Source organism: Phoca vitulina, unplaced genomic scaffold (genome assembly GCF_004348235.1).
Source record: "Phoca vitulina isolate PV1807 unplaced genomic scaffold, GSC_HSeal_1.0 scaffold32, whole genome shotgun sequence".
Classification (NCBI taxonomy): domain Eukaryota; kingdom Metazoa; phylum Chordata; class Mammalia; order Carnivora; family Phocidae; genus Phoca; species Phoca vitulina.
Window position 1 is genome coordinate 16,580,804 of NW_022589735.1, and position 72,089 is coordinate 16,652,892.

The 72,089-nt window shown below is 38.4% G+C and overlaps 1 protein-coding gene across 1 annotated transcript; it reads right to left on the bottom strand.

The window, feature by feature from the left end:
• Positions 1 to 31,093: 31,093 nt before the first annotated feature.
• FTMT (ferritin mitochondrial) lies at positions 31,094 to 32,462 on the bottom strand. Its single transcript, XM_032425393.1, has one exon. It carries the CDS (start codon positions 32,460 to 32,462, stop codon positions 31,734 to 31,736), a length of 729 nt encoding a protein of 242 aa, XP_032281284.1. The 3' UTR covers positions 31,094 to 31,733.
• Between the last annotated feature and the right edge of the window lie 39,627 nt (positions 32,463 to 72,089).

Genomic DNA, 72,089 nt, shown 5'->3' on the forward strand with positions numbered 1-72,089 from the left:
AGCATAAGATGGCATAGTATAATCATTACTAATTATGATGGTTAAGGAAGAATTCAGGAAAATGTTGAAAATTGAGCTGACCCTTAGAGAATTCGGGAATTGAATTAGAAAAGAAATAAAGGTGATGGGGGAGTATGTTGACTTATTTTCTGAGATCTTTTTTGTACATTTGTGAAAAACTTTTGTTTTAGTTAACTGGGTTTTGAGTTGAGTGTATCTATAGTCACAAGGGTGGATGAAAATAATGTACAAATTTCCCAAACAGCCAATTGTAATTTTTTTTAATTCAATATAATTAACATGCAGGGTTATATTAGTTTCGCATGTACTATACAACAATTCAACAATTCTATACATTACTCAGTGCTTTTGAAGATGAGTGTACTCTTAATATACTTCAACTCTTTCACCCATTTCCACATCCACCCACCCTCTAACAACCACAAGTTTGTTCTCTATATTTAAGAGTTTATTTTTTGTTTTTCTTTTTTCTCTTGTTCATTTATTTCTTTTTTAGATATAATTTTTAATTTTTATTTTAATTCCAATTAATTAACATACAGTGTTAGATTAGTTTCAGGTGTACCTAGTGATTCAACACTTCCATACATCCCCTGGTGTTCATCATGACAAGTGCACTCCTTAATCTCCATCACCTGTTTCATCCATTCCCCCATCCACCTCTTCTCTGGTGACCATCAGTTTGTTGTTTGTTCTCTATAGTTAAGAGTCTGTTTCTTGGTTTCTCTCTCTTCTTTTCCCTCTGCTCATTTGTTTTTTTTTCTTAAATTCCACATATGACTGAAATTATATGGCATTTGTCTTTCTCTGACTGATTTTCTTAGCATTATACTCTCTAGCTCCATTCATGTTATTGCAAATGGCAAGATCTCATTATTTTTTATGGCTGAATAGTATTCCAATGTACACATACCATTTCTTTATCCATTCATTTATGGATGGACACTTGGGTTGCTTCCATATCTTGGATATTGTAGATAATGCTGCTATAAACATAGTAGTGCATGTAAATTTTTGAATTAATGTTTTCATTTTCTTTGGGTAGATACCAATAGTGGAATTACTACATCATATGGTAATTCTTTTTTTAATTTTTTGAGCAAACTCCATACTGTTTTTCACAGTGACTGTACCACTTTGCATTCCCACCAAGAGTGCATGAAGGTTCCTTTTTTCCCAAATCCTCACCAACACTTGTTGTTTCTTGTGTTTTGATTTTAGTCATTCTGACAGGTAGGGGGTGATATATCACTGTGGCATTTATTTTCATTTCTCTGTTAATGAGTGATGCTGAGCATCTTTTCATGTTTGTTGGCCATCTGTATGTCTTCTTTGGAAAAATGTCTTTTCATATCCTCAGCCCATATCTTAATTGGATTCTTTGTGTTTTTGGCATTGAGTTATAAAAGTTCTTTGTATATTTTGGATATTAACTCCTTATCAGATATATCACTTGCAAATATCTTCTCTATTCAGTAGGTGGTCTTTTTGTTTTGTTGATGGTTTCCTTCCCTGTGCAGAAACTTTTATTTTGGTGTAGTCCCAATGATTTAATTTTGCTTTTGTTTCCCTTGCCAAAAGGGACATATCTAGAAAAATGTTTCAACTGCTTATGTCAAAGAAATTACTGCCTATGTTTTCTTCTAGGAACTTTATGCTGTAAGGTCTCATATTTAGGTTTCTAATCCATTTTGAGGGTTTTTTTTTGTGTGTGTATTGTATAAGAAAGTGGCCCAGGTTCTTTCTTTCTTTTTTTTTTTTTTTTTTGCATGTTGCTGTCCAGTTTTCTTAACACCATTTGTGATTTTTCCCCCCTTCCGCATTGGATATTCGTTCCTATTTTGTCGAAGGTTAATTGACCATATAATTCTTTGCTTTGTTCTTCTTTCTCAAAATTGCTTTGGCTATTCAGGGCCTTCTGTGGTTCCATACAAAATTTAGTACCATTTGTTCTACTTTTGTGAAAAATGCTGTTGGTATTTTGTTAGGGATTGCATTATAACTGTGGATTGCTTTGGGTAGTATAGACTTTTTAACATCTGTTCTCCCAATCCATTGGCATGGAATATCTTTCCATTTGTTTCTGTCATCTTAAGTTTCTTTCATCAGTGTTTTACAGTTTTCAGAGTACATGTCTTTCACTCTATTCCTAGGTATTTTATTCTTTTTGGTGCAATTGTAAATGGGACTGTTTTCTTGATATCTCTTTCTGCTATTTCATTATTAGTATATAGAAATGAAATTCAACAGATCTCTGTAGATTAATTTTTTATTCTGTGACTTTACTTAATTCATTTACCAGCTCTAGTAATTTTTTGGTGGAGTCTTTAGGGTTTTCTACATATAGTATAATATAATCTGCAAATAGTGAAACTTTTAGTTCTTCCTTACCAATATGGATGCCTTTTATTTCTTTTTGTTGTCTGATTGCTGTGACTAGGACTTCCAGTACTATGTTGAATCAAAGTGGTGAGAGTGGACATCCTTGTCTTATTCCTGATGTTAGAGGAATAGGTCAGTGTTTTACGATTGAGTCTAATGTTAGCTGTGGGTTTTTTATATAAGGCCCTTATTATATTGAAGTATGTTCTCTCTAAACCTATTTTATTGAGGGTTTTTATCATGAGTGGATGTTGTATTTTGTCAAACGGTTTTTCTACATCTCTTAAACTGATCATGTGGTTTTTATCCTTTCTCCTGTAAATGTAATGTATCACATTGATTGATTTGTGAATACTGAACCACCCTTATGTCCCTGGAATAAATCCCACTTGATTGTGGTAAATGAGTTTTTAAAATGTATTGTTAGATTCAGTTTGCTAATATTTTGTTGAGGATTTTTGCATCTGTGTTCATCAGAGATATTGTCCTATAGTTCTCTCTCTCTCTCTCTTTTTTTTTTTTTTTTTGGTGTCTGGTTTTGGTATCAGGGTAATGCTGGGCTCATAGTGTGAATTTGGATGTTTTCCTTCATCTTCTATTTATTGGAGTAGTTCAATTGGTGTTAACTCTTTACATGTTTGGTAGAATTCAGCTGTGAAGCCATCTGGTCCAGGACTTTTGTCTGTTGGGAATTTTTTGATTACTGACTCAATTTCATTGGTCTGTTCAAATTTTATATTTCTTCCTGATTCAGTTTTGGGAGGTTATATGTTTCTAGGAATTTATTCATTTTTCCTAGGTTGTCCAATTTGTTGGCACATAATTTTTTATAATATTCTCTTAAAATTATATTTATAGCTGTGGTGTTATTTCTTCTCTTTCATTTCTAATTTTATTTATTTGAGTACCTTTTTATTTTTTGTGAGACTGGCTAGAGGTTTATCAGTTTTTTTTTTTAATTTTTTTTATTGAAGTTTATCAGTTTTGTTGTTCTTCTCAAGAAACCAGTTCCTCATTTTATTGATTTGCTTTATTGTTTTTTTAGTCTCTCTTTCATTTGTTTCAACTTTAATCTTTATTATTTTCTTCCTTCTGCTGGTTTTGAGCTTTGTTTATTCTTCTTTTTCTAGTTCCTTTTGGTATAAAGTTAGGTTGTTTACTTGAGATTTTTCCTGCTTCTTAAAGCTTCCTATAATCTTCCCTCTTAGAACAGCTTTTGCAGCATCCAAATATTTTGGACCATTGTGTTTTCATTTTCATTTGTCTCATTTTTTTTTTAAATTTCTTCTTTGATTTCTCGGTTGACCCATTCATTGTTTAGTAGCATGTTATTTAACCTCCCTGTATTTGTGTTCTTTCCAGATTTTTTCTTGTGTGTGATTTTTAGTTTCATACCATTGTGGTCAGAAAAGATGCATGATATGATTACAACCTTTTTGAATTTGTTGAGACTTGTTTTGTGGCCTAACATGCAGTCTATTCTGGAGAATGTTCCATGTGCACTTTAAAAGAATGTGTATCCTGCTGTTTTGGTATGGAATGCTCTAAATATATCTGTTATGTCCATCTGGTCCAATGTGTCATTCAAAGCCACTGTTTCCTTATTGATTTTCTGTCTGGATGAAATGTCCATTGATGTAAGTGGGGTGTTAATGTTCCCTAGTATTATTGTATTGCTATCAATTTCTTCCTTTAATGTCTGTAACTTGTCACTTTATGTATTTGGGTCTTCCAATGTTGGGTGCATATTTACAATTATTATATGTTCTTGTTGGAGTGTAACCTTTATGATTATGTAGTTTTCTTCTTTGTGTCTTATTACAGTGTTCATTTTAAAGTCTGTTTTGTCCAGTATAAGTAGAGCTGCCTGGCTTTCTTTTTACCTCCATTTGCGTGATGAATGTTTTTCCATCCCTTCACTTTTTTTTTTCCCATCCCTTCACTTTTAATCAACATGCGTCTTTAAATTTGAAATAAGTCTCTTGTAAGCAGCATATAGATGGGTCTTGCTTTTTTATTCATTCCGTCACCCTGAGTCTTCTGATGGAGCATTTAGTCCATTTATATTCAATGCCATTATTGATTGATACATACTTATTGCCATTTTTTCTACTTTTTTTTTTTTTTAAAGTGTTTTTGTAGTTCTTTTCTCTTCCTTCTCTTGCTTTCTTCCCTTATGGTTTGATGGCTTTCTTTAGAGATATGCTTGGATTTCTTTCTCTATTTTTTGCATGTCTATTAAAGGTTTTTGATTTATGGTTACCATTAGGTGTATATATAACATCCTGTGCATATAGCAGTCTATATGAGGATGATGTATGAACCCATTCTATTTTTTTTTAAGATTTATTTATTTATTTGAGAGAGAGAGAGAGAGAGAGCAGGGGTGAGGGGGAGAGGGAAAGGTTGAGGGAAAGTAAGTGGACTCCATGCTAAGCACAAAGCCCTATGCGGGGCTCGATCTCATGATCATGAGATCACGACCTGAGCTGAAACCAAGAGTCAGTCGCTTAACTGAGTGAACCACCCAGGTGCCCCAAGTCTGAACTCATTCTAAAAGCACTTAATTTTTACTCACCTTCTCACCACATTTTATGTATATGATGTCATACCTTATATCCTTTTATTGTGTGAATCCCTTGACTGATTTTTATAGATTTAATTGATTTTACTGCTTTTGAGCTTTAATCTGTGCCAGTTTTATAAGTGATTAATGTACTTTTATTATGTTTGAATGTATCTGTGAAATTTTTTCCTTTCTAATTTTCTTACCCCTGATTATGGTCTTTTTTCCACTCAGAGAATTCCCTTTAGTGTTTCTTGTAATGCTGGCTTAATGGTGATGAATTCCTTACTTTTATTTGTCTGGAAAACTCTTTATCCATCCTTCTATTCTGAATGATAGCCTTGCTGGATAGAGTATTTTTTATTGCATTTTTTTTTTTTTTCCTTTCAGCACTGAATATATCATACCACTCTCTTCTGGCCTGCAAAGTTTCTGCTGATAAATCAGCTGAAGCCTTATGGAGTTTCCCTTGCAGGTAACTGTTTTCTTTTCTCTTGCTGCTTTTAAAATTCTCTTTGTCACTACTTTTTCCTACTTTAATTGTTATGAATCTTGGTATGGACCTCCTTGGGTTGATTTTGTTGAGGTCTCTCTGGGCCTCCTGGATCTAGATGTCTTATTTTTTTCTCTCGAAATTAGGGAAGTTTCACCTATTATTTCTTCAGATAAATTCTCTGTCTTCTTTTCTCTCTCTCCTCTTTCTGGGATTCCTATAGTGAAAATGTTTTTATGCTTGATGATGTCACTGAGTTCCCTTGACCTTATTTATTTGTTTATTTTTTGCTGTTTAGATTGGTTGCTTTCTAGTACTCCTTCAGGTCACTGGTCTGTTCTCCTGCTTCCTCTAGTCTATGTATTCCCTCTAGTGTATTTTTTATTTCAGTTATTGAGTTCTTCATCTTTGATTGGTTCTTTTTTACATTTTCTATCTTTTTTATGAAGATCTCTCTGAGGTCCTCCACTCTTTTCTCAATCCCAGTAAGTATCTTTATGACCATTAGTTGGAATCCTCTATCAGGCATATTGCTTATCTCCATTCATTTAGCTGTTTTGGTATGATTCTGTCCTGTTCTTTTACTTGGGACATATTCCTCTATCTCTTCATTTTGTCTAACTCTCTGTGTTTGTTTCTGTTTATCAGGAAAGGCAGCCATGTCTTCTGATCTTGAAACTAATAGCATCATGAAGAAAAGGTCCTCGAATGCCCTGTAGTGTAATGTCCTCTGTTCACCAGAATCTGATGCTTCAGGGGTGTCTTCCATGTGTATTGTGTGGACTCTACTATTGTGGTTGAGCCATGTTTGCCTTCAGTCAGCTGCAATGACTCTCTTTGCCTGTTGTGGGCAGGGATTGGTCTCCATGAGGTTATGCAGCCAGTCTAAGGCCTCCTTGGGCTCATAGTTTGGTCAGACCAGATTTCTGCCCTCAGCCAATGCTGGAACTATGGTCACACTGAACTGCCAGGGGCTTTCCCTGCACTGTCCACTAAGAGGCTTTTTTTGGTAGGTGGGGTCTGCATTCAGACCAGATGTCTGCCCCCAGTCTCTCTTTGTGGGTTGCAGTGACCCTGAACTACTGGCCTCTCTCTTTATGCTGTCCCTTGAGAGGATACTGCTAGTGGGTGGGGCTGACAGATTGAATGTCTGTCCCAGCCTATTACAGGGGCTGCAGCTGAAGAACGTATGTGTGATTATCTTCCCTTCTCCCTAGGGTAAGAGACACTTTGAAATTGATGCTGGCCACTGTTGTCAGGGCTGCTTGCAGTATGAGACATGTCAGGTATGGCTTTGGAGGGACTCCTGCTGAATAGGTGGGGCAAGTTGGATGGGGCAGATCCACAGGAGAATGTAGGGGTGGGATATGTGGTGTTAGAATGCTAGGTGGTGAGTTCATAATAGGGTTCCCAACGGTGTTGGGGTATCTAGGTTGGGAACTGGGGCAGGGGAAGAGATGGATTTGCCAGCTCTTATTCTTGGAGAAGTTTTCTAAAGATCCCTGCCCCTCTAAGGCATGTTCTGAGATTAATAAATGTGTCTCCTTCATGTATACCTCAGGCACTTTTCAAACTGTTGCTCTGTGTTGTGTCTCAGCTGGGTTATTTGTTATACTTGTTCTTTAAAGATGGGGAGTCAGTTTCTTATTTTCTGCAGCCTCTTCTAGAGCTGAGGTTACTGATTTTTTTTTTTTAAGATTTTATTTATTTGAGAGAGAGAATGAGATAGAGAGAGCATGAGAGGGGGGAGGGTCAGAGGGAGAAGCAGACTCCCCACTGAGCAGGGAGCCCGACTTGGGACTCGATCCCGGGACTCCAGGATCATGACCCGAGCTGAAGGCAGTCGCCCAACCAACTGAGCCACCCAGGCGCCCGAGGTCACTGATTTTTAAAGTTCCTGGTATTAAGCCCCTCTGATTGTAAAAACTCATGAAGTTAAGCCCTTCTGATTTTTTGATTTTCAAAGCCAGATGTTAGAAGAACTCATCTTCCAGTGCAGGTCCCTTATGTCTGGGGTGCCTGGTGTGGGGTCTGTTCCTCTCCCTTCTCTATTCTTGTGGTATCCCTGCCATTTGTGGTTAGTCTTACAGGTTAGTTTGGTTCCCAACTGAGTCCCTGCCCTTCCTACCATTTTTGACGTAGCCCTCTCTCTATGATTAACTGTGGAGATTCTGTTCTGCCAGTCTTTGGTTTATTCTCTGGGTTAGTTACACTGATGTGGCTATTACCTAGGTGTGTCCATGGGACAAAGTGAGCTTAGGATCCTCCTGCTCCACCATTATCCCAGACTCTCCCGATTGGCATTTTTTTTTTTCTTTTAGAGTCAAATAGGAAGAACAGGGACTAAGGACTATCTTTTATGTTTTTCCAAGACATCTGGTCGCTTTTCTGACTAGGCTATTTGAATAGTCTGCTGAACCTTGACTCATCTCGTTAACTAAAGCAGCTTGAAATTTATTATAGGGAAGTTAAGTCACCTCTGTAAGTCAAAGATTCTCATAAATTATTTTCATTATGGACTAATGGTCTGTGAAGATTAAAATCTTTCAAAGAGGTGAATGGATTATTTTTGTGTTCTATGGGAAATTAGAAGTTATTTTAAAGCTTTGGCCATTTAGAGGAAATCAGTTCAGTTTCCATCATAGTAACGTTTAAGTCATGCCCTGACCGGATGTTTTGTGGGCATCAATGAAGAACAGCATTCTTTCTTTCTTTCTTTCTTTCTTTCTTTCTTTTTTTTTTTTTGAACAGCATTATTTCTTTACAAGTATTATGAGTGATGAATATTTCACACTATGGTTTCTTTTCAAGTTTGAGAGGAGGTCAAATTAAGTAATATCCATTTATAACAATTATGATAAACTACCCATTTTTTGCCATATTTCCTTCCACATAGCTATTCACTGTGATAAATGCCTTACACACTTTAATTTAGCACTCTTCAGAATTCTGTGAAGAAAATGAGAAAACCAAGGCAGAGAAAGTTTAATAACTCACCAAAAGTAAACAAGAGGCAAGTAAAAAAGTCAGAATTCAAACCTAGACCCATTTGATCAATACCTGCAGTTTTAAAAAATTTTGTTTAAATTCAATTTAATTAACATATAGTGTATTATTATTCATAAGTAGAATTTAATGATTCATCAATTGCATATAACACCCAGTGCTCATTCCAGCAAATGCCCTCTTTAATGCCCATCACCCAGTTACCCCATTCCCCCAGCCACCTCCCCACCAGCAGCCCTCAGTTTGTTTTCTACAGTTAAGAATCTATTATGGTTTGTTTCCCTGTCTGTTTTCATCTTACTTTATTTTTCCTTTCCTTCCTCTATGTTCACCTCTTTTGTTTCTTAAATTCCACATATAAGTGAAATCATATGGTATTTGTCTTTCTCTGACTGACTTATTTCACTTAGCTTAATACCCTGTAGTTCCATCCACATCATTACAAATGGCAAGATTTCATTCTTTTTGATGGCTAATATTCATATATATATATACCACATCTTCTTTATACATTTGGATGGACACTTGCATTTTAATCCCTCCTCAATTAAGTGGGGGTAATTACTTTCCCAACATTATTGGCGTGTTAACCAGCTGGTTTATTTACAAGTGACAGAACCCAGTTTAAAATAGCTAACTAAAAGAAAAAAAAAGTGTTGGAAGGGTATAGGGATGATCTATAAAACTGCTAAAGAAACCACAGTTGTTTCAGGGGTCACGGATTGGAACCAGGATCTGGAATACAATCAGATCCATTTCTCCTTTGTTTCCTATATTACAGTAGACCCCAAAATTTTACACATACCTTTTTTTTATCTTTGCAAAAATTATGTGGATAAGCTGCTATTATTTCTTTTGATAACCATGATAACTAAGACATAATAGGTGAATTGATTTGTCAAAGATGGGTGGCTGATTGGTCACAGGGGCAATATTAGAGCCCAGCCCTACAGACACTTACACCATGTTCTGTTAATCTACTTGTGTCTTAAAATGCCCAGTTGTATCAATGTTAAAGTCTTTTTTATTTTACTTATATAGGCAGGCCAGTGGAGATATTAATACTTTTTAAAGAGAAAACCAAATTGATATTTGAGGTTCTCATCTACCTCAGATATTCTTATAAATATTGCCCAATTTAAACCCAGGAAAAAATAGCCTATCAATCTATATCTTATTTAAAGTGTTTGGCACTATACTATCTTGTTAAATGAAAGGTTACCTTTACTAGTAGGATTTAATTTTTCTTTTAAAAAATTCATTAAAATGGGGCGCCTGGGTGGCTCAGTTGGTTAAGCGACTGCCTTCGGCTCAGGTCATGATCCTGGAGTCCCAGGATCGAGTCCCGCATCGGGCTACCTGCTCAGCAGGGAGTCTGCTTCTCCCTCTCCCGCCCCCCCCCCTTGTGCTCTCTCTCTCTAATAAATAAATAAAATCTTTAAAAAAAAATTCATTAAAATGATTTTCTAACAGATAGCTATTTTAGAATATAATATTTGATTTGTAGCTGATTTTCAGTAGGAAGAAGGCTCTTTTGATAAAAATTATTCTTTTCTTAAACTTAACCTTATGTTGACCTGATAATAAAATAAAAGTGAAGCTTTGATTAGTTTCTGTGACTTAGAACAAATTTTATCTTTTGCTATGTAAGTGATTTCAAATGGGCAGGTTTTCAAACTAAATGTCTTAGCCACAAGATGGTGTCCTAACATTAGCAACCAATGGGTTTAGCTTATAAATAGAATTGACTTTACGTGGCAAAGATGTTTTTCAAGTTGAAAATGCCAAGTGTCCGTGCATAGACATAATTACTCGTTAGCCTGTACTCTTGTGCAAAATGTACTTGGGAAAATGTATTGTTCAACTCGATTTGATTAACTCTCTTTGCTGTAGATTTGTATTTATTTACATTAATGCTACACTGAAATACTCAGTTCATTAACTTCTGATTTAGCTAAAACAGAGAGGAAACTGTTTTCCTTGCAAGTTGCAATAGATTTTCAAATGGCACAATAGATGAACTTTGTGTGATGTACATTTTATTGCATGTCATGAGAGATACACTTAAGAGTCCAAGATTTTTATCCTGTTTTTTTTTTTTTTAATTTCCATAATGGTTTGCTTTAGAAATCAGAGATGGTAACATCCAGTTTATCTTGAAGCTGGCTGTATTTAAAATCTGAATATGGTAAGTTGGATATTACTTTTTGAATTGAACATCGTTTTCTGCTTTCAAAAACTAACATTTATTCCAAGGATCCTGAGAAATCTCTGGTCCTAGTAATTCTTACCAGTTATCACTAACTTCTGAACACATGTAGAGACTTTCTATACCAAATCCTGGGGGAGAAGAGGTTGGATGCGTTCTATTGCTTTTAGGAGAGTCTGAATAAAAGAAGAAATTGTTTCAGAAAAATGAAGTACATTAATAATAACCTCTAACTCTGTTTTAACACTAACTTTAAAAGAAAGCTAGATTTGCCCTGCAATTGAAAATGGTACTTTTGCTTTTAGAAAGATGTCATCCATTTTTATATTATCTTTACATCTACATAGCTATGAGTTGTTAAAAAGAGTGTTTTAGGGACCATTCTATATTTTCATCCTGAAAAAGAAAGTTCATATAAAATCACTTGGTTATGTCAGAGGGTGAAAAAGAAATGTTTCAAAGTGAGATATATTAGAATCACTTCATAAGTTATTCTCTACATTAATGGTATAAATGTCCATTTTATAGAAATTTGGGAAATAAATCTGACAATATATATTAGAATAAAAAATACACATATTCTTGAACCTAGTGCCACCTTTAAAACCTATTCTACAGAAATAAAAGTGTCACCACTTTCAGTCTATAAAGGTATATACAGTATATAGTAATCTTTACTTCAGCATTGTTCACGGAAGCCAAAAATAAAAACAAAATAAAACTGTAACAAGGTAAATACCCATCAAAAAATGAATGATTGAATATATTATAATATGTCTACATGATGGAATATTATCTAGCTGCTAAAAGAATGAACTAATGTTATGCTATAAAAATTGGCTAGAGGAATTTACACTATGTATTGTTGAATGGGAGAACTAAGAGATTTATAATAAAATCCCCTTAAAAAAAACACAACAGAGGGGCACCTGGATGGCTCAGTTGGTTCAGCGTCTGGCGTTGGCTCAGGTCATGATCTCAGGGTCCTGGGATCAAAGCCTGTGTCTGGCTCTCTGCTCAGTGGGGAGTCTGCTTGTCCTTCTCCCCCTGTCCCTCCCCCTGCTTGTGCTCTCTCCCTCTCAAATAAATAAATAAATAAAATCTTAAAAAAAGCAACACAGCAGAAACTAGCCATTCTGACAGGTGTGAGGTAATCTCTCATTGTGATTTTGATTTGCATTTCCCTGATGATTGGTGTTGAGCATCTTTTCACATGCTATAGGCATCTGTGTGTTGTCTTTGGAAAGATGTCTATTTAGGTCCTCTGCCCATTTTTCAGATTGTTTGTATTTTTTGGTGTTGAGTTATATGAGTTCTTTCTATATTTTGAATATTAAACTCTGATTGGATATATCGTTTGCAAAGAGGAAATATAGTCAAAAATATTGTAATAACTTTGTGTGGTGGCCGTAACTACACTTATGGTGAGCATTTTGTAATGTATATAAGTCAAATCATTATGTGGTACACCTGAAACTAGTATAATTTGGTATATCAGTTATACTTCAATTTTAAAGTTGTTTTTTATGAAAAAACTCAGAAAAATCTTATATATTTACAATACAAATGTATCTGTATATGACCATACATATTTATATATGATTAAATAGACACAGAAAAATTCATATTAGTTTATTTATACGGGATCCTTCTTGAAGGCTCTCATAGGTTCCCTGGAGAGCAGACTGAACTAGAGATTGGCGTGTGGGAATTCTATGGAGGAATGCTTCTCCGATGAACCATGGAAGGGCAGTGAAGGAAAGTAGGTTAAGCTGAAGGAGGGGCTGAGATGTGATGCAATCACAGCAGCAGTTCCCCCAGGGGCTCTCTGGAGCTGGGATGTTCCTGCATGATCATTGCTAACTGGAGTAAGGGGGCCCACTTGCTCTACCTTCTCTGTCTGCTTTCTCCCTTTCAACCCTCTTCACTGACCGGTCATTGCCTGTAGACTGCCCCCAGGTAGGAGGTGTGATGATGGGGCTGCAGCCCTCCTTAGCTGAGGTTTAATCCTCAGAAGGTAGGATTCAGCTGTGAGCCATCAACTGTCAACATTCCCAGCAGCTGAAGGGATAAGCGCGTTAGTCTTCAAAGTAATAAAGAAATCTATTTGGCACACCATAACGTCCTCTAAAGAATGGGGTGGAGAATAATGTGGTTGAAATGGGGGAAGAGAGAGGAAGAGGTATCCATACAAGAAAAGAGAAAAATAATTTTAATAAAAGCATTTAAACAAGTGGTAAATGTGCATCAATATTGCAAGCGCTGTAGGAGTAGCAATGCTATGAAAAATTCATAATGCTTTACCTGAAAGAACCTTCCAAAACCTTTCTTGACCCAATTTTCTGGGTCATCATTACTTTTCAATGCACTGTATTTTCTTTGACAACGTTGAAAGGATAAAATGCTCAGTAAAGAAGAATTGAGAAGTAAGCTTAAATATTTTATTTTTAGGAAGAGTAAACGGCTGATGAAAGAAGTTACATCTTCCTGTACACTTATTCCAGTATTTTGGCTATGGTAACTATATTCTTACTAAAATGCTGTATTTGGAGAAAAAAAATTGTCTTGAGTAAACAGATAAGCATGTTAATAACATACTGTGCCTTTATGTGTTATAGTGACGCTCTGAACTACTTTAGCTAGACTATGCATACAGCTTTGTAGTCTGATTAATTTATTGAATAGCTATCATATGCCAGGCAGACTATGAGGCCTTGGGGACTGGAAACTAAACACTTAGTGATTCACAGCCTTGCAGGATAGACAGATGAAACAAGGGGCAATCACAGAGTGATAAAAGCTGTGGTATAGGCAGAGTGCTATGGGAGCTCCAACGACTACCCAGATACAAACCAGAAGATTGCAGGTTTATGATGTCAAAGCTTCCAGGCATAGTAGGCTTCTGAATTGTGGGGTGGATATTGGGGCACGTGAATGATAAGGAAGAAGATCTGAGGGCAAAAAGGGTACGTTCAGGTTGCTGTTAAGTAGTCCATAAGTTGTATGCATTGGGATGAGGGCAAAGGTATCAGCAGATCATGCTGCAGAAAGAAGCAGGGACAAGATCATAGTCAGAGGCCTGACAGGGAACATAGGGCATGGTCAAATAGGATAATTCAAAGAGAGTATAACAAAGCAACTATTTACAAAGATGTGGTGGGGGAATGGGGCAAGGGTTGGACATTTCCACATTAGGCCTAATGCAGCAAGAAGCAGAGGGGTTATGAGAACCTGGGGACAGAGGGTCTGAGTAGAGGGACTGCCTTCCTCACAGGAGGCCTGGTGTCTGAGGAGGAATGCTGCAAACCTGCAGTGACATTGAAAGCAGGCATCCGGGAGAACAGATGCTTTGATGGGATCACAGGGCACACTAGCCCATTGATGGGTCCATGTCAGTGAGAATGGAGAAAGGAGAGAGAGCAGAGAGTGGTTTGGAGGGACAGACAGATCTCTTCCCTGTGTGCGTGGCAGCTGCAGAATTGAAGATTAAGGAGGAGGTAAGTAGATGAGCAAGGGAAGGAAGTGATTTCAAAGCAAAGAGAGCAGTGTGGCAAGATCCTGTGGCAGGAGGGTACATAGTGAATCTGGAGACTAAAAACAATGCCTATGCAGTGAGGGTAGAGAGGGAAAAGAGGTGGGGTGTGATGTTATAGAGGTGCCATGAGGCAGACTGTACAAAGCCATTCATGCCCAATTAAATAATTTTGTCTTTATTCCCAAGAACAATGCAATACCATAGAAAGTCTGATCGTGCATAGCATCATCTGATACTGTTTTGTAGAAATCACTCTCCTGTTGGAAAGCAGACTGGGTCAGAGTGGATGTGGGAAGACAGCTTAGAAGATGGTGACAGTGGCCTGGGCGAGCCATCATGGTGGCCTACACTAGGGTACCCGTGGTGGAGAGGCAGAGGGTGGACACAATCAAGAAATACTTAGGAGGTAAAAATCAAGAGGACTTGGTGACAGTTTAGACACGGAGGCTGAGGTAAAAGGAATTGTTAAGCAGATTATGAGGTTTCTGACTAGACTGGAAACACGTTGTGAAAAAATTCCCTTTTCTATCATGATAATCCTTACTCTTCTTTGTAGTCCCACTAGCTCTTGATTCAAGTGCTCATTTATTGTAATGATCATTTCTTCATTTCTGCTTGACCATGTTCCCTGTGTTAGATGATGAACTCATCTCCTTTTCTTACTTGCCAAATCATTATGTTTCACAGATTTTCACCCATGAGTTTCCTCCTCTTGGTTTGTTCATGAAGCGTCTCATTTCTTCCTAACTTCCTCCTCTGGATGTGCCCTGTGTGAGAATATACATTGAAATTACCCACTTATAGTTTCCATTTATTTCCATCTTGCTCTTGCTTCTTCTTCATAAATACCTCTTGGCTATCAAAGATACATCTTTTGCCCTTTCAAGATTACTAATATACAGTGTCTAGGTATTTCAAAACCCAGAGTAGCCAAAAATAACATAGTTCATCCTAAAACCGTTAAGTTATTCCTCGGACACATTTTGTATTTGTCTAAAAAGAAAATGTTTGAAACAAGTCTATCAAACATTTTCCTGTTTCAACACTGGGCAGACTCTTCTGAAGTCATGTCAATAAAGGAGAAAATAAAGGAGCTTCACTTGTTTTGTGTGGATCCTGTTCAATTAGAGCAAAATTATTTTTGCCATGTGACTGTGTAAACCCAGTAGTGCATATATCTCAATAATGACAGTCGGATATTAACATCCAGGGAATTGAACTCAGGTACTGCTGACATCTGTGACATTTCCACTGTCAATTAATACGACTGAAAATGCATCTAATAATTAAGAGTGGGACATCGTTATATTCCATTAATGACCATACTTAGACTAATAATCATTTATTCTTGAAAATTAAGCATTAAGTGCACCTTTGCTGGCAAAAAAGAGCATGTTCTATTTAGTGCTTCGGATGAGGAATTCTGCAGAGATTTGGTCTTAAATCCTTTCCTAGGAGGCAAAATGATAGAAGGGAAATGCCCAGAACCTGAAATTAAAACCTCAGAGTCTGAGTCTGACTTAACCACTGGCTAACAGTGTGACTTATGAATCTCAGTTTCTTCATCAGTGAGATGGAAAAGGCACCTAAATGGTAGAGTTGTTGTGAGAAATAAATAAGTGGATGCTTGTAAAGGTACTTTATAAATTGTACAGTATGATGCTAATATTACTTATTGTTATTAAACTTTTTAAAAATATTCATTTATTTGAAAGAGAGAGAGAGAGAAACAGTTCAAGCAGGGGGAGGGACAGAGGCAGAGGAAGAGAGAGAACCTCAAGGAGACTCTGCATTGAGCATGGAGCCCCACGAAGGCTTGAACTTACGACCCTGAAATCATGACCTGAGCTGAAACCAAGAGTTTAATGCTTAACTGACTAAGTCACCCAGGTGCCCCTGTTATTAAACTTTAAACAGTTAAATTCCAGTTTCCTTGCCTCCACAATAAATTGGTTCCTATATTACTACATATAATAATTATTTAGATGGAGTAAATGCCTGACAAATAGAAAAAAAAAATTTAGAATGATACTCTTAACAGAAAAATCAGTTTCCTACTTTAGTGAATATACAGATAATTCTTAATTTTGCATGTTAGTGCAAGGCTATAAACCTGACCTTGGAAGTTGAAACCATGCAAAGTGATGATCTTAATAACCATTGGGAAAAATTATGATTGTTGTGTCACCTTTAAAATTGTGTTGTCAAAACATTGAACACTTACTGTTGGTTGTAAATATACAGGGAAATGAAAAAAAAAAATAAGACTGGCATTTATTTAGGACACTGCAATTTAGAACATTAGAAACTGTGAGAATTAAAGTGTTTCTTCTGTTCTTTGAAAAAAATACCATGTGTAGTTTCATCTGTGTTTTGCCTTTTTCTCTGATACAACTTAGTTTATGGAGCCACCGTCTTCTTTTAATATCTCGATGAATTGCAATACTCCTTCTAAAATTTGGATTTATTTCCAAAATTTCATCTTTTTCACTTTTGATGTTGTGAAATATCTCCAAGAGTTTTTTCATGTGAAGTCTTTCCCTGCCCCCTATGGTGTCATTTCTCTGGCGTATCTTCATTCATGTCGTTATAACTGCCCATTTAGGTCCATAAATTCTTTTTTTTTTTTAAAGATTTTATTTATTTATTTGACAGAGAGAGACACAGCAAGAGAGGGAACACAAGCAAAGGGAGTGGGAGAGGGAGAAGCAGGCTTCCCGCGGAGCAGGGAGCCCGATGTGGGGCTCGATCCCAGGACCCTGGGATCATGACCTGAGCCGAAGGCAGACGCTTAACCGACTGAACCACCCAGGTGCCCCTAGGTCCATAAATTCTATTCACACCCAATTTCACTTCCAGCAGTATTGCATTTTTACTTCTTTGTTACACTTTCATCTTTTGACCAATTTTCCCTTTGGATTATCCAATATTATCAAATATTACCTGGGTTTGTCACTGAAAGACTGGCAGGGGGGCAACGCAACTTTATGCTTCACTGTCTGAAGGTAAATTGGGAAGCAGATTCACAGTGATCAATCGCCAACAGACTTTGAAAAAAGTGACATGACTGTTAACTAATCGTGATGTGCATCTGCTATTTATATAGTGATTTGTGAGCTGAAGAGTTAGCCCCAAAGTGTGTTCTTTGTGCAGGTGCTCAGAGTAAATATATCATGGTAAATGAAATTTGAACCATGTTGCTGGTGAACTTGTTATTTAACTAAACTGTAGTAACTGAAATTCATGCATGTTGGAACAATGGGAAGTGAGGACGGCATGTATATTTGATCAATGGCTAAGGAGAGAGCAAAGCAAACAAACAATTTTGGAAAATGCCCGAGGCTAGATAAAAGAGAGAGAAATATGAGTCCTCCTCTAACTTGTATTTGGATTATTTCTTAATTTAATGAGAGAACACATTATAGAGAAATGTAGCATATGTGTGCCGCTTAGAAGTGAGGAAATTTAGTAACAGCTCCTATTTATTTGCTATATTTAAATTTTATGTTTTTTTAAAAAGGTGATAATTTTGGGGCACCTGGGTGGCTCAGTCGGTTAAGCGTCTGCCTTCAGCTCAGGTCCTGATCCCAGGATCCTGGGATCGAGTCCAGCTTTGAGCTCCCTACTCAGCAGGGAGTCTGCTTCTCCCGCTCCCTCTGTCTCTCCCCCTGCTTGTGTGCGTGCTCCCTCTAACAAATAAAGAAATAAAATCTTTAAAAGAAAAAAAAGGTGATAATTTCAAGGGGTTAAAATTTCAAGAGATACGGAAGACTGTACATTGAAAAGGTCTTACTAGAGCCCCTTTCCCAGCTTCTAGTTTCCTTTGATTGAGGGCAACTGACATGATGCTTCCAGAGATAGTCTCTGCATATACAAGCAAATATGTTCACAAACACACTCACGTAATTTTTCCCCTTTAAAACACTCGTTCTAAACAACTAATATGTTTTGAGCATTTGCGATGTACCAGACAATATGCTGAACTTTGTATGCTTTGTTTTATTTAATCCCCCAATAATCTTTGAGGCAGGCTGTCATTCCTGCAGAGGAAATTCAGACTCGGCGAGTTTAACTTCCCTTCCCCAAATCATGCAGCTGCTCTGTGGTGAAGCAGCTGTTCTCACCTAGGTATTCTGAATTCTCAGATGCAGGCTCTTTATGACCAGACAACACCGTCTAGGATCTGTGTGAGGTCATGTAATAGCATTTTAGTTGTGTAACAGTCCTTTTATGGTCCTAGAAATTCTTTTTGCTAATTCAGCCTATGATAATACAGTGCTCAAGGGGTTCAGGAGAGACTTAAGTGTTTCCAAAAGCATTAGCTCTCTCTATCTCTCTCAGGAGATTGTTTGGCCACCATCTGTACTGGGAAATTGGCCAGGTTGCTTGGAAGGAGCCCAAACCTGAGTGCATGTCTATGATCTGTTCTCCTGCACTGCCAGGCAGTCCCACTCCTTGTCGGGCATTGGAATTCTGTCAGACACTCAGCAGTTGTATGTGTGTGTGTGCGCGCACATGTGCATGCACATGTCATATTTGTTCACTTATTCACTTAAAAACAATTATATCTATTAAGTGTCTTAATTTTGCACAATAGAAATAGAAAGCTTAGACAAGGTAGCAACATATAAGCAACGTGTGCACCTTTCTGATTTCATAAATTGAGTGCTGCTTGACAAATAGTCTGTTGTAAGCAGAGATACTACCGTTGTCAGTTCTGGTTAGCATTTGTGCATGTTTTCTAGTTGTCTGCTTCCCGAAGGCACCTCTTGGTACACTCTTAGAGGAAGCAAACAAAGAGTGTCTCATGAAGTAGTCTGTATTGCTGTCTTTTCTCCAATACGCATGCGTCTTAACGTTTCTTTGTTACCTTGAGGGTGCTCAATGTCTTCTCTGCTGCCTTTTATCTGAGGGTGGAAAACTTGAAGGTGAAGTTCAAATTTTTTAAAAGTCAAGTAGGCTTTCTTGGCTTCAGGAACTCTGGGTCAAAGTTTCACTTAGAGATGTACACACACACACGCATACTCTGTCCTGGGATATCTTGGCATGCAGATTAAATGCTTCCCCAAGGAAGCTCTACCCTTTCAAATGAACCATACAAAATCTGATTAACCATTGAACATGAAGGATGATGATTTTCAAGAGCTGCTAGTGTTAGGGGAAATATGCTATATTTTCCTGCAAGTCTGAGGGCCTGGGATCTTGGCATTCCTGAGTATTTGTGTTCGAGAGTCATACAGTCCATCGTGACAGGGGTTTGGAGCCATATCTTTCTGTGTACTAGATTTTTGTTTAGAAATCTAGCCTCCACTTGGCCCAATTCCAGAAATTTGTTTTTTGGTTTGGGAAAGCTCCAGTCTTCGTTTGAAATTAGACAGAGTAAAGATTATATCCCATCTGTAAACTAACATACTTATTTTTGCAATTTTATCTGAGAAAAAAAGTTAAAGTATTTTTATATAGAGGCAGCTCTTTCTCAGTAGATGATCTCATTTGCTACTTCTTTAAATGTTTGAGCTCAGCCAATGTAAGCTCGCTCTCTTTGCTCTCTTCTCCCTTCATAATCTACGTCCCTTCTTCCCTCTTGTATGATTCTAGTTTGGGAGGATGTATCCCACCAGGCCCCATACCTGTGCTGTTCTTCTCGTTCTCATTCTCCATTCTCCCCTGGATCCTCATTCTGTCACTTGCTTCTCAAGTCGTTCCTTTTCTCTAGCTCCTTTCCTCATCCTGGCACACTCACAGGCACCCTGTACCTTCTTGCACCCTCAGTTACTTAAAACAGAAAAACTTTTCAAAAGAACATCCTGTATTCTCCACCTCGTTTACCTTCACCACATGAACCTGGCCTTCTATCACCACCTCTGCTGAAGCCCTTATTCCAAAATAACCACTCACTTTACTGATTACCAACTCTGATGCCCTTTCAACCCATAAGCTCATTAGGCTCTGTGGCATTTGATGGAAACTCTCTTCTCTCATGGCTTCCAGGATGAGTGGTTTTTGTTTTTGTTTTTGTTTTTGTTTTAATCTTGTTATTTTTGTTCTTTTTCTGTATCCTTATAAGGGTTCCTTATATAATCTCCCTTAGATATAGAGCTCCTCCAATTTCCACATTTCTTTATTTGGACCCCTCTCCTCGGTCTCTCTTTTCTCTCCTCTCTTCTTTGTTGCTTCAGCCTTTTCACATTTTCACTTACCGTCTCCATATGGACAACGTCCCAATTCACTTTTCTGACACTAATTTTTTGAAAGATGCAGTCCAGCTTCTGGATATCTTTGCTCACTCATTCACACTCACGGAGAAGCTACTAAGACATAAGAACTGCACTAGAGTATGGAGACAGTAGTGAATGGAACAAAGTCCCTGCCCCACAGAGCTTGCATCCTAGTGAGACAAAAAAGCATAAGCAAATAAACAATGTGTCAGGTGGTGACAAGTGCCATGGAGAAAAACAAATCATATCAGAGGAGAGAATGATGGGAAATGTGGTGTGTAATTTAGATTGAATAATCAGTAAAGTCTCTGTAAAATGCCCCTTGAGCAGAACTCTGAAGGAAGTGAGTGTGGGAGCCATGTTCACACCTGGGGGCAAAGTGTTCCCTACAGAGAGAACAGGACTTAAGGTACAAAAAGGCAAATGTGACTGGAGTACAGTGAGTAAAAAAATGCTCTCTCTCTATCTTTACCTCTATCTCTCTGATATATGGATAGAGATACCTGATATGGGGAGAGAGAGAGAGAGAGAGGGAGAGAGAGAGAGAGAATGCACGTAGTACCTCTTTGATATCATTATTTATATATTAATGTCTATGTAAAATCTTATAATCTTACCACTTCTTACACTCTTACACACACACACATTCACACATACATCTCTCTCTCTCTCTCTCTCTATATATATATATATGGTTATCTATATCTATATATATGTACACATATAGAGATATCAGGATCTCAAATTACACAGGGCATTGTGGGACACAGTAAGGACTCTGACTTTGACTCCAAATGAGAACAGAAGCCATTGGAGGATTTTGAGCTGGGAAGTAACAGGATCTGACTTACAAAGAAACACTTTGGCTGCTTTGTGGAGAAAGGATTCTTTGAGCCCAAGTGTGGAAGCAGTGAGACCAGTCAAGAGTAAAATGTAATAATGAAGAAAAAGAAGATGGAAGCTTGTACCAAAGTGGCAATGATGAAGATTTTTAGAAGTGGTAAGGATCTATTTTGAAGGAAGACCTGAAAAAATTTGCTGAGGACTGGTGTAAGGTATGAGAGTAAGAGAGTAGTCAGAAATGACTGGGCTTTAGAAACCGATAGAATGGACTTTCCGTTTATCATGAAGCCAAAGACTTTGGGTTCAACAGGTAGTGGAGGGCAGTGAAATCAGGAATATGGTTTTGAACATGTTAAATATGAGATGTCTGTTAAACGTCTGAAGGGAAATATCACTTAAATATTTATACATATACATAAAAAATATATGTATTTTGAGTATAGTTGATACACAATGTTACATTAGTTTCAGGTGTACAACTTAGTTATTTGACAAGTTTGTACATTATGCTGTGCTCATAGCAAGTGTAGCTACCATCTCTCCCAATACATCGCTATTATAATATCAATGACTATATTTCTTATGCTGTGCCTTTTATTCTCATGACTTATTCAGTCCATAACTGGAAGCTTGTATCTCCCACTCCCCTTCACCCATTTGCCCATCCCCCCCACCCTCCCCCTGGCAACCATCAGTTTGTTCTCTGTATTTATAGGTCTGATTCTGCCTTTCTGCTTTTCATTTGTTTTGTTTTGTTTTTAGATTCCACTTATGAGTAGAATCATATGGTATTTGTTTCTCAGTCTGACTTATTTATTTCACTTAGCATAATATACTCTAGGTCCATCCAGGTTGTCTCAAGTGGCACAATCTCATCCTTTTTTATGGCTGCATAATATTCACACACACACACACACACACACACACACACCCCACATTTTCCTTATTAATTTGTCTATTGATGGATATTTAAGTTGCTTCCATATCTTGGCTATTTTAAGTAATGCTGCAATAAAAACATAGGAGTACATATATCTTTTTGAAGTAGTATTTTCATTTTCTTTGGTAAATACCCAATAGTAGAATTATTGGATCATATGGTAACTCTATTTTTAATTTTTTCAGGAATCTCCATACTGTTTTCCACAGTGGCTGCACCAATTTACATTCCTACCAACAGTGCATGAGGGTTCTTTTTTCTTCACATCCTCACCAACACTTGTTATTTCTTGTCGTTTTGATTTTAGCTGTTCTAACGATTGTAAGGTAATATATCATTGTGGTTTCGATGGGCATTTCCCTGATAATGAGTGATGCTGAGCATCTTTTCATGTGTCTGTTGGCCATCTGTATGTCTTCTTTGGAAAAATGTCTATTCAGGTCCTCTGCCCATTTTTATTTTTTTATTTTTTATTTTTTTCAACATATGTACCTTTATTGGGAAATAAGTCAAAAATCTAAAATTAAGGCCTTTTACGGATGTGGGTCCTGTACATTGATGCCTATGGTGTCCCCTAACCATGGTGGCCAGCCCTGAATCCTGGGGCCAGGACAAGAAAGTTAAATAGAGGGTCTGCCCATTTTTAAATCTAACTGTTAAATTTTTTGGGTGTTGAGTTGTATACTAATAGATAGATCTATCTGTCTATCTATCTATCTATCATCTATCTGTCTATCTATCTATCTATCTATCTATCTATCTATCTATCATCTATCTATCTATCTAGATAATATATGTATCTTGGATATTAACCCCTTACTAGATATTTACAAATATCTTCTTCCATTTAGCACTTTGTCTTTTTGTTTTCTTGATGGTTTCCTTTGCTATGCAAATAATTTTTATTTTGATGTAGTCCCAATAGTTTATTTTTGCTTTTGTTTCCTTTCCTTTAGGAAAGATATCCAGAAAAATGTTGCTATGGCCAATGTCAGAGACATTAGTGCCTGTGCTCTTTTCTAGGATTTTTATGATTTCAGGTTTCACATTTAGGTCTTTATTCTATTTTGAGTTAATTTTTGTATATGGTGTAAGAAAGTGCTCCAGTTTTATTCTTTTAGGTGTAGCTGTCTGGTTTTCCCAGCACCATTTACTATAGAGGCTGTCTTCCCCCTTGTATGTTCTTGCCTCCTTTGTCATAGATTAATTGACCATATACATGTGGGCTTATTTCTAGAGTCTCTATTCTGTTCCATTGATCTATGTCTATTTCTGTGCCAGGGCCAGTGTCAGACTGTTTTGATGACTACAGCTTTGTTGTATATCTTGACATCTGGGATAGGGATACCTCCAGCTTTGTTCTTCTTTCTCAGGATTGCTTTGGCTATTCAGGGTCTTCTGTGGTTCCATACAAATTTTAGTATTATTTGTGATAGTTTTATGAAAAATGCTATTGGTATTTTGATGGGGATTGAATTAAATCTGTAGATTGCTTTGGACAGTATGGACATTTTAACCATATTGATTTTCTCAATCCATGAGAATGGAATATCTTTCCATTTGTTTGTGTTAACTTCAATTTCTTTCATCAGAGTTTTATAGTTTTTGGAGTATAGGTCTTTCAACTCTCTGGTTCACTTTATACCTAGATATTTTATTCTTTTTGGTGCAATTGTAAATGGTGTTGTTTTTTAAATTTCTCTTTTTGCTATTTATTATTAGTATTTCTGGGTATTAATTTGGTATCCTGCCACTTTACTGAATTCATTGATTATTTCTAGTAGTTTTTTGGTGGAGTCTTTAGGATTTTCTCTATATAGTATCATGTCATCTGCAAATAGTGACAGTTTAACTTCTTTACTAATATGGATGCCTCTTATTTCTTCTTCTTATCTGATTGCTGTGGCTAGAACTTATAGTAGAATGGACATCCTTGTCTTGTTCCTGATCTTAGAGGGAAAGCTCTCAGGTTTTCACCACTGAGTGTGCTGTTAGCTGTGGGTTCATATGTGATCTCTATTATGTTGAGGTATATTCCGTCTAACCACGCTTTGTTGAGGGTTTGTATCATGAATAATGTTGATTTTTGTTAAATGCTTTTTCTTCATCTACTGAGATAATCATATGATTTTTATCCTTTGTTTTGTTGGTGTGGTGTATGATGTTGATTGATTTGCAAATATCAAACCATCCTTGTATTCTGGGAATAAATCCCACCTGATGGGGTGAATGATATTTTTAATATATTGTTGTATGTGATTTGCTAATATTTTGTTGAGGATTTTTTCATCTATGTTCATCAGGTATACTGGCCTTTGTTTGTTTGTTTGTGTGTGTGTCTTGTGGTGTCTTTGTCAGTTGGTATTGGTAATGTTTGGTAAAATATCATAGAATGCATTTCAAAGCTTTCCTTCCTCTTCTAGTATTTGGAATAGTTTGAGGAGATAGGTATTAACTCTTCTATAAATGTCTGGTAGAATTCACTCTTGAATCCATCTGATCCTGGACTTTTATGTTTTGGTTTTTTTTTTAATTACAGATTCAATTTTGTTACTTGTAATCAGTCTGTTCAGATTTTCTAATTCTTCCTTGTTCAGTTTTGGAAGATTGTATACTTCTAGGAACTTATCCACTTCTTTTAGATTGTTCAATATGTTAGCATATTATTTTTCATAGTATTCTCTTATAATCCTTTTTATTTCTGTGATGTCAGTTGTTGATTCTCCTCTTTCATTTCTGATTTTATTTATTTGGGTCCTTTCTATTTATTTTCTTAATGAGTCTGGCTAAAGGTTTGTCAATTTTGTGTATCTTTTCAAAAAACCTGCTCTTGGGTTCATTGATTTTTTTCTCTTGTTTTAATCTCCATGACATTTATTTTTGCTCTGATCTTTATTATTTCATTTCTTCCACTCACTTTGGGCTTTGTTTTTTCCTAGTCCCTTAGGTTAAAGAATAGATTGTTTATTTGAGCTTTTTCTTGTTTCTTGACGTAGGCCTGTATTGCTATGTACTTCCCTTTTAGAACTTCTTTCACTGTGTCCCAAAGATTTTGGATTGTTGTGCTGTCCTTTTTATTTGTTTCCATATATTTTTAAATTTCTTCTTTGATTGTGTCATTGACCCATTGGTTGTTTAGTATCATTTTGTTTAGTCTCCACAAATTTGTGTTTTTTCCAGTGTTTTCTTGTGGTTTATTTCTAATTTCATAGTGTTGAGGTTGGAAAAGATGCACAGTATGATTTCAGTCTTCTTAAATTTATTGAGGGTTATTTGTGGCCTAATATGTGATATTCTGGAAAATGTTCACTGTGCACTTGAAAAGAATGTATATTGTATCATTTTTGGGATGGAATGTTCTGTATGTATCTGTTATGCACATTTGGTCCAATGTGTCAGTCAGTGACATTGTTTCCTTACTGATTTTTCCATCTGGATGATCCATCCCTTGATGTAAGTGAGGCATTAAAGTCCTTTACTACTATTATATTACCATCAGTTTCTCTCTTTTTTGTTAATGGTCATTTTATGTATTTAGATGTTCCAGTGTTGGGTGCATAGATACTTAAAATTGTTATATTCTCTTGTGGGATTGATATCTTTATCATTATGTAATGCCCTTCTTTGTCTCTTGTTACAGTCTTTGTTTTAAAGTCCATTTTGTCTGATACAAGTATTGCTACCCTGGCTGTTTTTGCACTTTCATGTGCATGGTGAATATTTTTCACTTTCAGTCTATATGTGTCTTTAGGCTTAAGATAAGTTTCTTGTAGGCAGCATATAGATGGGTCTTGTGTGTGTGCTTTACTTAATCCATTCTGCCACCCTATGTCTTTTGATTGGAGCATTTAGGCCATTCACATTTCAAGTAACTATTGATAGATTTGTACTTATTGCCATGTTTAAAATTTGTTTTCTGGTTGGTCTTGTAGCTCTTCTTCATTCATTTCTTCTCTTGCTCTCTTTCTTTGTGGTTGATGAGTTTCTGTGTTCTGAGCTTCTAATGGCTTTCTTTCTCTATTTTTTGTGTGTCTATCATAGGTTTTGGGTTTGTGATTACCATGAGTTTTATATGTAACATCCAAAGTAAATAGTCTATATTAATTTGATGGTCATTTAAGTTCAAACACATGCTTAAAAAAATACCAAAAGGAAAAGGAAACAAAACTTTTTTTCCTTTTTTTCTTTTCCCCTCTTATTCCATCATCCTCATTTTATGTGTATGTTGTCATATATTACATTTTTGTGCTCATAATTTTCTTATACCTAATTAGGGCCATTTCTTTTCCACTTAAAGAAGTCCCTTTTAACATTTTCTGTAAGGCTAGTTTAGTGGTGATAAACTCCTTTAACTTTTGTTTGTCTGGGAAATTTTTTTTCTTTTTTTACAATTCTGAATTATAACCTTGCCAGATAGTGTATTTTTGGTTGTAGGGTTTTTTTTGTTTTGTTTTGTTTTGCTGTCCCCTTCAGCACTTTGAATATATCATGTCATTCCCCTCTGGCTTACAAAGGTTTCCCTTGTACATAAACTTTTTCTTCTCTTGCTGCTTTTAAAATTCTCTCTTTATCTTTAATCTTTGATGTTTTAATTATCATGTGTTGTGATGTGGACCTCCTTAGTTCATCTTGTTTGGAACCTTCTGTGCTTCCTGAACCTGAATGTCTATTTCCTTCCCTAGGTTAGGGAAGATTTTGGTTATTATTTCTTCAAATAAGTTTTCTACACCTTACTTTTTCTCTTTCTCTTCTGGGACCCCTGTAATGCAAATGTTTGTTTGCTCAGTGTTATCCAAGAGATCTCTTAACCTCTATGCATTTTTAAAATTATTTTCTTGTTTTGCTGTTCAGCCTGTGTGCTATTATTACCCTGTCTTCTAGATCACTATATCCTTCTGCATCCGCTAATCTATTGATTCCCTCTAGTATGTTTTTTATTTCATTTATTGTATTCTTGAACTCTCATTAGTTCTTATTTGTATTTTCTATCTCTTTATTGTAGTTCTAACTGAGCTCTTCCACTCTTTTCTCCAGTGCAGTGAGTATCTTTAAGATCATTATTTTAAATTCTTCATCAGGCACTTGGTTCTCTCTGTCTCATTTTGTTTTTTTTCTGAGGTGTTTTCTTGTTCTTTCTTTTGGAGCATATTCCTCTTTCTTTCCATTTTGCTTGGCTTTTTGTTTGTTTCTGTGGATTAGGTGTAACAGTTACTTCTTTGAAATTTGAAGGAATGGTCTTGTGTATGGTGTCCTCCGTACAGACTGTGTGTGCTTGGTGACTTCTGCTGGCTGGCTGGAGCTGTGGCTTTGGATGCTAGTTACTCTTTTAAACTGTGGCTTTTTACAAAAAGAAGAAATATAATGATAATAATAATAATAATAAAAGAAAATACTAAAATAAAAAAGGAGATAAAAAAAGATAAGGAAAAGAAAAAAAGGAGGAAAAAAGTACAAAGAAAAGAAAAATCCAAAAAGAACAAAAAGAAAAACAAAATAAAAAAAAAGTCATCTTTAAAATAAAAATAATAACAAATTTTTAAAAACGAAAAAAACCCCAAACCCAAAACTTGGCTTGTGACCCAGGCTGGTGTGGGTTTGTTTGCAAACCCTGAGTTTGCTGCTGTCGCAAGCTCCCTGTGATGACCAGACCCACTAGTGATGGCGTCCAGACCCTGCTCCAGTCTAGGATTTTAAGGTGGAATGGGAACCTGAACTGTGTGCTTCTCCAGTCCCTCCACCCTGGAGAGTGTTCCCACAGCTACTCCTCCATTTGGCAGAGTTCTCGTGTTGTCTTTTTTACATGATAGTTACTATTAAACTATGGCTTTTTTTTCTGTGCCCAAGGACAAAGGGCTCTGTTCCTAGTCCCTCAGTCCTATCCCTCCCCACTACCATTCTCAGCATCTGGAATGGGGATTGCCCTTGTTATGGTGTCTCTGTCTCTCGCTATTCTCTTGCCATTTTCTCTACCTTTGTTGTTCAGTAGCTGTTCAGTTTGCAGTTCAGTCGGTTCTTCAGAAGAGTTATTCTATAAATAGCTGTAATTTGGTGTGTTCCATGGAGGAGGTGAGTTCAGGGTCTTCCTGTGTTGCCTTGTTGGACTGGAACTCAACAGATAGATATTTAAATAGAAGTCACAGGACTGGATGAGATCTTTAAAGAGCAAGTATAGATGAAGAAGGGAGAAGAGACCCAGATGTGAGGACAGAATTCTGGGACCCTCTGATGTGTAAAGTTCATGAAGATGAGGGGCAATTAGAAAGGGAGACAAACAACAGTGAGTGTTTTAGGAGTGAAGTGACAAGTCCCGCTAGCTGGCTGAGGAAGAGGAAGTCACTAGATTTATCATCAAGGAAGTCACTGTTGATCTTGATGGAAAAATAAAATGGTTGGTGTAGTGGCAAACAGTGAACACAGACTTACTTTCAGGGAACCAAGAGAAAACAGAATAATTAGGGACAGGAAGCAGAAATAACTTTTTCAAGAAGTTTTGTTGTAAAAGAGAGCTAAGAAGGGGGTGGTAGCTTTTGCTGGAGGGAATGTTAGTCCAAAGGTGGCTTTTAAAAAAAGATAAAGGAGAAATAACATCATCTTTGCTTCTCATGGAAACCAATCATCAGAAAGGGCAAAATTGATGATACCAGTGAAAGCATAATTATAGGTGTGATGTCCTCGTGTCCTTCAGTCAGTGTGAGGGTTGGGACTGGTGGGTTTTAGGAAGTAGCATAAATGCTTCAACCACTGTAGCAGAACAGAATGCTTTGCACATGAATACAAAGGCAAGCATGTGATCAATTTGATGATAAGAAAGTGTGAGGTTCTCCTGGGATTCCTTCTAAATTCTCAGTAAAATTAGAGGATTATCAACAGACAATGGGAGCTGGAGGAGACAGATCTGAGATGAGGATGTGTAAAAGAATTGTCTGGGACAATGGCTATTGCATGTTTTTGACAGCAACATAGAATAAGAAGTACCACTATTGAGGAGGTAAATCCATGAACACACACACACACACACACACACAAGAATTTCAGGAGACAGTACCCTTGCTTCCCTTACTTTCACTTCTGTTCAAATCTATTTTATTAATAAAAGGCGGATAGTGACTCACTAAATAATTTCATGACACTCTAATGGGTTGCAGTCTGCATTTGGAAAACACTCATCCAGAAGAACTGAAGAGGAAATTTTCTGAAGAGATGTAATAGGATTATGCGCAGCACAATAAACCAACTTAAGGATAGAAGGCAAAGTGAGGCCAATGCGCTTAATCAAAAGCTCATCATTATGCCCTCCCCACACCCAATTGTTCCTCCTGTCCGAGATCCCTTTTTATTCTCAGATCCTCTTCTCCAGTAACACAGGTCGAGATCTATCAATTTTCTTCCTGTACCCCATTTCTATAACTCTCTCCATTCAATCATTTGCAAAATTTAAAAGGTTCTGCCTATAAACTCTCATCAGCATCTCTTTGTTTCTATTTCCATTGATTTTGCCATGGTTCAGGCCCTTCCTGCTTTCTCTCCACCTTTTTACTTTTCTTATTATGATAATACTGTAATGCGTGTCCATGATAAGAAATTTATTTTAAAAAGACAAGTAGCTAAAGAAAATAAATATCCAACACAATCTCACTAAGAGGTTGTCTAGCTTCATTTGTTGGTATATATATATATATCCTTCCATTTTATGTGCATATATATTATTTTCCCTGTACTTGTCTATATACAATTATATAATGTAACCCTGTATTATGCTTGTTTTTACGAAAACGCATTGTGAATTTCTGCTCACATTATTATGTGTTTGGCAAAATCATATTTAATAGCTGTAGGGCATTCCATGTATGGTATTTTAATCTAAACCATTTTGTTGAGTTTGTGCAGTCATGTGCATGAGCCTCTCAGATATGGGACTGCAGGGAGCACAGTTTGCCAGAGACCCCTGCTGCTGTGCTTGAAAATCAATTCATCTCTTAGCTTGTTGCACGCCTGCACTTCCCAGTCAATAACTGAGCTCTGGAAATGAACTTAGGCAGGCCCATTTCTGGGAGACCTGGGATTCCTCTGATGAGCGACTCTGGCTTTTGGGTCTCCCAGACAGCCTTGTAGAAGGTTGCTCAGAGCCAGGCACCACTTTCCTCTCTTCCTTCCCTCAGGATCAAACTTGCATGGAGTCTGGAGGCTCTCCCTGCTTCTCCTAGCTCCTTGCCCATTTTCTCTCAAGGGTGTTTCTGTTTCTCCTAAGACATTTCTTATACATTTAATCCCATCTTGGCATGTTTCTCAGAGGACCCAAACCAACACAGACATTTCAGTTGTTCTCTGGTTTGTATTCTGTACAACTAAACTTCTGATGGCTCAGGTCTCAGCATAGCATTCTTCTGCTGAGAGCCTTTCAAAGCACTGCCATTGCTCAGTAAATTAAGCCTAAGCCCCTCCTTCTCCCCTCCACACTTAGCTTCAGCCCATTTCCCCAAACACCACCCAGTGTTCTTAGTCCAGCCCAAGGCCTGCTGACCAAATATTCTCCCATTCATCTTCTCATGCCTCTTCCCCCCATCCCCCAAGAAAACATCTGCCCGGCTGATGCCTCCTTCATTCTGGATTTCTTCTTGATTTTTCCACCTTAATGTTTTTTCCCCTCCATTTTATAGGCCACAGAAGAGTGTTTTCTGCAGTGTATTCACTCTTTTTGGAATGTCAAAAGGGAGGCTGTAGAGCCCAGTGGTGAGGTGTATAGTTTGTAATCAGACCTATATTATCATTTCAAACACACACACACACACACACACACACATATTAGCTGAGATTGGATATATTTGGGAAGCACTGAGCTAAACAAAAATAATCCAAGATTTTTTGTTTGTTTTTTGTTTTTAATTACAAGACTTCCCAGAGCCCTTAAATGCTCATAGACATTGTGACTTTCCAGGGCCAGCATTGATACTTTGTGAGCTTTTCTTGAATTTATTTGCTCACAAAATCCTTTAAAAACAATCATCGCCAGACATTACTTTTTCTTGGAACATACTGGGAAAGGGTAAAAGTTGTCACAGAATTTTGCATGTATGGTTTTTACAGTACTGTATATATTTTTCAACTTGTTAGAGTTATTTGCATATTTATCTTACACATCTTCCCACTTCAGCCTTTAGCATAAGGTCTTGAAAATAATGGGCACTTGTTCAGTTGAAAATCACAGAATTTTAATGAAGGTTCATGGTCTGGAATATTTGGTAACTGGAGACAATTTGCATCTAATCTCAGTAGCTTTTTTGCAGTCTTTTTTATACCGTAGTATCCTGGGCTACCTTTCAGTCTGAAAAGATTATCTTGATGTTGGACAAAAAGCCCTTGTTAATATGGGGCTAAGTACATTTTCTCTACAAGTCACTTTATTGGGACAGCATAACAGGGTATAAAGATAGAGGTTCATTTTAAGGGATAGAAAGCAGGAGTGTGCGGACTCTGGGTCTTGGCTCAGCTTGGGCAGTGAGGAAGGCAGCCTGTGGCTTACTTAGTTCTGATTGTTTTCATCTCCAAGGGTGTGCTTGTCAAAGAGGTACTCTGCCAGGCCAGAATCCGGGGCCCCCATCTTAACCAAGTTTTGCACGTGGTCACCTAGTTCTTTGATAGACTTCACCTGCTCATTCAGATAGTGAGTTTCCAGGAAGTCGCACAAATGGGGGTCACCTTTGTCTGAGGCCAGAGTGTGCAATTCGAGCAACGACTGGTTCACCTTCTTTTCCAAGAGCAGCGCACACTCCATGGCATTCAGCCCGCTTTCCCAGTCGTCCTGGTCAGGTTTCTTGATGTCCTGCAGGCGGATCCGGCCTCCCCGCTGGTTCTGCAGCCTCATCAGCTTTTCCGCGTGCTGGGTCTCCTCCCGGGACTGGCGAAGGAAATACCTGGCGAAGTTGTTCAGGGCCACGTCATCTCGGGAGAAGTAATAGGCCATGGACAAGTACACGTAGGACGCATAGAGCTCCAGGTTGATCTGGCGGTTGATGGCAGCCTCGGAGTCGGGGTGGAAGTTCTGGCGCACCCGGGAGTGGGCGGAGGCGGGCCCAGCTGGGTCCCAGGAGGAGGCGGCTGCGGCCAGCAGGCGCAGGGGGGCAGTGGGCCCGGGGCGCGAGGGGCGCCTGGAGACCCAGAGCGGCAGGAGCGCGAAGCCCCGACGCGCGCTGCGCAGGGACACCAGCGAGAGGCTGATATTCTTGGAGAGGAACAAGAAGCAGGGCAGCATGGCTCCCCTTCTTTAGAAGTGGGGAAACTGAGGCCAGGGCGGCATTGGTGTGACCGGACGCCAGGGGCTTCAGGTCTGAATCGGAATGCGGCCTTAGGCGACGGCGGCGACTGCGTCACACACACCCCTTCGCTTCCAGAATCGCCCGAGTTCCACGCGGAGGGCGGCCGGGCGCGCGCCCTGTCTCGGCTGGGCACAGACAGATGACAGTGACAGCTTCATTTAACTAAACATTGCCCCCTCTCTGCCCTTGGGCCTGTGTAACTTACTGTTTCATCTAAGTTCAAAATGCTGTCAAAAAAGTAGGCACTGCGACTACCAAAAGAAAGGATGAACCGAGCGGTACTCCCCCCTCCCTCTTTGACCTCTTTCCATCCAAAGCCCAAGGCCTTGGGGAGGCAGGGCAGCGAAATAGGGTAAAGCAAAAGTCACAACGATTTATCTGAGAGTGAAGGTCCGCAGCCAAAGCCGGTGTTTATAAATTGATTTTCTGATTATTTTAACAAACCTAGGTATGGAAAGAATTGCCAGTATAGTAGGCAAATTTTCAAGAGTCTGTAATAAGACAGTGCTTTCTTTTAAAAAGATGCTTTATTTTTAAATATAAAATTCATCTTTCTTGCAAAAAAAAGGTACTGTAGAAAAGTAGGAAGAATATGTAAACTAGCTTTATTTTCCTGTCTTTTGTTCATGCAGATACATACACTTGTGGTGAGCAAAGCATAACTGTGAAGTTGAATCACTATGTTGTAGTGTGAAACTAATGTAACATTGTGTGTCAACTAAAATAAAAATTTTTTTTAAGGGCGAATGCCCAGATTTTACTAACAGAAACTTACAACATTAAAGTTCCAATGCTTTTTCTTAGCCTTAAGAAGACAATATTCTTAGGCGGCGTCAACAATATCCCGTTGCATTCTAAGGCAGCAAACTGGTTCTGCTTTCTCATTGATCTTTTTGATAACGGGATTATAAGTTTGGGGTGTGATTATCTTTGGTGAGAAAGTGTTGAGATTCTAGTTTTTCTGGTACGTCTTCCAGGTGCCTTATTAAGTCTTGTCTTTTAAGTCTCGCTGTTTCCTTCATGGCACACACAAAAATTTTTTCCCGCAGTTCTGGAGATCCTCACGCAATTTGAAGATTCTTTAATATTTTCATCCAAACTGCCAAATTTCCCTCTTTAATTGATGTTTTATTTCAGCATTGATTTCCAATGGTATTGGCAGTTTTTCCAGCACTTCTCCCAACACAGACATTGCTGTGACTTTGGAGTCATCATCTTTCAAACACAAGGCTGAGCCCCCAGGGTGGGATGCTCCCTGTCCCTGTTGCACTGACAGCAGCGCCAGGCTTGGCCTTCTCTTAGGTGGAGGAAGAATCCTGGGTTCTCCACGACATTTCATTTGGCTTTCTCCCGAGAGCCGACTCCTCTGCTTTATCAGTCATCATTTCAGGGCTGGTCTTGGGCAGCGCCAAGAGTAGATGTGCCAAGAAATTTTTCTTAAATAAAAAAAATAAATAAAAAGGACAGTCTAAAAAAATAAATTTAAAATGGTATTTAGTTTTAAAAGAATATTGTAATTGTTGTAGTGTATTGGAAAAATGAGGATTAACTCACAGAAGAAAATTCAGAAAATTTCTAATCTTTCTCTATCCAGAGAAAACCATTGTTAAAATGTTGATAGTAATTCTCACAGATAAAAAAAAAAAAAAAAGACGTTAAAAAAATAACAGAAACACAAAAGTAAATTTATACCTTTGTAACAGCTTTAGAGAGGTATAATTGACATAAAATAAACTGCAGATACTTAAAGTGTACAACCGGATAGGGTTTGACATAGGTATGCATCTGCGACACCAGCAACCAAATCAAGAAAATGAGTGTATTCGTCACCTCAGAAAGTTCCCTCCTGTTCCTTTATATTTTGTAATCACTCCCTTCTACTTCTCTCTGCCCCACCTCATCCTAGGCATCCACTGATCTGCTTTTTCTCACATAGATTAGCTTGCATTTTCTAGAATTTCATATAAATGGAATTGGTTTGTATTCATTTTTGCCTGCCTTTTTTTTGCTCAGCACAATGGTTCTGTGATCCATGCAATAATGTGTATTAATAGTTTTTATTGTCAAATAGTTATTCCACTGTGTAGGTATACCACAATCCTTTTATCCTTTCACCATCTCATGAACATTTTACTTGTTTACAGTTTTTGGCTGTTGAAATAAAACTGGTAGGAACGTTCCTGTACAAGTCTTTGTGTGGCTGTATGTGCTCATTTCTCTTGGGTGAATACTTTGTATGGAATGGCTGGATCATATGGTTAAGTGCATGTTTAGCTTTTTAAGAAATTTCAAATTGTTTTTCCAAGTGGCTGTACCATTTTGCATTTTCATCAGCACTCTGTGAGAGTTCAAGTTCCTTCACATCCTCGCAACCCTTGGTATTGTCATTTATTTAATTTTAATTTAAAACTTAAAATTTAGACATTCTAGTAGATGTATACTAGTATTTCATTGTATTTTTCATTTGTATTCTCATTATAATTAATGATGCTGAGTACACCTTCTCAGACTTCTTTGCCAGCCATTTATCTTTGGAAAGTGTATATTCAAATCTTTTGTCCATTTTACATATTGGGCCATTTCTTTTCTTAGAGTTGTTTGATTTCTTATGGTTAATAGCTGGGCCTTTGATATTAATGCTGCTTATATTCAGGTCTTCTTTCTTATTACCTTCTCTGTATTACTTTCCTAGATTTCCTTGGACAAGTCAGATTACCCTTCTAGGTCAGTTTTCTCAGGTGTAAATTCAAGATGCTACTTACTTCCATTGGGTCATTGAAAGGATTCAATAAAATAATTAGGCAGTGGACTTGTCACAGAACTTGGCACAGAATAAGCACTGAAAATATTCTTTAATAGTTCTTATTGGATAGTTTCTATTTAGTTATTCAAAATCATTCATTTTATATTATTCAGTAGGCAATAATTATTATTGCATATGGAAAATCCTATATAGCTTGTAAAGTATGCTTACATTCATTATATTATTGTTACCATATAGAGATAGTGAGGTAGAAATTATTATGGGCATATTGAGACTTGTGGTTTGGTAGTAAGCTCCCTTGTCTCAAATGAGCTTCTTTTTTTTTTTTTTTTAAGATTTTATTTATTTATTTGAGAGAGAGAATGAGAGAGAGAGAGAGCATGAGATGGGGGAGGGTCAGAGGGAGAAGCAGACTCCCTGCTGAGCAGGGAGCCCGATGTGGGACTCGATCCCCGGACTCCAGGATCATGACCTGAGCTGAAGGCAGTTGCGTAACCAACTGAGCCACCCAGGCGCCCTCAAATGAGCTTCTTAAAGTGTACCATAAATTGAGGTGGATGCCTAAGATCTAGTTGCACTTAGACTCTGGTAGCAGAATGTGATCGATATTTGCCAAGAAATTTCTCACTAATTTTTGCTTTTCTTTATCCATCTTTGCTTTTATTTTCTCCAAACTCTTGCGACTCCTTAAAATATAGTTCCCTAAAGAGAGGATCTGAAAATGATTCTTTAGAGTGGTATTAAATGCCAACTGCTGCGACTAGTGTTTTAGTAGAAAGGATGCTTTTCATATAAATGCTTTATCCCCAAGGTAATAAAAAGCATAGATATAAAACAAATGCAAGACATGAAATATAATGCAAAACAACGTCATAAAACACAATACACACTTAAATACTCCATGTTTATTTGTCAAAAATGTTTCTTGTTCCCTTACAAAGTTTATCATGTATTTTGCTAGACTTTAAAAATGCAAGCTTTTTATTTTAGGGACATTTTGATTTCTAGTATTTGTAGTAAATTTAATGTTCTTCTACCAAAAGTACAAACATAGACCATGGCCCACCATTCTTCACAAGCCATTTCTTCCTCAGTTTTAATGGCTTCTTCTCTTCTTTGGACACCCCTCTCAGCCTTCGAGATTCTCTGGTGTTCCCTCTACTTCCTCCTCCTCCTGTCCTCCCTTCTTTTACTTCCTCACAAAATCCATCTCATCTTTTTTTTTTTTTTTTTAAAGATTTTATTTATTTATTTGAGAGAGAGAGAATGAGAGAGAGCGAGCACATGAGAGGGGGGAGGGTCAGAGGGAGAAGCAGACTCCCTGCCGAGCAGGGAGCCCGATGTGGGACTCGATCCAGGGACTCCAGGATCATGACCTGAGCCGAAGGCAGTCGCTTAACCAACTGAGCCACCCAGGCGCCCTCCATCTCATCTTTTTAGGTCCCATCAGATATGTTACTTTCTCTGTAAGGTCCTCGATAACTTCATTTGGAATCAATCACTACTTTGCTGTTGTTGTTGTTAAAGACTTTGTTTATACTGAGAGTATATCAGTCTATCCATTTAAATTTCTTGTATTTCTTATATATGGGCATGTACATGTGCATGCTTGTATGTGTGCTGGTGTGTGTGTGTCCTTCAGGGCACAGTTTATCATCCTACTCATTATTTTTATTGAAGTATAGGTGACACACAATGTTACATTAGTTTCAGTTGTACAACATGGTGATTCCACATGCCTATGTGTTATGCTCTGCTCACTGTAAGGGTAGCAGCTGTCTGCCACCATGCAATGCTATTACGATACCATTGACTATACTCCCTGTGATGGACCTTTCATCCCTGTGACTTATTCATTCCATAATTGGGAGCCTGACCCTCCCACTCCCCTGCACCCATTTTGTCCCTCCTCCCACCTCCCTCCCCTCTGTCAACCCATCCTACTTATTTTTAAATCCTTAGTCCTGGTGCAATGCTTCCATCCCCCAAATGCATGGGGATAGGAATTTTTATTTCACATAGCGTATCAGCTTAGCCTAGTGCACATTTGTAAAGTGTATTAGGAGGTGGCTTCACTTTAAGTTATTTGAAAAGCTCTGTACTTTGCTGATTTCAGTCTCTAAAGGAATAACGTTATCCTCTATTTTCTTCTTTATAGATGTATTGAGGGAAATATTTGTTTTCTATGTGAAAATGCTTTGCCAATTGGAAATTTAAGAACTAAATGAAAATGGATTGTAATTCACTGAATCATGTTTTGATATATGTAATATATAGATCATGTTTTTAGATTATTTTCTTTAAAGCATTTGATTTTAAATACTAGAAATTTTTTAGACTTTACCTACCTTGGAAAATATGTAAACAACACTCTCCACTTTTACAGTAATAGAAGGGAGGAATCATAAATACTGGGGAAAAGGAGAGCTGACAAGTAACTCTACCCCTTTATACTTGTATTTGTAATTAAGACATTTTTTTCTCCTTTTCATCTCTTTCTATTCTCTCTTTTACATTCAAACATGGTTAGTCATGGTTACATTCAAACACGGTTAAGCAATTCTTCATCTTCATTACTGATCCTGGCCCTTTCAAACTTGCTTGCTGTTAGAAGCCTGAAATGTGACAAAGCCAGGATGGAGAGAAGTCCATTGATCACTGGAATATAGATTGTGGATAATAGATTATGCAGTTGCTACTAATGGAGTATCTGAGGGTTTTTTTTTTTTTCCTGAGAGATTTATATAGGGAACAGTAGAGGATTTTGTTTTGGGAAAAGGAGATGTATTGCTATTCTGTGTGTTATCACTAGGAAATCTCTCAAAATTCTAAAGGGAGTGGTTGAACTCCGCTGGGGAGCACTTTTCTTGCCTTCAATCTCAGATCCATTCAAAACTAGGAAACCTCCCAGGTCACTTGATAAATGAGTCAGAACTGAACTCTCAAGTGCAGTGCCTGCTGCCTCTAAAACTCGAAAAGGTCTAGCAAACTCTGTTTTATTCATTTTGTTCATTTTTTTTTCATCTGTGGTCAGAGGTGCAAGGTATAGTAACTCCTACTCTATCTTCAGGTGTCTGGCATGCCGCAAACCACTAGACTCCTAAAATCATACTGACATTTTCGCCACTGGATTTCTTTTTTTTTTTTTTTTAGGAAGTTAAAAGTTTTTCATTTTTTTAAATGACCTTTGTTTTTTTTTTTAATTTTTTTATTGTTATGTTAATCCCCATACATTACATCATTAGTTTTAGATATAGTGTTCCATGATTCATTGTTTGTGCATAACACCCAGTGCTCCATGCAGAACGTGCCCTCCTCAATACCCATCACCAGGCTAACCCATCCTCCCAACCCCCTCCCCTCTAGAACCCTGTTTGTTTTTCAGAGTCCATCGTCTCTCATGGTTCTTCTCCCCCTCCGATTTCCCCCCCTTCATTCTTCCCCTCCTGCTACATTCTTCTTCTTCTTTTTTTCTTTCTTAACATATATTGCATTATTTGTTTCAGAGGTACAGATCTGAGATTCAACAGTCTTGCACAATTCACAGTGCTTACCAGAACACATACCCTCCCCAGTGTCCATCACCCAGTCACCCCATCCCTCCCACCCCACCCCCCACTCCCGTAACCCTCAGTTTGTTTCCTGAGATTAAGAATTCCTCATATCAGTGAGGTCATATGATACATGTCTTTCTGTTTGACTTATTTCGCTCAGCATAATACCCTCCAGTTCCATCCACGTCGTTGCAAATGGCAAGATCTTATTCCTTTTAATGGCTGCATAATATTCCATTGTATATATATACCACATCTTCTTTATCCATTCATCTGTTGATGGACATCTTGGCTCTTTCCACAGTTTGGCTATTGTCGCCACTGGATTTCTAAGTATAGTCCTTCTATTCCTTTTTTGTCCAGAGGAGAATAGATGAATGAGAGAACAAAATGCTAACAGGGTAACATCCCCAGGAAATATACACTAAACAAATCAGAAGAGACTTTCCAGAAATTGGTCGCTTTTCTGTTCAGAGAGTTGTTGCTATTCTTTTCTTCGATCTCCTGTTGAGTTCGTAGGTGTTCAGAATGGTTTGATCCCTATCCAGCTGAATTCCTGGGACCAGACGAAATCCAGGTCTCCTACTCCTCCGCCATCTTGCTCCGCCCTCCAGCCAGTCCTTCTGTTCCTTAACAGAGCCGGCATTTCGCTAGTTGGGCCACTTGAGATTTGAACCTAATTGTTGTGACAGTGGTGTACTGGGCTGAATAGGATCCCACTAAAATTCTTGTCCACACAGAATCTGTGAATAAGCCATATTTGGAAACAGGGTCTTTGCAGATGTAACCGAGTTAAAATGAGATCATACTGGATTAAGGTGTGTGCTATTTCAATGACTGGTGTCCTCATAAGAAGAGTAAAATTTAGGTACAGACCACAAGGGGGAAGTCTGTGTGAAGTCAGAGACAGCTCAGGCTGCTCTCAGAATCTAGGACAGGGATTTGCAAACTTTTTCTGTAGCGAGCCAGATCAATATTTTAGGCTTTGTGGGTGCTAAGGTCTCTGCGACATCCATTCAACTCTGCTATTATAGTGTATTGCAAGCAGTCATAGATTATATGTAATGAGTAAGCATGGATGTGTTTTAATAAAACTTTTTTACAAAGATAGTAGTGGATCAGACTTGGCCCAAATTATAGAGTTTGCTGACTCTGGCTCTTTATATGCTGCCATGGAGTATTTTTTTAAAAATTTTTTATTGTTATGTTAATTACCATACATTACATCATTAGTTTTTGATGTAGTGTTCCATGATTCATTGTTTGTGCATAACACCCAGTGCTCCATGCAGAACATGCCCTCTTTAATACCCATCACCAGGCTAACCCATCCCCCCACCCCCCTCCCCTCTAGAACCCTCAGTTTGTTTTTCAGAGTCCATCATCTCTCATGGTTTGTCTCCCCCTCCGATTTCTCCCCCTTCATTCTTCCCCTCCTGCTATCTTGTTCTTCTTTTTTTTTTTTTTTAACATATAATGTATTATTTGTTTCAGAGGTACAGGTCTGTGATTCAACAGTCTTGCACAATTCACAGCGCTTACCAGAGCACATACCCTCCCCAGTGTCTATCACCCAGCCACCCCATCCCTCCCAGCCCCCACCACTCCCGCAACCCTCAGTTTGTTTCCTGAGATTAAGAATTCCTCATATCAGTGAGGTCATATGATACCTGTCTTTCTCTGATTGACTTATTTCGCTCAGCATAACACCCTCCAGTTTGCCATGGAGTATTTCTGATACTTATTCCATTACTCTGATAATTAACTCAACTGAGCCTGTCAGTTTCTCTTTTTAACACATCAGCAGTGCTCAGCCAAACCCAGTCAATTCCACATTTCCACCCCAGCCCTCAATCCAGAGAGATACTGTGCAAGCCAGGACATCTCCTTCCCTCTCTGTCCCAATCGCAGAGGTGGAAATCCTAGGAATTGCAGTACACCCTCGGAGCTGGTACTGTGGAAGGCGGGTGTGGGCTGCTTGCTACTATTTGTTCAGCAAGTGATCCAGTTCCTGAATCTCATCTTAGATTTGCTTCTTAGGAACATTTCCAATAAAAACTTTTTTAGGTTGGATTCCTAAGCAAACTTTGAGAAAAGGTCTCATTTGCAAGTGATTTATCAAGGGAATGTTGCTAGGGGAAACCAATAAGGAAGGAGAAGAAGCCTGAAAGGGGGAAACAATAGAAGGGTGTGATTCAGCAGAATTGGATACAGAAAAGGCTGGCTTCATGGGCCAGAGCCATCCTGTAGCATCCCACGCTGAGAGGAGCCCTGGGCTGGGTTAATGCTCTGCTGCTGCTATCTTGAAGGTTGTAATAATCTTACTTCTGAACCTGTCTTTTGTAAGTGCAGTCTGAGGTGGGGGGCAATGGAGCACGCACATGAGCAGACATGTGCAATTTGTGTATTTGTCATTCCTTGCTTCCCTGTTGGCATATAGCGTTCGCAATGCTCCCTGAGCGTAGAATTTTGATGGAGCGGTAATGAGTGGCGAGTCAGCATGACTGAAAGCAAGGACAGGGTAAGTGTGTTGAATCTGTGATGGAGGAAGCTGGGGTGCACACAGGCCTGGGAGCTGTCCTTTCCCTCTGAAACAGAATTTGCTCAGAATGCAGAAAGAAGTCAGAGGCATTCCAAGGAACATGAAGGACTAAGGAAACGTCCCAGATCTTCTCTTACTAGTGTTATACTTCCCTGTGTAAGGTAGTCATTTATGCTAAAAATGATGACAGAGAAGGAAACGGGGAGATAAAGCAACCCATAGTTCATTTTCCTTTCAGGCCTTCCTTATTCAGTAAGCCAAGGGTGGTGTGTTGGTAGAATGTGTACCCATCAAGAAATGAAATAAAAACAATTCAGTTCCTTTTGTGTCGCATTTCCACTGTTCTGGTAACAATGAAATACATGTGCATGTACAAGCTACAAAATATGGATGGTGTAAAAATATGGATGGTGTAATTTCAGTGATTCTTTATATAAGTTAATCGCTCATATATTTATATTTAAATCTACCATTGCACAAGCTAAACATGAACAGTGAAATTCAGGCTTATAATTTAAAATGTTGTTTATATTTTTCTTCAAATGGCCTTAAATAGAAGATAAAAGCACAATGACAAGTCAAGAGAGACAACAGAAGAAAGTAAAATATTTCTATTTTAGTACCTTTAATAGCATTTTTCCCTGCATTTTGATCAAGATGGATGAACATTTTCACTTTGCCATGGGCCCTGAAGGTGGGATAAATTGAGTTGATCCCACAGGGGACTTCTGGAGCATAGGCAGGCCTCAGACATTGAGCAGGGGCAAGGAGCTGGGCTTCCATAGTCCTGTACCAGCCAGCCACAGCCTCTAAGGGCTGCTCTAGGGAGATGTACACACTCAGGCTCCCTTGCTTTAACCCTTTGAGTAGTCCCACATACCTGTGAAATATATTCTCCCTTGCTTCCTGTGGCTATTCCTTCGCTACTTCTGGACCCTTTAGTCTCTTGGAAGCCCCAATCTGCTTCCGTCTTTATGAACTTTCCTTTAGACCCTGGAATGTATGATTTGTTCCTTTCCCACAGGCTTCTGCATGCCGTGTCCACTCCCTGGAGCGCTGTTCCACTAGAACTACCCAAAGGGGTGTGTGGGCAGAGGGTTATCAAGCCCTTTCCCCTTCCGCATGAGACTGTGACCCCTGGTCAACTGTCTACTTCTGTCCAAATGTGCAGTATGCATCTAGGCAGTCTTACTGGTGGAGAAATTATCCCTCATGGGCGAATTAACATTAATCTTCTTTGATGTGGTGACTCTTGTCTCTGAGCACACCTTTATCGGGGGTTTTGGAAACTGGAGCTGTTATGAGAGGTATTGGTTCTTGTGGATGTGAAGCTTTTTAGCTAGGATGTCTCTCATACTCATTCTATGAGGATCTTGAGAGGATGCTTTATACTATGGTCCCAGAAAACTGTGGCTTCTATCCTAAGTCTTTCTGAGTAGCATGGTACCAGGCTTGTAGTATCAATGTTTAATCGAACCCAAGAAGGCCCTTTGGTGTTTGCTACAGAGAATAAACAAATTAACATGGATTTATCTTTTGACAGCCCCCCGGTGCGCCTGCTTTTCCACAGTCCTAGGTGTGTCTACCATCCCCTCTCCTTTTGTATCTTTGCCAGCTCACTCACTTCCCCTGTTCTTTTGATCACATCTTAGATGTTTCTCAGAGGCCTTCAGGGAGTCCCACACTCCCCTACTTACCCTGTTGTGAGATGGAATTATAATTATTTATTTACTTTTTTACCCCACTAAACTGAAAAATTCTTACTGTCAGGGGAATGTCCATCTTTTTCACTCTTGTGTATCTAGCATTCAGATGGCACCCGATCCAATGCACTCAACACTGTTCATAAAGCAGATTAGGGACTAAAATTCCCTCGAGTCCCTAAACTTTCCTGGTTCTGAATAACACTTAAGCAACAAAGTTGAGGGGAGTTGTAGTTGGTTTAGTGGTTTAGTTGTAGTGCACTTAATGGCTTATTTTTCTCTATCTCTGCTGCTAGTGGAACCAGTAAACATATAATAATTTTGAGCTTTATATTCTTAAAGGTTGAACGAACAGTCATCTTCAATTCAATTTTATGTGATCTGATTCAATTCTAAATATATGTTTTGAGCACTGGAAGCTGCCGTCATTCTATGAAAGGGTAAAAGACACCTGGTTCTAGGGCCTCTGTGGATTCAAAATCAAGTGGGAGAGCCACATTCAATCATAGGAGGTTGAATCCAATCACAAACCAAGTGCAGGAGGATGAGTGTCTATCTCGTACAGAGGTTAGATTTGATGATAGTCTTAAAATAAGTTGGGGGATGAGGGGGCACCTGGGCGGCTCAGTTGGCTAAACATCCAACCCTTGATTTTGGCTCAGGTCATGGTCTCAGGGTTGTGAGATGGAGCCCTGCTTTGGGCTCTGCCCTGAGTGTGGAGCCTACTTGAGATTCTTTCTCTCTCTCAGGAAGAAAAAAGAAAGAAAAAAAAAAAAGGGAAAGAAGTTGGGGGATGAGGATTCTATGTAGAAAAAACATCATGAGATGTTCCCAAAGGTGAGAGGGTGGAGTTGCATTTGTAGCAGAGAGATTGTAGGCAAAACTTCTTTGGCATGAGATTGCAATGTGGACAGTACGTATAATGCACCTTAGGAGAGAATTGATTTGAATAAGGTCAAGGTTTTGAGTTATCTTTCTAGCTTTAAAGGATTTAATGATTGCATATATCCTTTCTTGCTGTAATATGTTGTAGCTTGAAATCTTATGAAATAATAAAATGCATAAAATATACATGTGCTGGCCTTTATATGTGCTAGGAGTAGCTATTTTAAGTGTTAGAACCTTGGGATGCTGTTTCCACCAAGGATGTGGTTTGGCATTGTTATTCAAGTTACATAACACAGGGTTCTTTCAGTTCATGGGTTGGACCTAGATAAACCGACAGTGATTGGAGATCTCTTCTGCTTGTTATATTTTATATTTTAGCCCTTTTGATATTAGTTCAGGAGTAAATATATTTGAGATTATTCTTGTCTTTGTTAAAGAGGCTAAGACACTTCATAATTTATGTCAAAATTTTTTGATAATAATTATTTAATTCTGCTATTTTAAATAATTTTATAATTTAAAACAGGATATAGCATTTAACATTTAAACATAAGCTCTAAATCTTCTCCAGTAATCATAATGAAGAAATATAGAAGTCACTGAGTACTTGTATTTGCTAAGCACTATAAAAGTATTCTAAGAGTATCTGTCACTGAATTTTCACAAAAACTCTGTGCAGTAGGAATCAGTATACCCTTTTTGAATGTTGCAAATTAGAGGATATGTGAACATTTACCTCCAGTTTTATACAATTTGAATGGATCTAGGAAAAATGTTTCTAATAATTCCATTTTCAATCAAAGTGGGAGGAATATCTTAGAAGTTAGAAAATATGGCACTGCTATCTTTTTTTTAACGATTTTATTTATTTATTTTACAGAGAGTGCATACAAGTGGGGGGAGGATCAGAGAGGGAGGAGCAGATAAGGAAGGTGAAGGAAAGGGAGAGAACCCAAGCTGAATCTGCACGTTGAGCGTGGAGCCCCATGCAGGGCTCAATCCCACAAAGCTGAGATCAAAACCTGAGGTGAAACTAAGAGACGGTTGCTCAAATGACTAAGCCACTTAGGTGCCCCTGGCACTGCTATCTTTCTTGGCAGGGATTATAGTAGAGGATTTAGAACCAGAAAGGACCATGGAGTCTCATTTTTCTTATTTCACAAATGAAGAAGCTGTATGTAGAGAGTATTGGCCCAGTTATGAGTTTTGATAGCAACAGGCCTGCCTTCGGACAGTGGTCTTTTCAAGAATACTACACTCACCTAATACCTGATGTATTTTCCCAGTAAGATTAGTATATTAGGATGCAGTAAAACCAAGAGATGCTAGTGCTTACTCAGTGACAATGGAGGGATGGCTTTCATTTGTATCCAAGTCAAATAATAAAACACTGCTTCTCAATAAAGAGTTGCCTGTCACCAGAACCTCCTCAACTGGCTGTGTAGAATCTATCACTGTAGGAAAAAGTGAAAGGGTCAATTGTGTTTTTCAGGTATTTATAAAAGTTAATTCTATTTTTAGAATAGTCAACCACTCAATTAACTAGGTCCTGGTAGTGCCAATTAGTGAACACCATATCTTGGAGTGTTATATAAATCCTATGGGAATCTAAAAATGAATCCTATTATCAAGAATATAATAAAAAAAAAACCCTTCTGAAATCGCCATCTCACTTTGAGACATTTATTACATGGAAATATAGTGCATAAAGAGTACCTAAAGATGTATGTTAATTTCATTGCTGTGTCACACATAAAAATAAAAAACTGCATGTAAACTATCTTTCAATGAAATATAGACAAATTATAGGAGAGTCATACAATGGAATATCATATAGCCCTTTAACAGAATAAAGCAGTTCTCCTTGTGTTGATGTGGAGATATCTATAAGATATTTTCAGTGGGAAAAGCAATGTGTGTGTGTGTATACACATTCCCATATTTGGAGGGAATAAGAGGTTGTATATTTAAGAGTTTACACACATACATCAAACTTATGAAAGAGAGAGAGAAAGACATCTGTATAAAAATAGAAAAATGTCAGAAAATGTGGGCACTGAGCTATTAATTTTTAACTTCTGACCATTGCAATTGGATAGATTGAGAGAGAAAGATGTGGATTTAGTTTTATACATTACCATTTTATACATTTTATTTTTTTTATTTAAAGATTTTTATTTATTTAAGAGAGAGAGCATAAGCATTGGGGAGAGGCAGAGGGAGAGGGAGAAGCAGACTCCCCACTGAGCAGGGAGACCAAAGAGGGGCTCGATCCCAGGACCCTGAGATCATGACCTGAGCCAAAGGCAGACACTTAACCGACTGAGCCACCCAGGTGCCCCTTTTTATATATTTTAAAGTCACATGATTATGGCTGATTTTACTTGACTTCCTTTCAGTATTTTTTAAATTAGAGAATGTAAAAGGAGGCTTTTGAAGAGGCCAGAAATCACAGAGGAGGGGAAATGTGAAAAAGGAGACTCTCAATGAAGCAAATGACTATAGCTCAGTCATATATCTGTCTACTGAAAGGAGCCAGTGTGGTGGCACAGTGGGAGAAATGTGGGGTGATCGTAAGAAACAAGTCTCTAAAGCTCAAATTGAGATGGCAGTGTAGGTTAGGACATAATAGTAGAAAATTAAGATAGAGTAGGTTTGATAAAGATTAAAAACAAGTGTGCTTGGGGAAGGGAGAATGACAATTCTAGATGATAATCCTAGAATCTAGGGCTGTTGTATGGCCATAGGTTTTGCGCTGGTTTTGATACTAAACCACGTATCACTGTGTTGTATACCTGAAACTCGTATAACATTGCATGTCAAACAGATTTCCATAATAAAATTTTTTAAAAGAAAAAATAAAACTGTTATTTGTATTTTATCAGCATATATACCAGCAATATTTCCTACCAATCTTATTATTAATTTGGTCCACCTAAATATGACATAATATAGTTAAGGGAATACAGGTTTTACTTACATCTTTTTTTTTTCTTCAATACAAATAATACAAATTTCAGTTCAATAACCTTTACAATAATTTCTTGTTACCTTTGAGCATGAATAAATTTCTGTCCAAAAATCTGCAAAGAGTTTTAATAAATCAGCATTTTGTGGTTCATTTAATTATAAGCCCAAAGCTAAGTTGTGTATTTATCTTCATGATATAGAAAAATGGTGTTATCAAACTTCTCACTCACTGAATTGATGACATGCACTCATGCATGCCTACTGGAAAAACACTAACTAAAATAAATGAAATATGGAGATATTTTAGGATAGTGTATGCAGGACACTTGAGACTGCCCCTCTTCACCCAATAATTGTTTCTGTAACTAGAAATTAGTCATTTCTATCTAGCTGATTTTTAAATTCTTATCCTTCCTTCCTTCCTTCCTTTCTTTCTTCCTTCCTTCCTTCCTTCCTTCTTCCCTTCCTTCCTTCCCTCCTTCCTTCCTCTTTCTTTCTTTCTTTCTTTCTTTCTTTCTTTCTTTCTTTCTTTCTTTTCTTTCTTTCTTTTCTTTTGTTTTCTTTCTTTCTTTCTTTCTTTCTTTCTTTCTTTCTTTCTTTCTTTCTTTCTTTCTTTCTTTCTTTCTTTTTTTCTCCCCCTTCCTCCCTTCTTCCCTTCCTTCCTTCCCTCCTACTTTCCTTTCTTACTTTTCTATTCTTTTCTATTCTTTTCTTTTCTTTTCTTTTCTTTCTCCCCTTTCCTCCCTTCTTCCCTTCCTTCCTTCCTTCCTACCTTCCTTCCTTCCTTCCTTCCTTCCTTCCTTCCTTCTGTTGGAAATAGGATTTTATTGCTTTGCATTTAGGAAGTACTTCTAAGGTACATGGCATTCACAGCCTTGGTCCCTATTTATAGTTCATTTGTAATCTAATTCAGACAATAGATGGCTGGAACAAGCATGATAGATACAGGTAGTCTACCTTTCTTGCTTTCTCTAGCAGATAAAAGAGTTCCTTGGGATAAAATCAGTCACAAAGATTGCCAGAATTTCTTGTTGTGGAATTTATATATTCACATTTTTTGGCTCTGAGTTTCTACTGACTATTCTCCTAATCTCTGGATTGGCCTTGAAATCTCCTGGACCTTAATCTTCTCAGGTTAACTCTTTAGTTTATGGGGTGGTGTTCAATTGGAATGTTTCCTGGTGGCCTGTGTTGCTTCCCAATATATTCTGAATCCTACTACCTGGAAGACAACTGCCACATGTAATTGTGCAGTTTGTGTTCTTTGGACAAGTGCGTACAACTGAGGAGTCTGTAGTTGGCCATGATCTTGCCTGTGCATTCTGCTTAGCCTGTGTCCATTGAAAGAAAGGATGCTCATTGTACACTTGGATTGTTCATGTGCCAGTCTGCGCCCACAGGGGTTGCCATTTTTAAACTTGCACAATGGCACTATATGACCTCACAGCAGTCCTGACCTGAAAGGATTTTAATTTTGATCCACCTTTTTATGATATTGAAACCAGGACAGTGATTATGTCCTTGAACCTTAGGTCCAAAGGTCCAAATTTTTAAAGTTCAAATTCAGTTCTCAACTGTAAGTTGGGACCTTGTCTTCCTTATCTCTGAATCCCAGTATGTTGGATATTGACTAGCACATTCAACAACAAATAGTTGACAAATGAATGAGTGGATGAATGAATGAATGAATGAGGATTAATTCACTCAGATGGCTCTAAGTCATGATAAATACATCTAAAAAGGATAGAGATTTAGGTCATGAGAATAACACCTTTATGGGACAGTCACCTGGATTGCTGTGAGTCACTGTAAATATTTTGCTTTATTTCCTGGTATGTAAAGGGAAGTTTAGAAGAGTTTCCTTTGGAAGTGCCATTGATTGCTCCAATATTGCAGACACAAGTCCATATATTCTTGTTCTATATACCATGACACAAGTCCAGAGGTACTGACGATTTGTGTGGGACTAGCAAATGGACCTTCTAGAGCTGAATGAATCCTGGATAAACCATACATAGAGTTTCCTGTGGGACCCTAAAGACATCACTAAGAGCCAGTCCTTTAAGATCACAGCATATTGGCAAGTGTTATGGACTGAATTATTTCCCCCCATCCCTCAAATCCATATGTTGAAGTCCTAACCCCCAGGGTGACTGAATTTGGAGATAGGACCTTTCAGGAGATAAGTAGGTAAATTAGGTCATAAAGGGTTGGTGTTCTAATAAGAGACACCAGGAGTGTGCTGCACAGAAGAGAAGCCGTATTAGGGCACAGAGAGAAAATGGCCATTTGTAAGCCGAGGAGAGAGCTCTCACCAGAAACCAACCCTGCTGGCACTTTGATCTTAGCCATCTGCTCTCCAGAACCATGAGAAAATAAATTTCTGATGTTTATGGCATTTTGGCATTTTGTTATGGCAGCACTAGCAGACTAAATGAGCTGGTAATCCTTTGTTACCATTAAGCTGTCACTCTCACAAGAATTCTTTGGAGCCTGAAACAGATGGTAATTGAAACATAGACACATCAAAGTCATGTAGGACCATCATAGAAGTAGGACATCAGAGTATATTGAAAGCTTTTCGATTCATGCACTTTTCTGAGTTTAGTTATGATAAGAAATGGAGAAAAATTAGGAGAGGAGGGAAAACCACTGAAAATATCAGTCATTCCCAGATAAAATCACTAAGTGCTATTTTACGTTAAGGGGGAGTCATGGCTGAGTTGTATTGTCAAGGAAAGACACACAAGAGGGCAAAATGGAGAAAAATAGGGAGTAGGTTGTCCACAAGAAAGGTCACTTGATACTGTTCTCTTTGGGTAATATCTGATCCCATATATGAGAGGGATCTGATAAACAGCTGCTCAACCACAAGGGCATCTTTTCAGGATGTTACTCTTTCTCAAAATATTCACCTTCTCATTGCCAGGGCAAGCTAATGTCTTCTTTTTATAAAGATCTTTAATAAGACTTTGTTTCCACCTTGAGAAAGCATATATGCAGAGAAAGGGACAGCCATATTAGAATCTAATTTAAAGCTAATGAATTAAAATAACGGTTAAAAGACCTATTTTCTAGTAGGAATTAAAATAGAGGTTTATGTCACTTTGTTGATAATCAGATTTTTTTTTTCTTTTGGCCTGTGGGACAAACTTGAATTTTTAAATGAAAATCACCTCTTAACACTCATCATTTCCTTTTGAAATAGCTCAGTCTGTACATCTTAGCAGTTTGATGTGTATATGTTCATACATGTACCCTTTATGTTTTGGTAAAAGTATATCTCAGCATCATTTTAGATGACAAGTTGTTCTATTACTCTTCACAGTATGTGCGAGCCTGAATATAACGTGTGTGTGTGTGTGTGTGTATTTCTATGAACAATTCTTATGTGAACTTGCATTATCATTTATGAATAACATCTAAATTGGGAATTATATCTTTTCCTTATATAATGGAAGCAGTTAGGGAAACAAAGTTACCTCTATGTATTTAAAATGATCAAATTCATGGCATTCTCAGCATGTGCCTTATGTGATTGCTAGGAATATTTTAAAATGGCATTCTTGAAAGTGATGAATCACTTCGACAGAGGGTGTTCTGAAAGCTTTGAGAAGACTATTGTACTATGAGGTGTGATTTTTGCAGATATGCATGATCATTAGCATCTGTCTTTTGTCACATCCAACGGTTTCAATTTAGGGCCAACCACAGGCAAGAGCCAGGTCAGGGAGACAGATGCTCTGAAAGGATTTAGTTCTCCACCATGACATCTTCTGAAATACTGATGGGTCACAGAATTGGCCTAACCCTTTCTTAGTTAAAAAAAAAAAAAAAAATAGGCAGTAGGGATCTGATGTGATTCTGATGATCTGATACCATTACTTCTTTCTCAAGAAAGAGAGCCAAAAAATGTAACAGCCTGTTATACAATGTATAAGAAAAGATCCTTCAGTTAACTGTGAAGGGCCAGAGTGGTGACTCATTATTGGAATTGAAATTCAATCCTTGAAGATGCCTATATAAAAATGATATAAGTAGTTTGGAGTAAGATTTGAATAAAATTTTTTACCTCGAGCAATAATGAACTGATGCTTATATAAAAATAATATAAGTAATTTGGAGCAGGATTTGAATAAAATTTTTTACCTTGAGAAATAATGAATTGAATGACAGCTATCTGAATGGCAGGGATGGGTGTTATACCTATTTTTGATTGATGCTTTTGTTTTTCTCTTTTTTTATTAAAAAAAAAACTGAGGCAATGGTAGATCTGGAATGAATCAAGTTTTCTAAGTCTTTTACATTTTCTGTCTGTTTCCGTCCATAATTTAATCCCTTTCCACTGAACCAGAAAAATATTCTTGCCAAACTGAAACAGAAGTTATTCTTCATCAGCTTTGATTTATGATTCAAACTGGAGCTTACTAATACTTTACTGGAGGATTTCATAATCTCATTTCCAAACAATCTAAGGGCATTTAGCAAGTATTTGGTAATTAGAAATTACACTCGAAGGCGATTGTAAATAGTGTAGTAAGTTCAGATTGGTTTCTTATAGCGTCAGAAATGGCCCACATCAGAAGATAACTTACTATTTGGAGGAATAAATTATATTGAAATGTGCTTGTTGGAGCCTTCAGTCCAGGAATTAGCCAGATATCATGTTGATATAGGATATTTGAATAAATTATTACCAATGAGAAATAGCTGCTGATTAAACAGAACTGAGACCTAAAGGATATATTTTCTTTTTTTTTTTAATTTTTTTATTGTTATGTTAATCCCCATACATTACATCATTAGTTTTAGATATAGTGTTCCATGATTCATTGTTTGTGCATAACACCCAGTGCTCCATGCAGAATGTGCCCTCCTCAATACCCATCACCAGGCTAACCCATTCTCCCACCCCCCTCCCCTCTAGAACCCTCAGTTTGTTTTTCAGAGTCCATCGTCTCTCATGGTTAGAGTTTCAACACAACATGTGAAAGGCAGCCTCTGCCTTAACCCAGATGATCACGTGTGTGGCACCCACACTCTCCAGTACAGCCCCTTGCCCTCAAGTGTGAGCTGGACTCACAGACTTCCTAATGAAAAGAACATGGTAGGGGTGCCTGAGTGGCTCAGTCTGTTGAGCGCTGCACTCTTCATTTCCACTGAGGTCATGATCTCAGGGTCCTGAGATCAAGCCCTGCATCGGGCTCCACACTCACTGCAGAGTGCAGAGTCTGCGCTCTCTCCCTGCTCTTCCCCTACTCTCTCTCTGACTCTCACAAATAAATAAAATCTTAAAAAAAAAAAAAAAGAATATGGTAAGCAATATGGGATTTACTTCCAAGACTGCATGAAAAAAGGCTATGGCTTCCATCTTGGATGTTCTCTTGTTCTTTCTTGGATCACTTACTCTGTGCCGAAACAAGTTGCTGTGTCGTGAGGCAGAGCTGTGGGGAGGGACAAGTGCACATGGATGCGAGCGTCCTGAGGCCTGCCAACAGCCTTGCGAACCACATTGGAAGGGCATCCTCTCAATCCAGGCTTGTGCTAAGAACATGGCCCTAGGCAACAGCTTGACTGTAATTTCATCAAAGACCCTGAGCCAGAGGCACCAAGCTAAGCTGCACTTGCAGTCCACAGAAATTGGGAGATAATAAATGTTCATTGCTTTCAGCCACTCATTTTGTTACATAGCAATAGATAGCCAATGGACCACGTTGATTAATTCCTTAAATAATATTAGCTTATTAAACTGTCACTCCTTTATTTTAATGGACATAATTTGCAAATGCTTTCTTACTAGAGACAACATGAACTGGATAATGCAGATATTCTACCTAGCATTTGAATTTTTTTGTTATATTGTATGTTATGTATTACTATGTTTCATGTTTTTTAGGGAGTGATTATGTTTAAAAAGAGATAGGAATGTCTTATATTTGTTAGAGTATATTTGATTCCTAAATTTCAGGCATACTTACATCCAGATGAAAGGGGAAAATGTAGAAATAGAAATTATAAAATGATATTAAATCCATTAATTTTAAAATGATGAGAATATTGTATCTATCAGACAATCTTTGTAGATCTCTCTAAAATTAATTTTGTGTAGCTATTTATGACATATAGTTGGATATGCTGTTTATATTCAGATCATGATTTTTCTGGCTCTTCCTCATAACTTGCTCCACTGGATCCATGCCTATTATCTCTAAGGGTAAATAAGTTAGTAAATTAAATAGAAATATATTTTCTAGTATGTTCCACGAGGGGCTTAGGTGACACATAAATGAGTATTTTACATGAGAAAATTCTGTTTTAATTATAGGAATCAAACATTTGTAGTATTTTTATTTTTATTTTTTTAAAGATTTTATTTATTTATTTGAGAGAGAGAGAGCACACGAGAGGGGGGAGGGTCAGAGGGAGAAGCAGACTCCCCGCTGAGCAGGGAGCCGGATGCGGGACTTGATCCCGGGACTCCAGGATCACGACCTGAGCCGAAGGCAGCCGCCTAACCGACTGAGCCACCCAGGCGCCCCATTCATAGTATTTTTAAATGTATATCCGTATACCTAATGGGAACTTATTAGGTATGTCAGTACACCTAATGTGACAAATTGATTATGGTAATTTCCACAGGTGATCTCCAAGTACTTTTTCAGAGTAGTATGCCCTTTTCTGGTGTAGTTCCTAAATAGAGCAACAACTGTTATCATTACAAAAAATACACGTGAATTTTAGAGTTCTATCAGTAAAACCAAGAGGTGTAACACAGTATGAAAAGGTCCCAGAGACATATGCATATGCTTGCAACCTCTCAACTTCCAGAGCCAATCCAAGCCTTCCATCATAATGATAGTTTCACTGGATCCAACAGCCATCCCACCCCGAACAGACCCTCCTCTGTTTTTCCAGAGGCTGTCAGCACTCTCTGGTTAGATCCCCACTTGTAAAAGTGAAGCAGATGCTTATTTGAAATGGTGGTCAAAATGCAAATCAAGGAATTTAGACAAAAACATAGCCTATGGAAAAGGCAGCCCAACTTGGAATGAAGAGTAGACAAAGCAAATGTGCTTGGCGTTCTCGCTGAGGTCCACTCTGATTTGTCAATTTTGTAGGCTGGTCTGGTAATCAGTAGTCTAGCAGCTGCCCACGGCTGTCTGAGAACTGGCCCAAGTGTTGCTGCTGCTTGGTCATGGTCATAAAGTGGACCTTAGCTACCAAGTACGCTTAAAGAACTGTCGCTCGCTTCCTTCTCCTTTTTTTTGCAGTGTGTTCTGTGTATCAGGCAAAATTTCATACTGACAGTCCAGGGCAATCATGGGTTTTTAATTTGCAACAAAGCACTGAAATGTCAGGTTTAATGAGAAAGAAAAGCATCATGCAGAGTGTGATTCTTCACCTCGTTTGGAACAACATTTCCCTACCCAGGCTAACCAACTTTCTCTGTGACACCTGTGTATTGCAGGAGCCTGGAAGAACCGGCGATGAATCCCTCCTTTCCTAGTACACTGCGTGAGCTGTGCAAGGTCACAGGAAGCGGTCTTGAAAGAAGCAGCTAAATAACGGATTAAGTTTCTTGATATAACATGAAACAAGATGTTAATAGAATATTCTGCATTTAATCATCACTTTCTTCCAAGTCTGTTAGTGGCCTTTTTAATCTCACCAATGGGACAGTGAACAGTGAGGCGCTCGAAGCCATGGGTGTGGGGGAGGTCGCAGAAGAGGATTCTGGCACTTGCCGCCCCAACAACATTGTCTGAAACCTGTCATCCCTTGTCGTTCTATTAAGACACAAGTTTGATTCGTGTGCACAGGGTGTAAGATGTGGAAAATGAGTCCCCCAGCTTTTTTGGGGGGTGCCTTGCCTGGTTTTAATACTTGCAATTCAAGAAAGTTTCACCAGTCCCTACTAGAATTCGTTATTGCTTTGGAGTGCTGTAGTATTTGCTAATTTGAGGAATCTGAGGACGTACAAATTTCCTCAGATTAATTTCATAGTATCAGAGGCTTACTGGCAAGTAGCGTTCAGGCTGCCAGAAATTCTCTGAGATCAGTATCTAATTTATATAAAGTTCTAGGGATAGGTTAGGCTTTTATGACTGGTTTGGAACATTTTCTCCAATTAGAGAACTACTCGTAAACTGGCCAAAGACAAGGCTGTTTTCTTGATTGAAGATCCTTGAAGAGTAAACTTTCATAACTCCTGGATACCCTATTATTTGAGAGTTACTATCTGAAGGGAATAAAGTGGCCAGAGAGTTGTTGGTGGTCCCAACTTTAAGTTTACAGAAAAATGTAAAGTTTTAATGGTCTTATTTTGTACCTGAGGATCTATTTAGACAAGTATATTTTCTGGCATTGTCGTGGCCTTGAAATCATGTTAGATTCTGTTGTTTGCAGATATTTGGTGGAAACAATTTTCCCTTCAAATATTTTCAAAGCATGTTTTTTTTTTTCGAACTCAATTTTGGTGGTTTCCTGGGAGGTAGTAACAATGGCAATTTGCCGAAATTATGCCATAATTGTTAAAGAGATAATGTTTTCTGAAGTCAAAGACAAGCACAAGGTCATTTTGAGAATCTTATCACTGCAGTGTTTGGCGGTGATCCAAGAAAATATTGACATGCTTGATAGACATCTATACTTCACTTTTTAGTTTAGATTTATAGAAGTCAAATATAGTAATGAACTAACAATAAAAAGAAAGAAGAGAGTTAAATTATACTTAGCAGTGACATCAAAGATTTTGAAGATTATGTGTGATAATGGCAGATCACAAGTAGAGAAAATAGGACTGTACATCTTGGCCAAGAGTTGTTAATAGCAAAATCACAATCTTGCTCCTAAAAGGGCAGATAATTTACTGTCAAGTCCTCGAGTTTGTTGGCTGAGATCTTCATTTTATGTGAATGTTGATGGTGCAATATTGTCTCACACATTTTTTTTTTTCTCCACCCAGCCTTGCAAACTGTTTCTCCCTGGGACAGGGAAAATGTCTATATTAAAGTGGGAAAAATTAAGACACCCACAAGGGTTCTCGCTCTGTAGCAAGACAAGCTGAATTGAAATGTATTATCACTTAATGGTCATAGGTAATTAGTTTTAAATGGTTTCCTAACTCAGCCATTCTTTAAAAATTAAAAGGAACTTTATGGGAGACGTTACCTTCCCCGAAAGTACAGCGTATATCTGTTCGCTTATCTCAATGGAGTCCACATTTCTAATCCGTGCCTGGTACTGCAAGACACATGTTTCTGGAAGCTCAGGGGCCGTTGAAAGCAAAGGACGAGTCTTGCTCTGTTATTTCCAGTTAATGGCCCTTTGGGAGGTATGTCATCTCTGTCCCTGTGGAGCCCTTCCCTCTGTGACAACTCAGTTACAGTAAGTACGCATAGCATCGACCAACAGTAGAAACATAAATCAAATTGACATAAGTCCAATTCAAAATCATAAATCAATTTGACAAAAGTTGAATTAAAAAATGTATGAGCTGTGTGAGATTGACTGTGATCTTTTGAAGCTATTTAAATAGAAAGATTTGGGCATAGTGTATCATTTTGGGAAGATTTTTAGGGACAGTTGAAATACATGCCAAAAGCTCACCTGGTTCTCTAGAAGACTTAACTACCATTAAAATAATTTCTTTGTAGCATTTTTCTTTTTAAAATTGCTCATGGCAGTGATTACAGTGACTTATTCTTACATTTGCCCTCAGGGATATATTCAGTATATTAGATATTTTTAAAGAAAAATTCTACTCACCTTATGTTTAAAATTTTTGTTACAATGTATCCTTAATTTGTAGATGTCCTATTATTTGTTCAAGTCATATTTTTGCCCTTATATATAGCTATTGTCCAGGCAGAGAAGATAACCTTTCAAATTTAAGGTTTTAATATTACAAATCTTTTTATACTCCCTGAGTAAATCACTGTGCCAGCAGAACCACTCCAGTGGCCAAAACCATGTTCTTATATTAGAGGATATAATTTTAGACTGCTATTAACGAACAGTTCTGAGAACATTGTCCTCCTATAAATGATTAAATGTTGTGTTAATACTGATTTTTTTTTAGCTCTTTAAGTCGTTTCTTAGAAGCCTGGGATGTATCTGGGCTTAGTAGAATTTTGTTCCTCTGGTATATGCTAACTTACTACTTGGAAGATTCCTGATACATGACTACCCTCAATAATTCAGTCTCACTCTTTATTACTGAACTGGGGAAAAATCTCGTTTTTCTTATTTATATGTTATATACCTCAATGTACCCATATGGCACATTAGCAATATTCTGTAAAAGATTTTCTGTTACTTCTAGTTCTCCAAAACTGTAGAGGATATGAAGATGGAGAAAGGGTGAGTTCTTGGGGAAAAATATTTACAGACATTTCAAGAAGGTGGAGGTCTTCTCATGCTGGCTGTTGTTTTGACTTCGCTTGTAAATCCACTTTCCAATAGCTGCTTATGTCCTGTCTGCATGAAGATGACCATGCCAGTCTCCATTTATTCTTTTTAGTTTTTCTTCTCAAGGTGAAAGCCATGTTAGCGAAGAGGTACATAATAGTAGAAAGAAGGCTGGAACAAATGTGAGCAAACTCATGCCCGTAATGGCTCTGAAACTCTGGACGAGTGACTTAGCTCTTGGCAAATCCAGTTTTGTCATGGAAGATGCCAGCTGAAATACTGAGCGCTAAAACTCTGTGTGAGTCTATGACTTTCATTTGAGAACAAGGAAGCACCAGCTACTCCTGTGTCTCTCGCCTTAGGTCCTGGGCTTCTCCAGAATTTTCCACTGTTCTCATTTGCATTTCCTTACCTCAGCTCAGTGAGCCACTCAGTCAGACACCGTGGCCCACACTGCGCCCCACCCACCCCTCCTCCGCCTGCCCCCAAGTTCACCTACGGGAGGAACACCCGCGGCAGCCCTGGTCTCTGCTTGAGGCATTCTCTGGTCCTGGCAGCGTGCTGTTGCCACACGTGGGCCAGCCCAGCAGTGTGGTCTGTGCCTCACCGATGAGGGATGAGGGCTTCGTTACCACAGGAGACAACTCCGAGGGAGGTTCCGTACTGTCTCCCAGGGCGGAGGGGGGCCCACAGGGGAGACAAGTGGCAGTTACCCACAGAGCAAAACTACATGAGTTCTTTTCCTTTCTCTGTCTTACATCCCCATTCCCTCACGGTGCTTTCTGTAGTAACTTCCAGAATTAATTGGTTGCATGTGCATCCTTATCTCAGGCTCTGCGTCTTGTCTGCTGCATGCTCCTCCTCGGTGCTTCTGAGACAGCACTGCTGGTTTGCATTTTAGACTCATTACATTCTCGTATGTCAGTCAGAACCTAACGTATGTGAACACTGGCTCTGTGTTACCTACAGAATTAGCTTCTGTTCAAGAGACAGTACTGCGGTCCATGCTCTTCTTTCTGCTGGGAATGCCCTGCCCTTCTTCTGCCCTTTTGCCATGTCCCTGCTCAACCTCGTTCCTGTCCCTCCCACAAACCAAGAAACAAAGAAACACAGGCTCCTGTTCCTCCTTCTGGTCTCATCTGAAAGAGGGGAAGTCTTCCCACATACTTCAAGGATGATCCCTCCTACCCCCACTGGCTCCCATTGCACCTTAGGCTTTGGTTATAATATTAATTACATGTATGACTACTTATCGACTATTTCTCTTCCTAACGGCATCCCCTGCATGTTGCTTTTGTGATTTGCAAGTCTTAGGGGACAATGTAGCAAGCATGGGGGCCTGGAGCCTCATGGCCACCCTACTTCCCTGCAGCCTCCCGGGATGGTTGTCCCTGCTTCCTGGCTCCCTGACTCCCTGGCATCCTGGGCCCGCCAGCCTCCTCTTCCCCACTCCCCACCCCATAACCTCTACCAGCCTTTCCCCGACAGGGGCCTGGGCATGGGTACAGGCGAGGTCAGGGTGGGCGGGTGGCCCTCCCAGTAACCTAGAACCTGTTAGGACGTCAACAGTCCCCACCCTGGACTAGCAGCACCTACGCTGTGGTCCATCCGCTGGATGCTGGATTTGGCTTGGTGCCCACCCCTAATCCAGGTTTGTGTGCCCCTCAGTACAAAAATTTAAAGATCCCTGGGGGTGGCCCGTCTGTCCTGGTGAAGAACCCACCGACCAGTGAGCCACAGAATTTGACTTCTCCAGACCCCAAGTCCTCTGAGGCACCATTCCTGTATCTGCCACAGGCTCAGTGAGCATGTGCGCAGCCTGCCTTGCTGGATGGTCCCACACACGTGCCACCTGGGAGGGTCTACACTCGCCCCACAATCCTTATGCCTCAGAACACTCCCTAGGCTGGCTCTGTCCCTAAGTATAGTTCTCTCTTTCACATTCTAGATTTTTCTGAGTCTGGCTTGTATTTCTCTCCCTCGGTGGTCTTGTGGTACCCTTTGGGCAGGAATCACGTAATATGAATTGTAATTCTGGTGATTTCACACATAAGTTAAGTGTTCTGATATTTGCATTTGAAAGGAGCATTGCCTAATATAAAGATAGAGAGCCAAAGAAAAAAAAATACTCCTAATTTAAAATGTAAATTTGGCTTTACTGAAAATGCCATGGAACAACAAAAAGCAAACAGGTAGAGACACCGTAACAGAAAGGAGGAAGCGTTTAATGTATATGGAACAGCACTGCTTTCCTGCTTTCTGAACAAGGGGCCCCACATGTTCATTTGGCACCAGGTCCCACAAATGATGTACCTGTCTGCACAATGAGGTCGCAGACCTGACCAGGTGCTACGTATTTATCACCTGGCTGGTTTCCCACAGAGAGCCTACAAACTGGACTAATTGCCTTCTCTAAAGAAATCATTCAGGTAAAAAAATGAGGTTCTGGTTGTTATTTTGCTATACAACAAATTGCCTTAAAGCTTAATAACTTAAAACAACAACACTTCCTTTCATCTCTTTTGGCTTTGAGGGCTGCCTGGGTTCAAGTAGCCTATTATGGCTCAGGCTTTACCATGTCGAAGTCCGTGCCTGGCGAAGCCTCCCTCACGTGTCTGGTGAGGATGCTGGAAGTCTGCCGGGAGACGGACCTCTAGAACAATTCTATATGGCTTCTGCATATGGCCAGAATTCCTCAGAGCATGGGAGCTGGGGTGCCTGAGAGAAAGAACGAGAGAAGCAGAAACGCTATTGTCTTTTCTGAGCTGACCCAGAGCGTCACTCCCTCCTTATAGTATTGGTTCAAAGTATTGACATCAGAAGCCCATAGAATAATATACAGGTCTTAGGACTCACCAGCCAGGCCAGGGAGATCGTCCAGTTAGAGAGGTAAAACCCTGATCACACGGTTGGCGATCAACAAATAATAGTACTCACCTGTGTTGGAATGTTCCTTTTCTGATATTAAATATAGATCAGGGAACATCTTCATCTTTGGCTCTTCAGAACACGATTTTGAATATCTGGCTTCATCCATCTGCTAGCCATTAGCCTTTACTCAAGTCATGTAAGTTCCCTGAGCAGCTGTTTCCACTCATGTTTGCTGTGCGAATTAATAATAGAGTGTATGTAAAATCATTTTGTAAACCGTTTAGGATGTGTGAATGTGAGTTAGTAAAAAAAAAAAAAAATACAGTTCCACTGGCAGACGTGGTGGCAATTGCAATTAGTTCTGTAGATTTAGGTTTTGTTTTTACTAAGAACCATTGATATCTTGTAGAGAATAATCACCTCCTGCCTTCCCCCTTTGGCTTGGCCCCCATCCACTTATTTGGTTGGTTGTTTCTCGGCACAGATAACAGACGATATCCCATTCTGTCTTCAATTTCTATCTTCATAATTTTTCTGATCATATACCTTCCACCTTAGCACTGTGAGCTCTTCAATGTTTGGGGTTTAAGGAGCATGGGAAGAGAAGGAAAATGGGAGAAGCTACAGAGGTAATGATTTTATCCTAGGGGTGCCTGGGTGGCTCAGTTGGTTAAGCGTCTACCTTCAGCTCAGGTCATGATCTCGGGATCCTGGGATCAAGCCCTGCATCAGGCTCCCTGTTCGTTGGGGAGCCTGCTTCTCCTTCTCCCTCAGGCCCTCCCCCATCCATGCTCTCTCTCTCTCTCTCTAATAAATAAAATCTAAAAAAAAATGATTTTATCCTAAAAATGCAGCAGAACAAGGAATCCCAATCCAACCTAGAAAACTCCCAACATCACCTGCCAATATAAATCTCTCGTTTCATCGATATTGGCCCTGTAGTCTTCACTGTCCCTCGTAAAATGGGCACTTACCACCTCGTATTCAGTTTTCATATACTTCTTATACACGTCTTATCTTCTCATTAGCAGACACACAATCTCAGCTTTGCAGGTGTTTGTGTCCCTTGACAGTGCACGAGAACATGTTCTAGAGTGTCTTACAGGAGTTCAATAAATTCTCACAATACATTGATTTAGATGAATAGTCTCATTATTGTATGCCCATAGTCTCACGTTGTTTCTCACTGAAATCCGCTTACAATGTACACTTTTTGTTGTTGGTGTAGTTGACACTTGTGTCTTCTCTTTTTCTTGTCCACTAACTCCTTCTGGTTGGTCTGTGAATACAGCTACTTAAGGAGCCACTATTTCCACAGTGGAAGTAAAGATAACAGAATTTACTGTAAGGTTGAATAACGACTGTTTGCAGAGTACCTACTATATCTGAGGCACTGTACTAGACCTGTTCCAACCTCATTTTTCTCACTAGAGCTCTATTTTTGTGGCCCATCTGAAAAAAAACTGCCTACAGAATTCTTTCTGAGACCACTGTGTTAAAACTCTACATGTTGGAATGAAATTTCTGTTTTCTCCCTAGTGCTTTTAACATGCGCTTTCATTGCAACGTGAATATTTTTTTACAGCAGATTGTGTCCTCTGTGAAAACCAGAGCTGTAGTCAACTAAATTATGATTCCCAAAGTGGTTAATATAGTGCTATTCCCTATACACATGCTCAGTTACCGTTAAAAAGAATAAACAGTGCCTTGGCATATTTTAAGACTGTGATTCTCGATTCCCTTTTGTCTTTTTTTCTTCTTAAAGATTTTATTTTTTTTTTAAGATTTATTTATTTATTTTTGAGGGAGAGAGAGAGAGAGAAAGCCTGTGTGTGTGAGTTAGGGGAGGGGCATTGGGAGAGGGAGAGAATCCTCAAGCAGACTTCCGCAGAGTGCAGAGCCCAACAGGAGGCTCTATCCCAGGGCCCTGAGATCATGACCTGAGCCAAAATCAGGAGTCAGCTGCTTAACCAACTGAGCCACCCAGGCACCCCTGAAAGATTTTATTTTTAAGCGGTCTCTACACCCAGCGTGGGGCTCTAACTCACAACCCCAAGATCAAGAGTCACATGTTCTACTGAATGAGCCAGCCAGGAGCCACTCCCCGCCCCCCCTTTTTTTTTCTTAATCTCTACTTTTAATTTACAAGTGTGTCTCTGAATGGAAGTCAAACTGGGGAAATCAGTTCTTCCATTTTACATATAAATTATTGCTATTTTATGCAAGTGCCTCCTCTTTAGATGAATTTCATGATTTTGTTAATTTTTATGTATTTGAAATGAAATTCAGCATTAACCTTTTCTTCAACCTTTAGTTTTTGGCTTTTTTTCTTTGGTGACTTTTACACTTTGTATTATGTGATATTTCTCGTTCTCTTCACTAAGTCAACAGTTTCTAAAATAAAGAACAAAAATATAGTTAGCCTAAGCTATGTATTATAAAAACGTATTAAATAAAAAAGTCCTGCCCAAGTGTTTGAAAAAAATTTCCCTGGTCAAACAGTTCTGGTTCCATTGTTTTCAGAAAAGAAGAGTGAGTTTGCTTTTTTGTATTTTGATTTTTGTAATATTGGAACCAGTTCCTCAAATAACACAAGAATTGTGTATCTTTGAATAAAGAATGGTATCATTCCTTTAGAAGTCTGTAAGAAGAGCAAGTGAGGAACAAAAAGTTGCTATAAGCCAGGGTTCTCTCAATTTAGCTTGTGACAGAAGCACCTGCAGACATATTAAAATGCATATCGGGGCACCCACTACTAGAATTTCAGATTCAACAGGTCAGGGATCGGGCCTGAGAATTTGCATCTCTAGCAAGCATGCAGGAGATGCTGATGCTGTCCTTCGGAGACCACACTTTAAGACCATTTCCTTATGCTTTCACTGAAAATCACTTTTTTTTTTTCTTAAAGATTTTATTTATTAGAGAGAGGGCGAGGGGGAGAGAGCATGAGCTGGGGTGTGGTACGGGCAGAGGGAGAGGGACAAGCAGACTCCCTTCAGGGAGTCCGATGCAGGACTCAATCCTAGGACCCCAGGATCAGGACCTGAGCCAAAGGTGACCTGAGTCAAAGGCAGACGCTTAACCGACTGAGCTACCCAGGCGCCCCCAGTGAACATCACCTGTAAGTGGCTCTTATGGCATTATAAACTGTTAGGCTCCAAATAACTTCAAAAAGAAAAATTCGGGCAACCTAAATCTATTATTACATGAATGTAATTTCTAACATTAGTTTGAGATGAGTTATTATTTTTTACCTGTAGAACTTTGTGTGTGTGTATATAGTCAAAAAAAAAATAAAACTAATCTAAACAACAGTACCTACTTAGCTTTGCATTTTTTTGATACTGCCTTGAATATTGTACATCTAAAATTACTTTCAACTTACTCATTAATTTATTTCAAGAATATTCACTGATGCATATTATGTGTCAGTGTCCTAGGAGAGATGCGCTAGTGCCCCCATAGATACGGAGTTCCCATGTATATTTCCCTGCTAATGCACCTGCTACAGCTATATTGATTCCAACAGCCATCTGAAAGCAGAGCAGGCTCAATGTGAGGGTTCTGATTAAAATATGCCCCTCACATTCCTTGTCAGTAAAATTCATCCCTAATAGAAAATACCACAGCACACTGAATTTGCGTATTCACGGAAACAAAACTTTTCACAAACTTTGTCCATTTCTGAAAACTGATAAGCAGATGGAGTATGAAATTAAAACCAGGAAGTTGGCTGATTTCTTTTCTAGAGGTGGCTGGGTTTTGTCTCTTCTCAGAGCAGTTCATGTGGAGTCGCTAATTATTCCTAGCCATTTACCATCTACATTTAGATACATAGCACTTATACATTTCCTGTGTGCTTAGCACTTTGCATATATTAACATTTAAACTGTTTGTAGGCACTTTGTATATATTAATTCTCTAATAATCTATGAGATAGGTACTTTGAAACACCTATTTTGTGCATAGGTACATAAGGGATTGGCCCAGAGATGTTAAAAAACAAAAAACAAAAAACCTGTCCAAACTGCACAGCAGGTAAATGAGGTAGCTGGGATCAGATTTCAGCAATCTGGCTCCAGAGCCTATACTCTTCACAGCTAAGCTCTGACCTATGTGATGTCGCTGGTCCTCGTCATATTTTACGTGTTAGCTTGTAGTTTGCTTCTTAGTAAGTAAATACCTTTCTCTTCCAATTAAGAGTAAGGTCTTTGGGGGCAATTTCTAGATACAACACCTCTTGTGTTTTCTAAGGTGTCAAGCACAATACTTTACATGTAATCGGTATTTAAAAAATAGTTTCCAAAGACTAGTTGGTACAACTTCCAATGGTACAATATGAGAAAATAGAAATCTCTATTTCTCTAGATTGCTAGACAGATTGATAGAGCAAGCGAGGGATATACTTATTTTCTATCTCGAACTAGAATTATAAATCTTCCATACACACCTAGATCAAAAATATAGTTACATGAATTCAATTGCTGTGAAAGACATTGTTATTAGTTTAATAAGCAGACTAGCCTTGAATTCTGAAATGAAATCAGAAAAACAAAATATTTTATAGCTAGATGGAAATTCAAATATCACCTCATCCAGCCCCCTTATTTCACTGGACTCTAGGTGACCCATATAGTTAGTGGTTACCAGGAAAAACTAACCCAGATCTTTTGTTAGTCTGAGAACTGGGCCCTGTATGCGAGGGTGAGGAGAGATCAGAAAAGGAGGCAGATCCCTCCAGAGTGATCGGCGGGAGGTTGGATAAGAAAGGGAAACTGCATACGAGGCTTGTCTTGGGCAGCTGCAAGACAAGTAGATCTCCACACCTGCCCATCAAAATCTAAAAAGTTTATACAGAGGTCTCAGATGGGTTAAGTCAGGAATACTGTGTAGATGTTCTAACAACATATTGCTCTCCCAAGGCTGTGTCCTTAGAAATGGCTCCCACTGTGGGAACGGTGGGCAAAATGTACATTTCAAGGACAGGGGAGCAGTGAGGAGCCTCTAATTCCCTGGGCCAGCTCTCAGGTCAACCAGAGGTCATGTCCTCTCCATGAACACCCCTCCCCCTGCCGAACATCCTTCAACTCTGATTTGAAGCTTCTTTTTACCCAAAGGTAATCTATTTTCTTTGGTTTTTAAGACAGACCTTCCTGAGGTAGTATAGACATAGTTTAAAAGTAAGTTCCAACTTTTTCCAAGAAAATGTCTTCCCTCTAGCAAACAAACAAAACATCTGATCTTCAGTAATCCTAGATTTCCAGACTTCTCAATAGGAGATATAGAAGATTTTTCATGTTGTTCTTTCGAGATTACATCCAGATATTTATATAGAAGTAGATTAGTCTTGTATATTGGTTTGCCTTTGCTGTGTAACAAGCCAGTGTGATGAATATAGTGGCTTAAAAAACAACCTTTTGTTTAGTTTGTCAATTTGTGCCAGGCCGTTCTTAAGGTCAGACTTGGCTGAATTCAGCTGGGCTTTCTAATTCCTCAGCTGTTACTTGGCAGGCCACGTGGGGCCTGGCTGATTCTCCATAACTTGGTTCATGTTTGGTTGTTGTCTCACTCTCAGATGGGGTATAAATGCAATTAAGACACATGTCTCTCATCAACCAGTAGGCTAATCTGGGCATATTCACATGGCGGCAGTGGCAGAAGGCCCAGAAACAGCCAGTAGGTAAGCGCTTGTATCATTTTTGTTAATGGCTCGTTTACACGGCAAGTTACATGGCCAAAGTGGAAAGCCTTTAAATGAAAGAGGGATAATTGTGTTTTAATAAACTATCGTTTGTCCTTTGATCCCAATTAATTCACTCTTCTCTCACTTTCAAAATTCCTGTATCTCCTCCCCAGAAATGTTATTTAATTCCAGTTTTAAACTGGAAGTCCAGGATCTCATGATTTAAGTAAGATCTGAATGTTACTCCTTGGGTGTGTTCCTCTTGCGACCATGAACTAAAGAAAACAGTGAATAAAAACACATGCTATCTGTGCCTCACCTACAAAGGGAGACAAGGATAGGATAATTTTAATTGACTTTTCCATTCAAAAAAGGGAAGAACAAGAGGCAGGTAGCAGGTGCTGATCCATGCAATTCTGGAACCCCTCAGGGCAGACGCTGTTAGTTCTTCTGCCTCTGGGGCCAGGGAATGTGTCCTGGTTAGGACCCAGTTCTCTATAAAAGTGGCTTCCCAATACAAAATTCTTAACTTTTCCTTGGGTGTAGTTTCTTGGTCACTTTTTTCTATGGATTTTGACTCCAACCTTTGGGCTTATGGCTCTATCCTCTGAACTGTTCTTGTTTTTTTCCACAAAAATTGCCTCCAATTGTAATTGAGTAGCTTTCTCAGCTTGCTTCCTCCCATAGACAGTTGAGATACAGAAGACTTTTTTTTTTTAATTTTAACAATCTTAGTTCCTTTTACTCTATTCTAGTGGGCCTTTTACTGATATATCTTCCATAAAACCTGTGGGATTTCCATATACCAGATTAGTCTACTCTATTCAATAAAATCCAAAATGTCAATTGTTTTGAGACTGCGTCTCTCTCTCTCTCTCTCTCTTGGCTTAATAGGTGAGGATTAAGCTTTTATGTAACCACACCCTCATTCTTCTCAGAAGCCTTGTGTGTATTTTGGAGAGGCCATTCTGCACCTCCTTGAATATTTTAGGATTTTAACAAAGGGTTTTAAAGACACAACCTTGATTTGATCTTTGTTCTTAGTTTAGTCCTCACTTTATTTGATACTAATTTGCTTGGAGGTTCCTCAATTAAAAATACAACTACCCTATGATCCAGCAATTGCACTACTAAGTGCATGTACCCAAAGAATATAAAAATACTGATTTGAAGGGGTCCATGTATTTATAGCAGCATTGTCTACAGTAGCCAAACTATGGAAACAGCCCAACTGTCCATCGACTGATGAATGGGTAAAGAAGATGTGATATATAATGGATTATTACTCAGTCATGAAAAAGAATATAATCTTGCCATTTGCAATGATCTGGATGGAGCTAGAGTGTATTATGCTAAGTGAAATAAGTTAGAGAAAGACAAATACCATATGATTTCACTCATATGTGGAATTTAAGAAACAAAATAGATGAACATGGTGGGGGAGATAAAAAAAAAAAAAAGAGAGAGAGAGGCAAACCAGAAGACAGACTTTTAACTATATTGAACAAACTGAGGGTTGCTGGAGGGGAGGTGGGCAGGGGGAATGGGTTAAATGGGTGACGGCCATTAAGGAGAGCACTTGTCCGGAAAAGCAATGGGTGTTGTATCTAAGTGATGAATCACTAAATTATATACCTGAAACAAGAAAGAAAGAAAAAAGAAAGAAAGAAAGAAAAAAGAAAGAAAGAAAGAAAGAAAGAAAGAAAGAAAGAAAGAAAGAAAGAAAAGAAAAAAAGAAAAAGAAAATAATTTGCTAGTTGGAGATACTGGAAATGAGAAACAATTTTGTTTTCCAGCCCAACTTGTCCTACCCCTTTATTTTCCTTTTAAATTCTGTCTGAAAAAAAATTCTGTCTGACAACAGTTTATTTTTAGCATATCTCTCTCTTCCCACACCTTACCCTGGGAGCTAAAAGAAGCCAGCTGATACCTGCAGCATTGTGCTTGGAAGCCGTCTTGTCATGCCCACAAGCTTATCAGATAAATTCTTTGTCTTCCTTGTAACTACAGGTGACAGTTTTGCCACTTGCTTTTCTACTACGTAGCACGGGTCAGCCTTTGCAAGTTTCCTCACTGTTTTTCCAGTTTTACTTTACTGCCCAGTCCTGCAGCCAATGCTATCTATTTTTAGGTTAGTCAACCGCAGCACACCCCTTCTACGTATCTTTTTATATATCAGTTAACTTGTTTGTGTTAAAAAAACAAAGACCTCACAAAAATTAGTGGTTTGAAAAACTAACCTTTTTTTTTTTTTTTTTTAAAGATTTTTTATTTATTTATTTGACAGAGAGAGACACAGCAAGAGAGGGAACACAAGTGGGGGGAGTGGGAGAGGGAGAAGCAGGCTTCCCGCCGAGCAGGGAGCCCGATGCGGGGCTCGATCCCAGGAACCTGGGATCATGACCTGAGCCAAAGGCAGACGCTTAATGACTGAGCCACCCAGGCGCCCCGAAAAACTAACCTTTTAAAATTTTTATTTATTTTCTTTTTCAGCTTATAGTTCTGTGGGTCTGCAATTTGGGCTGGGCTCAGTGGTGGCTCTTTTGATTCAGGTGGGCTTGGCTCATCTCCCTTGGGCTAGATGGCTCATGTATCTACTGTTAGTTGGCGGGTTGTTTGGGGGCTAGCTTATCCAGCATGGCCTCACAAACTTGTCTGGTGAACAGATGGCATGACTGGGTCACGTGTCTCTTGTCATTTAGCAGGCTTGCCAAGGTTTATTCACATGATGATGGTGGCAAGAGATCCCAGGAGTGGCAAATGGGCAAGTCCCAGTGTGTAAGTGGTTTTTGAATCTTTGCTTGTGCCACAATTTGCTTATATTCTATTGACCAAAGCAATTCACAAAGCTCATCCATATTCAAGAGCTGGGAAAATAGATGCTCACTCTTCAAATGAAGGATTGTGGCCATTTTAAAAATTTACCACATCCTGGACATATTCTTTTTGACCACAATCTACTTTCCACTGTTTAATATTTTCAGCACCCATGAAATTCACAAGGCAAATGGGACTTGTGTCATAGCTACATTTTTGAGGATGTATTTGGTAGAATAAACTTCAGTTGTATTTATTGCATATATGGAAAATATATTTTGAATACAAATAACAAAGCAAATATTTACCTGACCTTTTAAGCTTTATGTACTATTGATAATACCTGCATGTCCTGGGTTACTATTGAGTTGTTCTCTTTGATTACTAATCTAAATATTTGTATAAAACAACATAGGCAAAGTATATACATGACAAATGGTAGAAAAAACTACTACTCACTTCATAGCAGGTCAACTTTTCATAAATTTTTATGTGTAAATATCAGTGTTTGAAGTAGATAATGGTATGCTGGCTCATGTACTATCCACTCAATCCCCTTCTGGTGCACTTTCTTGAATTGTGGAGGCTTAAAAGATAAAACTAAATGTCCCAAACTCCTTGCATATAATGTTCTTCATATTATCTGAGATTTACCAGGCAGATTTATAGCTGAGATTTGGAATGTGGAAGTAAGTTACATTATGTGTAGCTGAGGGCAGGGAAAGAGCATCCTGTAGGGGAGAATTCTGATTTTTCTGGAGTAGCCATAAAAACAGGTCTTCAATAACAAAAATGCAAATATTGTTTTGGTAAATTTGCGTCTTAACAGGAAACAAAGGACACTCTGTCTATTTATAAAGGCACCATTGGTAAAGGTCTGTGTAGTATGTTGGAGATATTAATGAATGCAGCAAGCACCCTGGTCTAGCAGCAGTAGGGATGCCCTCTAACCCTATCCCAAGAGAATGAAAAATGGATATTGTACAGGCCAAGTTCCGTAGAGGAAAACAGCCATCCTGAGACAACCTACCAGAAGAGGGAGGGACCTAAATGAATAAATGTCATAAACTCGCTCTTTCTTCTCTCCCATCTTCTCCCAGTATCCTCCCTGGTCCATCCAAGGAGAATCCATATGGGTCATTGGCTTGTTAATGGAATCTGGTAGATCAGCCTCTTGGGGCAAAGAGCAAAGTGGAAAAGGGCTGAGAGTAGATCTGGAAGAGCATATGGCCGATATCTGGTTCAAGTTTGTTGTAGTTGTCAAATATTTGATCCATAGCATATTAAGTGGTAAGCAGAAGCCATAGTGTTGTTTTCACTAGAACAGTAATGAAGTTCTGTTCTGACTGCAGTTTTCCTGCTGTCTAGCATCCAAATTTGGTTCCTTGGCTGAGATAGAAATTCTTTAAGCTACCTAATGCCCTTAATAAATCCTTTTCTTCTTAGAAGGGATTCTGTTGTTGGGAACAAGAACCCTACTTATATAGTAGCGATAAGAGTGAATAAATGAAAGAATCAATAAGTGAAAATAATCTATGACCTTGCTTAAAATTGAAAAAAAATCAAATTAAGTATAAGATAAATGTAAAATTATGTTAACATTAAAGGCAAAATATTTTGGTAACTTTAACATTCAGTATATAATAGAATATTATTTGAAATGACCAGTGTTTCTAAATCTTAAAGAAATGTGCAGAGATAGAAGAGAAAAAATGTCACCACCAGATGTATGAGAAAACTGCTTAGTGACATCCTTCAAAGACCACTAAAGCCATTTTTTTTATAGGTTGGTTATCTAGTATAAATCCCAAAGGTTTTTGTTTATGTGATAAGCTTCATTATGATTTAGATATATCCCAGTATCCCAACCAATTGAATGTCACTGATACCTTTTTGAATCTAATTACAGATGGGCATCCTCTCTCCAGGAAAAAAAATATGCCCTCCTATAAAATTTCAGAGAGTTTATGGACTCTTACAAGGATATGTGTGAACTTGAAGTTAACAGTCCTTGTTTTGGAGAACTATGAAGAAATGAGATAATTAGAGGTAGAAGAAGGTTTGTGGTTATCACATAGTCGGTGGTAATAGCCCCCGCTATAGAAATCCCAAAGTTATTCCAAAGAGAAACCTGGTTCATTGAATATGAGCTGGCATATTTTGTGGCACTTGGTAGACATTGTCTCAGGGAAAAGTACCTTGATCTAGACTCAGAATTGTTTATCAACCTACATTAAAAAGAGTTTTCTAACAAGCTGAGATGCCTCTAAAACTTGTTAAATAGCAGAACTAATCATTTTCTTCTGAATTTACAATAACTTGAGAAGTATCTGACTTTGCATAAGAGACCACATTTGCTTTTATTTAAGTTCTTGAGCTGTGGCAAGTCACACATTTTCTGGACTCTATTTGAGGCAAGACAGCAAAAACTGGCACAATTCATACATAAAATTGGGAAGGTATATTGAATATGATCCATTAAATTTATATTAAATTGTGTTTTACATTTTAAAACCATGAACAGTAGAAAGAAAATATATGTGGTGAGGAAGATACATGCATAAAGGCACACTATGAGTGTATTTGAACATTATTTTTGTCACTTATAAATCAGCCTTCAGCAACATCTTCAATAACAAAAATGCAAAATACCTGCTATTTTAAGTATTCTTGAGGCAAGTAACAGGGTGTGTGGTGCATATAACTGTTTTCCCCACACCCCTACATGTTACACCATCTGGACTCAAGTAGTTTTTAGGTAGTTGACTAGGCTTTTGTTCTGCTGTTTTTTATTCTTTTTTTTTTTTTTTGGTAAACCATTGTTTCTTTGAGAATTAAGATAAAGGAAGATAAAAAACCAAACATAGTAGAATTGTGCACCTAAAACACAGGTTTTCCAGGAGGAAATTATAGGAACAAGGGGGATATATGGGAATATGACTAGTTAGGTGGTAGTGGAGCCTCCTACTTTGTTAACTATAAACATCATTTTTAATTTAAAAAGTTATCACTTAATGTACTAGTATAGCTATTATGAATTGAGGTGTCATGTTTAGTTTAAAAATAATTTTATTATAAACTTCTGAATTGTCCAGTCTGTTGATTTACAATTCTCTCTGCAGTAGCACGGATCTTTCTACATTATAACTCTGTCTTTTTGGAAATCAAACAAGCTTTCATTAGCAAATGACTTCTTTTATATAAGCTTTAAAAATGTAAGTTACATTCACTTTACAAGAGAAGAAGGAAAATGGGGGGCAAATTGTTTGGGATGGAGGTTAACTTGTTAATTAAATTCTTCATCACCATCAATATGCATTTGAGAGACTGAGTACACAAAAAGCAATGGCCACATTGCTGT

Bases quoted from the DNA above. Each gene is read 5' to 3' on its own strand.
- FTMT (XM_032425393.1), bottom strand. From the start codon at position 32,462: ATGCTGCCCTGCTTCTTGTTCCTCTCCAAGAATATCAGCCTCTCGCTG.